This window comes from Pinus tabuliformis, chromosome 3_2 (genome assembly GCF_031772625.1).
Source record: "Pinus tabuliformis cultivar Carrire ecotype Pingquan chromosome 3_2, CPIR1, whole genome shotgun sequence".
In the NCBI taxonomy this organism is placed as follows: Eukaryota; Viridiplantae; Streptophyta; class Pinopsida; order Pinales; family Pinaceae; genus Pinus; species Pinus tabuliformis.
In genome coordinates this window covers 290,193,410-290,265,498 of record NC_142302.1, presented here as the reverse complement: position 1 = coordinate 290,265,498, position 72,089 = coordinate 290,193,410, and the positions used below count along the sequence as shown (strand labels likewise).

The 72,089-nt window shown below is 36.5% G+C and overlaps 1 protein-coding gene across 1 annotated transcript; it reads right to left on the bottom strand.

Moving 5' to 3' along the window:
• Positions 1-13,996: 13,996 nt before the first annotated feature.
• On the bottom strand, positions 13,997-61,804 carry LOC149180747 (protein ALUMINUM SENSITIVE 3-like). The gene is made up of 3 exons (XM_089418217.1): positions 61,482-61,804; positions 14,519-14,764; positions 13,997-14,422 (listed from the first exon to the last, which is right to left on the bottom strand). The coding sequence occupies exons 1-3, from the start codon at positions 61,710-61,712 to the stop codon at positions 14,108-14,110; spliced, it is 792 nt and encodes a 263-aa protein (XP_089274343.1). The 5' UTR covers positions 61,713-61,804; the 3' UTR covers positions 13,997-14,107.
• Between the last annotated feature and the right edge of the window lie 10,285 nt (positions 61,805-72,089).

Genomic DNA, 72,089 nt, shown 5'->3' with positions numbered 1-72,089 from the left:
GAGTTTCTATATTAAAACAAAATATATGTATTTTATTGTTTCCTAATTCATAATATACGTCAATATGTAGCTAGCTAAAATTTCAGCAATTTTTTATTTGCACATATGCATACAATGTAAATTTCTAAACTGTGATGATTTTTGTTTTTCATTTCAGTATATAAATATATATTTATTTCTTGCACATACCTCATAATATTTGCATGCAAAAAATTGTACATTCATGCATAAACGTACAGAACAAATAATAGTTTTCCTTCAGATTAATTGATATGCAATTTTCTTTCTATATGAATATTTTAGAATATGCACAAATGCATAGAAAATTAAAAAAACAAATTACAATACTCCATCCTATCGTTAAGAACATTTCTCATGGAATAAAAGTTTAAGGTAATGACTTGATTAAACAGATCTAAAACTTATATTGAAATTTTTTGGCTTCTCCCAACCTTCGATACTTCTTTCATTAGTATTCCCGTGAGCATATATTTCTGCAAGTTTAGTTTTTCTTTCATTTTCCTTTCACCAGATTTCTTCTGTGTGATTCTTCTACAGCTAAGTGAGCAAAAGTGGATTACCCTCTCTACCATTTAGTTGGTAGTTGGTAACTACCTCAACTCACTCCACGGGTGGCAGGTAGTTACTAGCTCATTTATGAGGTCCACTTACACACTTTCCAATCTAGCTTCTTGTCTTTTAGAGAAGTTAATGATCAATTACTTCCATGATCATTTATAATTTAATCATTTGGAATAAATTCCTAGGACTTAATGAGAGTAATAAATATCAACAATTATCTTGCATCCATAAATCTTCAACCAAGTGTAATTCCAACATCAGTGCTAGATAATTATTTTATTAATATCACTATAAATTCAAAATTTACATTCAATCTTTATCAGTTTATCACACTGATAAACTATTTTCAAATAAGTCTTTCAAAATTAAGACACAATCATACTTAAACATAATTACAAATTCACAATAAATGATTCAAGTCAGAGGATATCATAGCTGATGGGGGGTGTCATTGAAGGGGAATTAAAAGCGTTCCTCTCTAGCTTCCAAAAGACAAGAGCCTCGGCCCTAATGGTTGGGTTGCTCATTTTTTTTTCTTTTTTCGATCTTATTGGCAAATATCTACTTCAAGTTGTGAATGATTCTCATGGTCGAGGTCGGGTTCTCCATTCTTTCAACTCAAATTTCATTGCTTTCATTCCTAATGTTGATAATCCTACCTCTTTTGGGGAATTGTGTCCCATGTCTTTGTGTAATTATGTATATAATATCATATCTAAGGTGATTTCTTGTAGAATCAAACCTTTCCTTTCTAATGTTATCTCACAAGAACAATTTGGGTTCCTTGTTGGGCGCCAAATACATAAGGCCATTGGGTTGGCTCATGAGGGTTTACACAAGTTTAAATTATTGAAGTTGAAGGGAGCTATTTTTAAAATTGATCTCTCTAAGGCATATGATTGTGTTAATTGGTATTTCATTAAACTCATCCTCACTCATGTTGGCTTTAAAATAATTTTCATAAATTGGATCATGAGTTGTTTGAATTTTGTATCCTTTGTTATTTTGATAAATAGATCAGCCTTGAACTTTTTCCAAGCTCAGGGAGGTCTACGACAAGGTTGCCCCGTATCTCCACTTTCATTTCTGCTTATTGTTGAAGGGCTAAGTCTTATGATAAAGAATTCTTTTATACGAAGGGATTTTCAGGGTATGGTCATTACTGAGTTGTTGTCGATAATCACTTATTATTTGTCGACGATGTCCTTATCTCTGCAATGGATCTGGTCGAGATTTGGGTAAATTGTTCGAGATCCTGGATTTGATTGGATATGTGATGGGTATGGTTATTAATGAAAGGAAATCTTCCATTGTTTTTCATAATATGGATGAGCATGAGATCATAAATATGTGCTCTATTTTTCTTTTCAAAATTTGGAAGTTGGGTTCAAGTTTTAAATATTTGGGTTTCCACTTGAAGACAAATTGCTATAAAAAGTCGACTAGTAGTGGTTGTTGGGTAAATTGGATAAAAGAAACTCATGTTGGTGTTTCAGGGGGTTTTTTTGTGCTCGTAGACTAGTATTGGTCAGATATGTTCTTGAAGCCATGCCAGTCTATTGGATGTCATTGGCTTGAATCCCTAACGAGGTATTGGAGAAATATCGACAAATTTGCTTTAAATTTTGATGGGAAAGCTCAAGGATCATTTTTTCTTACCATGGGTTAGGTGGAGTAGATTGGTTGTCCCCATCCTTCTGGGTGATTGGGGACTCAAAAACATATTTATTTTCTTAAAAACTCTTATTGTTAAGTGTCTTTGGAGGTTACTCTTATTGTTAAGTGATTTTTTCATAAGTATATTGTCCCATATTCCTTGGACAATTGGGTATGGCTGAAAAACAAATCTACACAAAATATTTCATTGGTCTAGCAAGAAGTTCCTAACTCCTTTGAATTGGTGGCTTCGGGTATGGCTCGGAAGATAGGGAATGGATCCAACGTTCACCTCAGTTATGATTCGTGGCCTGGTAGTGGGGTCTTCCATATACTCACTCAACCTCTTATCGATCACCTATGTGATCTGGATATTACTCATTTGGCCCATATCAATTCCCTAAAAAAATTTACTATTTTGTAGTAAGGTTGTTTGTATGCTAATGATGCCAATTTTCCGATCATATTTCAAGCATAGTGGTCAATTTTCCGATGATGTCAATTTTCCCAAATTGGGTTATTTACACCTTAGTACAGATGATCAGATTGTTGTTGTGGCATGGTGGTGGCGGGTTCTTTGGAAATCCAAGTGTCTGTCAAAATCTAAGTTGTTGGTTTGGTGTATTATGGACAAAAAGTTACCCACCTGGGACATTATGTAGTGCAGATGTAAAATCAGGTCTGGTTGATGTGTTTTTTGCAAGAATAACGTGGAGTCTTCTTATCATATTTTTATATATTTCCCTTTCACTAAGCGGGTTTTGGATACTTCCCTTACATTATTGGGGCCAAGTTATCAATGGGTCAGTTTTAAATTTGAGGCCACCTAGAAATGTCAGGTTGAGGGCATGGCCACTTCTACATTTTGTGTTCTTCCACTTATTCTTTGTTGGGGCTTTTGGATTGCCTATAACAAAGCTCTTTTCTTGGATTTTGCGTCTTATATGGAAAAAGTAGTTGCTAATGGGTTGGCAATACTTTCACACTTCCTAGAATCAAGGATTTCTCTGAATGGCAGGACTATTTGTATTGAAAATACAGACGTTACAAATCCTTGAGGTTATTTTGATGCTGCTTCTCAGGGGAAAGAACCTATCTCCAAGGGTGGTGTTGTTCTTCATTTAGCTTAAAATAACTATTTTCATGTTAAAATCGGCTTGGGTAGGGGGGTAAATAACTGGACAAAGGTTAATGCATGTTGTTCTTGTTACACAGTAATTTATCACTGCCTTCACTCCAATGCTTCTACTATGTCATGTGTCCAAGTCAAACATGCTCATATTGAACAAATGCTCCCTTGTGCTGCCAAATGACCCACTTTTCCTAAGTTATCTGCCTCATCGCCACTGTGGACTTAATATACGTGTTGAAGGGCGCTCATAAACAGTCCAGCTGCGCTGCCAGCGCGGAAGTACATCTGATTCCCGCGATGGTCTGATTTCATGCTCCAACGCGAGGTTACTTGTTATCTTTAGCGATGATCTGACTAGCTACATTGCTCACTAGCGATGTCAGCGCTAGAGCTCAGTTGCTCACCCGCGATGATCCAGATTGGGCAAATTTGTTCCAACAGTCGACCTTCTGGATGACTCCAGACCTGGTTGTTGGCATAGTTTGTGTTGCCTTTCCTCCTCTGGTGTAGCAGTTACGTCATTTGTGCTACCTTCCTTGGGGATAAGCTCACTCTTCCACCTTTCATGGAGACTCCTTCTCCTATTTAAACTCTCACCATTGCTATGCACTGCTAGTTTTTTGGATAGTTGGCTAGTTGGTAAATTCTTGGATTGAGTAGTGTTGTTAGTGTAGCTAGTGTGAGTGTAACAAGTGTGGGATTGTTGATATCTTGTGGAAGGTTGTGAAGTGCCTTAATCTTGTGTAAAAATTATGAGTGAGAGAGACTTGTATGTTGGGAGATCCATCTTCAAAGAGTGAATGCTTGAGGAACATGCTGGCTGGATCCCTCTGAGAAGGCTTGTGACGTCAAAACTTTGGTTGTAAGCTTGCTCTTATTTCATTATTAATACAATCAATGATGTTTTCCTGTGTCTTGTATGTAATTTACTTGATAGCTCATGACTTCTTGACTTTGTGAGTAAATAGATCATTGTTGTTTTTCAGTTACGTGCTTTGTTGTATTTCCTTTGCATTGTTTCAGGTTGATCACTTGATGAGGAGAAGGAAACGGAAGCTGAAGCAGCGCAATGGAACTCCATCGACCACCGGTTGAGGTAGGCCTCCAACTATGACTATTTAAGGAAAGCTATTGTTGATCTGTCCTTGTTTGTGACTAGACCCACTCTAGGGCTAGAGGGGTTGCCTCTGTCCGCAAAGGGAACACTTTCCTGCATCACAAATTGGTGACTCCGCTGGGGAGTTTGGCCTATCTTCTTCTCTTGTTTGCTCTTGTTTTGATTTTGATTTGCTCTCTTTTGAAGTTTGGGGATTAGTTATTAGTCTTTTGAGTTTCCTGGGTTGATCTGGGAAATACCTTTCTTGGATTGAAGGATTGACTGTATTTGATTTGGGAGTTTTTGTTTGCCTGTCATTGTTTTGAACACCATCGCGGATTAAAATTTAACAGTCGCACTGTCATCATGCTCACCCTTTTGTAATATCCTGTGCATCGCGTAATTACGTCTCACAGTCGCGATGGTTCTGAAAATCCGACCATCGCGGAAAAGTCGTGTACTTCCGCACTGACATCGCTCTGTTGCTGCAGTTAGTTCTTTATCAGCGCTAGTTGCTTGTGTATTACCCGCGCTGATTGCTGTAGAATTGATTTTCTCAATTCTGCCTCCTGAGTCCATCAGTCATGCTGATCCCTTGCTTTTCTCTCTTGCTTAGTAGCTTGTTTTTCATTGTTTATGGTTATGGCGCTCTTTTCTCATATTTGTTGAATGAATCTTGCTTTTTTGCCTGTGTGACCTAGTTCATTATTTCAAGTTTCTTGAATCAGTTGGCTTGGTTGCTGGTTTGTTCAAGGTTCATTTGCAGCTTTCTGTTGGTTTGATTGAGCCTTCCCCATTGCTTGTTTTTGGTTGATTGTTTAGTGACTGTTATTGAACCAATCTTTGGTATTGATTCGATTTCTTTTCACTACCGAACATAGATCACAATTGTTTGGATCAACCGGTTTTTTTCCACACTTTCTTGTTGCTTATTTGTTTCTTCTAGATTTAAAGACATCAAAATCAAAAGGATTGCATCCATTTAGTATATGAAAGTGAAAGTGAATTTTCATTTCAAGTTTGCATATTGGAAAGCGAATGATAAAATCTCTCATTAGTAGTATCCGTGCACTTTAGGAATTGATGTTTGTATGCATTGAGTGACTGTCTTTGTTTATCTTGGTTTTCTTGGTTTGGGAATGATCTCTCTACCCTCCCGTAGGTAGGTGTTCATTGAAGAAAAAAGATATTTCATTCATTCTAGCTGCATCCTAGGATTTGTTGTATACATATGGTAAGGCCTGAAAACTGAAACATAATTCAAGATCAACTCTAAAATGAACTGAATAAACCTAAAAATGCATTGGAACATAACGCACACTATTTATAGGTTTAGGCTAGAGACATGCTCCGGCGTCGTTAAACCTAGTCGCTATTGCTTTCACTCAAGGTTGGGTGATTCCTCCTTCTGTGACTCAGTAGTGGTCTAGCACGGAATTGTGCTCCCAGTATCGTCGAGTATATGTTGGGAGACCCCACTAGGTTATCATTCTTTATCCTTAGGAAGTCGTGTCTGTCGCCTTGCAAACCGTAACACACCGAACACAGCATTCGGGAAGATTGACTGCCGTATGGAAATTCCTTGGTTTTCATATGATCGCCAAGGTGTATATGTAGTTTTACGGGATGTTTGGTAAACCTTTTGCCTAGTTTCTCCAGAGTAGTCACTTTCGTTTCTTTTCGTACTCCCTAAAAGAAAAGGTCCATCTGAGCACTTGTCCTTTCAGGCTCATTAAACCTCGAAAGAGATAGAGTCACATTTTCGTCCTTTTCTCGACTCTTGAAACATGAAAAGGTCAAGTTTTGTTCCTGTGACATAAAATTTACTGCCCACGAAATATTCCTGGTAACAGTTAGAGTTCTTCATTACAGTTCGATTGTTTTTCAGGCTCGTTCCCGATGGCAACATTCCCTGAGTCTACCGGCCAAGGTCTTTCCCCAGATGGGAATCCTAGTCCATTTCCACCTTTTGGAAATGTCGGTGCTCCGTATATGGCAACACTATCCTTGCTTGGATTAACCATCGGTTTACCCGTTTGGTTGTTTTCAACCTCGGTAGTCCTGAGTGTCATGACTCCTGTTCCACCGTCTCCTTAGTCTGAACCATGACATGTTGATTCCAAGGTTGAGCCTACCCCTTCTTCCCCTGTTTCTTCCTCTTCCTCTCCTCCTTCGCCTGGTGAAAATTTCACATCTAGTAACCAAAAGACTAAGAAGAAGAAGAAGATGATGAAGAAGAAGAAGAAGTCCGATAAACGCGAGGCCACCTATGCAGCTATTGCTCCGAGTACATCTCAGGTCGAACCACCTTCTGATCCTCCACGGAAGGTTAAGTTTCCTTGTAAATTGTGCAAGGGTGACCATCTTCTTCGTGATTGTCCTGGTATTCCTAAGATCTTAGACGTATGGTCTCGCAATCCGACTCATCCCTCATCATCCTCTGAAGCTCATGACGATGCTACCCTATCAACTGGCAATGGTAAGAAGAAAGGGAAGATTCGATTCCCCTGTAGGCTATGTGAAGGCCACCATCCCCTTCACCTTTGTCCGCTCATGGATAAAGCTTCCACTGTTTTGGAAAGTCTTACAGCTTCTTCCCCCCAACTTCCTGTTGGTTATCAGAGGCTCTCTTCAGACCCTCTCCCCGTTGGAAAAGAGATTGAATTAGATTCTTCTCTTGTCCATCCTCCTCTTTCCAAGCCTGGTTGTGGTAAGCCTGTTCCAGACCAACCATTGGTTGGAGAGAGTGTCGACTTGGGTTCACCACCTGTTGATCACTCTGTTTCGGAAGAGCATCATGCTCATGTTCTCCTTGTCTCATCAGATTCTCCAGAGTCCGAAAACGACCCTCCTATCCCCGCTGATCACGAGAGTCCTTCTTCGGTTCCTGTAGAGTAGGGGGCAATCATACGATTCCCCCACCAAGTAGTTTGGTCGTTTCCTTCGACTGGAGTCATTTGACTGCATTCCGCTTTCCATCTTATGTGCCTTTCCAGGTTACAATACATGCATATGATAAGGCAGTACCTGGCACTATCTTGGATGAGGGTGTGTCTATCAGTCTTATGCCTTCCACTACTTGGCAAGCTTTGGGCTCCCCATAGCTTGTGCCAGTCACGCAGAATCTGTTAGCGTTTGACGGAGGAACCAGTCAACCTTTAGGGATCCTCTCGAAGCTTCATGTTACTTTGAGGGGCAAAACCGTCTATATAAACATCATGGTTGTCGAAGGGGCTTTAGATTTCAGTCTTCTCCTTGGCCGTGACTATGTTTATGCCATGGGGGCCCTCATCTCTTCACTTTTCCGTGTGGTTTGTTTTCCACACGACAGAAGAATGGTGACCATAGATCAACTATCATTTTTTAGTCCCCCGGTGCCTCCTGCGTCGCTACCATCCCCTCTCGGTTCTTACTCGCAAGCAGTGCCTTCCTTGCCACAGGTCAATTATGTGGCTACCTGTTCTGTCTCCGCCTCTGCTGATGATCATGCAGATGGTCTCGTACATCATGTACTGGGGGCTTTGGAACCTGATCTGTCATTAGTACCTCATGACATGTATTCCTCCCAGAGTGCGTTTCTTCCATCCCGTGAAGACCTCTTGAGAGCCATGTTCTCGTATGGCCCATGAGCAGGTGTCACGAGGATAGTTTGTCTTGTGTCAAGCTTGTTAAAAAAAGAAACAAGGAGTCTTGAGAAAAGTTCTTGATATTATGTCAACCTCGTTAAAAAATGAAACAAGAGTTATGAGGATAGTTCTTTTTCACTGTGTCAACCTCATTAAAAAATGAAACAACTCCCCTTTCCAAATCGAGTCTTTGATTAAGATCTCATAAAATCCAAGTCGAGTCTTTCCAAGATCTCAAATGTGAACCTTCATTCCATCCACCTCGTTGAATGCAATGAAGCTTGGGGGGCATGTACCTCGATTTGCGTCATTATGCTAGGAGCATGCGAACTTATAACGAGCATAGTTTTTCGTTTCAAGCTTGTGTAAACATGAAACCAAATCCAAGCAGAGTTCTCCATGGTTAAAGCTTGTGTAAAAATGAACCCATACCTGATTGTCGTTTTTATCCGCTAAATTCTGCTAGATGAGCCTTGGTTGTTTCATTCCATAACCACCATCTCTTTGGCTGATCATATGCTTTCACTTGGTTGTTTTTCCTTTCCTGAGGAACCGCAACGATGAGTGGTTTTATTAGCCAGCCTCTTGACCATTACATATTTTGAGCAGTTCCACCATTGCCGGAACTAGTTGCTACCCTTTATACCACTCGTTCCTCCAAGACGAATCTCCTTTAAGCTCTTTTCTGACTCGTAAAAGATGAAAAGATTGCCGAGTATTTTTCCCTTTTTGACTTGTTAAAGAAAATAAAAATGGAGGTCTGCTTTCAGCTCTTTTCCGACCGTTTAAAGACGAAAAGATTGCCGAGTTTTCCTTTTTGACTCGTTAAACGGAATAAAGAGGCGGTCGCCTTTAAACTCTTTTCTGACCGTGTAAACACGAAAAAATTGCCGAGCTTTTTTCGTTTCAGGTTCGTTACTGGTTACGAAACGACGTGACGTCGATCACTTTTCTACTTTTTTGGGTCGAGGTCACTAATCACGAAAAGTACTCCTCGATCGTAATCATCGAGCGGTTCTTTTGAGTATCTTTTTATACTTTTTCGGGCTCGAGAGACACAAATCTACGAAAAAGGACCCCCCTGGAGTTTTCTTTTCCGTGTCTTTTTCAAACTCTCTAAACATGAAAAGGACTCTGAGTTTTACCTATGTCGGACTCGTTAAAACCTGACGACATTGAACTCATCACCATGACGAGACTCGAGCTTCTCCTCCCTAGGGCTCGTTAAACCATTACTAGGTTGGATTTGACCGACGGTCGAACTTATATTATGAGCATATGCTATCCCCTTCAAGCTTGTTTTCAAAAATAATAGGGGTACTTGCCAGCAATGGTGGGGAAAAGCTGGAAATCATCATTGGCAATTAGTCACTCTTGAACATCGACACTTTTGCTTCTTGTTGGGTTGGGACATCCATACATCGTCATTTGGCCTTCCGCGAGTTTGGGTTGCCGTTTAGCCTCATTCCATCCGATTCACGCCATCTCCATCGAGCCTCTGATCCCTTGGTACCTAAATGCTGCTACTCTCCGGAGTCATGTCACCGACATGTTCAAGAGTATAATCCTTTGCCAGTTTACATTCTTGCCTCCTCCTCTGATACTCTGTTTCGCCATCTACCGCTTGTTCCTTATCTCGTGTCGTTGATGGGGGAAACATTATGGCCCTCCTGCGACAGATCGTCTCTTGTTGACATCAACTCATTATCCAGGAGATTGATCTAGAGATCCCCTTTGGTACCTTAGAGCTTGCATGCCTCAATGGCAAGTTCTTTGCACCTGACAGTCAGCTTTCATCATTGGTCTTCGATTGGGTGATTCCATGAGTGTTCGACTTCAGCTCCTTCTTCACACTTCGTGGATTGTACTAGACGGTACCTTGAGAACCATTCGCATTATTGGTGGTTTTTCTCGTGCTTGTTAATAGTTTTCATCATTGACCGGTAATCAAGCGATTTTCTATCATACTCGACCTCAACACATCTATTCGCATGTTAGAATTTGCACTATGGTTGGTTGGGTTCAAGACCCCGAACTCAAATTACACATGTTCAAGCTACGTGGATTGGTTCATGATTACATGACTCATTGATGGATGGTTGTGACCATACCTTTATCATTATCATGGTCTTATTAGCTGGATGGCTGCGTCCATACCACAGACCTAGTTCATATGTCTTTTGGATGGCTGCGCCCATGCCTAGACTACATGTACTTCATTATCAAAGATATCAGTTGTACTTGCATGCAGGTTCTTCCAGATGGTGTTCCAGCTCAGTCAGTTTCGTAAAGCATTTCACCCCTCCCACTCTCTCGGGCTTCATACTTTAGGGGGCATCTGTTACACAGTAATTTGTCACTGCCTTCACTCCAGTCCTTCTACTGTGTCATGTGTCCAAGTCAAACATGCTCATATTGAACAAATGCTCTCTTGTGCTGCCAAATGACCCACTTTTCCTAAGTTATCTGCCTCATCGCGACTGTGGACTTAATATACGTGCTGAAGGGTGCTCATAAACAGTCCAGTTGCGCTGCCATCACGAAAGTACATCTGATTCCCGCGATGGTCTGATTTCATGCTCCAGCGCGAGGTTACTTATTATCTTTAGCAATGATCTGACTAGCTACATTGCTCACTAGCGATGTCAACGCTAAAGCTCAGTTGTTCACTTGCAATGATCCAGATTGGGCGAATTTGTTCCAACAGTCGGCCTTCTGGATGACTCCAGACCTGGTTGTTGGCATAGTTTGTGTCACATTTCCTCCTCTGGTGTGGCAGTTCCGTCATTTGTGCTACCTTCCTTGGCGATAAGCTCACTCTTCCACCATTCATGGAGACTCCTTCTCCTATTTAAACTCTCACCATTGCTATGTACTGCTAGTTTTTTGGATAGTTGGCTAGTGGGAATGAAGGCATCCCGGAGAGAAACATCATGAAAAGGTATAGCTCATTTCACCTTTCGTTTGTTTCAAAATCCCGGTCAAACGCTGCCTCCAAACTACTTTCTTCATCTGTTGACTTTGAAAGCCGAATGCTGCCTTGGATTGAACAGTGTTGTTAGTGTAGCTGATGTGAGTGTGACAAGTGTGGGATTGTTGATAGCTTGTGGAAGGTTGTGAAGTGCCTTAATCTTGTGTAAAACTTATGAGTGAGAGAGACTTGTCTGTTGGGAGATCCATCTTCAAAGAGTGAATGCTTGAAGAACATGTTGGCTGAATCCCTCTGAGAAGGCTTGTGACGTCAAAACTTTGGTTGTAAGCTTGCTCTTATTTCATTATTAATACAATCAATGATGTTTTCCTATGTCTTGTATGTAATTTACTTGATAGCTCATGACTTCTTGACTTTGTGAGTAAATAGATCATTGTTGTTTTCCGGTTACGTACTTTGTTGTATTTCCTTTGCATTGTTTCAGGTTGATCACTTGATGAGGAGAAGGAAACGGAAGCTGAAGCAGCGCAACGGAACTCCATCAACCACCGGTTGATGTAGGTCTCCAACTATGACTGTTTAAGGAAAGCTATCATTGATCTATCCTTGTTTGTGACTAGACCCACTCTAGGGCTAGAGGGGTTGCCTCTGTCCGCAGAAAGAACACTTTCCTACATCACAATTCTCTTATTAAATTTTTTGTTCAAAAAGGAGTATCTCATCTTCAGTGCTTTGGAGACTCTTTAATAATTATCAACTAGGTTAATATGACTCATTGTTGCGGGAATATTATGGTTGTTAACATTGTGGAGGAGATTTAGCGTATCAAACTCTTATTCACTTCTTTCACATGCTACCATGTATATAGTGAGAGGAACGAGGTCGATGGAGGTCTTTCTAATGCAAGGTTGCACATGTATCCAAGATTATGGATGGTAATAGAGTTCTGAGGTGATGATCATTACAAGTTTTTCCATCATCCCTATATGGATAGGCATCCTTTTTCATGGTTCCTCTATAGTTATTTTTGTATCTTTCATATCTATCAGACTTTGTATGAACTCTCATGATATGAATACTTGTAAAAACATGAACTTGCATTCATGTATGCTCTATGATGTATTGATTGAGAATGTATGCTCTAGGTATAGAGATTCCAATTATATGTTTTGACAGTTTTTCCATACAAGGATCAGTTTAGGTCCTTGAAGAACTCAAAAAAAAAATTGTGTATATACAAAATGTATTTTCCTTTACATCTATAAATGAAAATACAAGTTTCTTCTCATAAGGAAAAGAGAGGTTTTGATATATCGCAAAAGTAATTATAACCTTTTTGCTTTTACATTTAACTAAAAAAATGTTATAAAATTAAATTAAAATAAAATATTTATTGATCATGGAATGAGTTATGGCTTTTGGGCATGTGGTATTGATAAGCCATGATATTGTAATAAGGCTTATTTACAAGTTAATAATATTCATGGTAATGTAGGGCTGAATATTGATGGTCAAGAATCTTCTTATATTATAAGTATTAAGTTTTAACGTGCTTATTAATTACATTTAAATATGGTTACATAATCATTATTTTAATTTATATCATAAAATGAATCTTAATTTATAGCTACTATATATTTTAATATGATATGTATATTATGATTATTTTTATCTAAAATTTTGTTTGTAAATTTATTAATAAAAATAAAATTACAATATAAATTGAATTTTGTTATTTTTAACTTTCGATTATTAATTGAGCCAATATTTAAAAATTTACACTTATTTATGAACACTATAACATCTCCCCGTAATGGACCCCCTAATTGATGGAAGAACACCTAGCTCAATTATATTTACTTTATGTATAAAGTAAATTTTATTGTTATTTTAATCAAGAATGAAACACTCATAGTGTTCTTAAAAGGCCAAGACTATAGCAATTACTTCTTGATTGACTTTGTACATTGATCATAAATATTTACTTATGGGTTAATATTAAATATTAAGCAAATATTTTTGTAATTATTTATATATTTTTCTATCTTTTATGGGATAGTAAATTACTATTCAATACTTAATTAAAGTATGATAAAAAAAAAGAAATATATGATTTTTAAGTTTAATTGTCAGTAAATTGGGGTTATATGTGGAATGTATCTTATCTTTTCCACTTAGGTTCAAATTCCCCCTAGTGACATGATGATCTCTAATGTGTTGATAAATATTGTTGTAATGGCTTAATACTTATAAATATTGTTGCATTTGCTTCCAGCCTTATGAACTCTTATATGAGTTATTTTTGGGTTTGTATTGGCTTACCCTTGTGAACCCTCAAGTAAGTACACTTTGTGAAAGTGAGCCGACCTCACTCTACCAAACTTCAACTTTTAATATAGCTGCATTGTTTAATTGGGTTGTAAAGATGAAGAAATAGGTCAATTAAAATATATGTTTGTTTGTTTTTAACAAATAAAAATTTACAAAATAAAAAAAATATAGAGTTTTCAAGTTTGAAATTAATATTGTTTAATTACACGTTTAAAAGTCAAAATGCCCATCGGGTTTTGGATTAATTGCGATGGATTTTTTGAAAAGGTCATGAGTTATAATCAGGGTTAGCACAAAATATATATATATATATAATATTTAAAGTTATTGATTTATTTTAATAAATTAAAATAATATTTTAGATAAATTAAATTTATACAATTATATTAATTATAGTAATAATTATTATAATAAAATTAAGTTAAGGATTTTTTTTTTATTGATATAGATGCAAAGTTTGATACAGTAATAATTATAGTTAAATTAGGTTAAGGATTTTTTTTTATTGATATAGATGCAAAGTTTGATATTTGATATGCTATTTTCAAAATCAAAATAACTAATTATAATTAAGTGGACCGCAATTTGATTTGTGTTGGGTAATTATTAGAGGTATCTTAACAATGGGAACATCAAATAAATTGGATTCAATTTGAAAAAATTTATAAACATTAAATTTTGTGAGAATATGATAAATTATTTCATAGCCAACCAGGTAGAAGGAAAAAGTGTTTCTAAATTTCTAATGAATATTAATTGGCCATGAGAACCTCTGTTTTAAGTTGGTATGTGTTGGTGAAAAAGACCTGCCAACCAAGGTAAGTTGACATGATACTACTGAAGGTGGAAGCACCCATTACCATATTCATCACAACAAGTTGGAGTTGAATTGCTTCGAGAGGAGAAGAACCACCCATGATAAGGCCAGTCATTGCCCCTGGTAGTGAAATAAGCCCAACAGTCTTTGCATTATCGAGAGCAGGTGAAAGGGCCAATTTTATAGCCCTTCTAACATGTTGCAATATAGCTTGCCTTGGAGATGCCCCCAGTGCTAGAGCTGTCTCTACCTACATATACCCAATGGACATTCATTAATTTTTGTAAAGTAATTTGAGAGGCAGAATAAATAAATAAAGCAAGTTTCAATGAATGAATAGACCAACCAAGATCTGTTGATTTTTTAAATCCTCTCGGAGGCGCCTCATGGTGACTCCGGTGACAGTCATTGCATTTCCAACCATCATTCCTGCTATTGGAATGATATATCTGGGTGTTAATGGAAACACATTGAATACAAGAAGCAAGCATAGTGTAAAGGATGTTCCCGACATAATGGATGCCCCTGCAACATATGAACTATATGGTACATTCTTTGCTCGCTTGCCTGCGGTATAGGCAGCTACACTTACCTACATAAAAAAGAATGGCAAAAAAAGTTATTCGTAAATGAAAATTCATGCTTTTTTCAACTCTTCTGAATATTAATAATTAATTATTAAATAATAAAATATATCATAATGGATATAAAATCTATAAACATATTATAGCTATAATTTGAAGACGAGCTTGACCTAATCTTGTGATGATCATATAATAAACTAATTCAACTTTGACTGAATAAGGTGTTGAATATCATACAAGTAACACCATAGATTCCATAATAAATAACAAAATATCAACACTATACATTGAATAATATATTGTGTTTTTCGGGGTGAAATTTGAAAAATAAAAAATAAACTGGTTTATTTGCTATTATATTTTAGTTATGTAAATTAATTAATAAAAGAAATGATATTGTTATTCAGAATGGGATAATATAAATTTTAGTGAGTTTGATATTTTTATTGTTTAAAATGCATTTTTAAATGTATAAATAGATTAAATACCTTAAAAATCTCTCAAACATTTGATATTTTCAAATTAAATAACTTATATTTTCTAAAAATAATTTTTAGAAATCAACATTACACAAAATGAATGCATCTAGTGCAAGCAATCAAATAAAATTGCAAATCAAAATCTACCCTAAGGTCAATGCATAATATGATTAGGAAAAAATAACTACACTAAAATCAATGCATATATTTTACTGAAAAATGAAAATGTTCATGACTTTCCAAATCCAACTTCTTTTACCTTCTGTAAAAGTCGTACTTGTGCTTCTTTTATGGTTAATATATATATATATATATATATATATATATATATATATATCCCTCCATCTTTTTCTCCTAGTCTCTTCCCCTTATCTCCCTCTCTCTCCTTCTCTCTCTCTTCCTTCCTCTCTCTCCCACCTCCCTCTATCTCTCCCCCATCACTCTCTCTCTCTCTCTCTCTCTCTCCCTTCCTCTCTCTCCCACCTCCCTCTGTCTATCCCCCATCACTCACTCTCTCTCTCTCTCTCTCTCTCTCTTACCTCCAAATCTGTCACTATCTTCCTCCCTCTCTCCCTATCCCCCTCTCCCTCTCTCCCCCCTCCATCTATGTGTGTCCCTCTCTCTCTCCACTCCTCTCTCTTCCCTCCTTACCTCTTCTCTCCCTCACTCTCTTTCCATATCTCCCTTGTTACTCTCTCTCTCTCTCGCCACCTCTATCTCTTTATGTCTTTGTTCTTCCCTCCCTCTCTACCCCCCTCCAACTCCATCTCTTTCCCCCTCTCGCTCTCTCCTTGTCTCTCTACCCCCTGTTGTGGGGAAAAATGCCTATGCAGGACGATCCTATCCACCTAAGGTGTGACAGTGCCTTAGCAACAAACAAGGACAGCTATTCTAGTTTCTTCCTTTATGAAATGTGAAAGAAGAGAGATCAATAGACTTACCGATGTCTTCCGTTTGTCCCTCGATCCGGTCTCTCTTCTCTTTGGGTGTTCACAGCTACTTGTCTTCTTGCTAACCCAGCTTCAACAGATTCCTGCAAGATCACAAGAGAACAGCTACTTGCGACAAGAGAAGAACACTACTCAAAGACAGATATTCACATTCATAACTAGTTCAGGATTAGAAATGAACTAAATACAATAATGCAATCACACATCAAAGATACATCATTATATAGGAGAAACCAAGATAACTTTATTGATGAATAACAAAGGTTCAGGAAGAGATACAACCCATAGAGGTCCAATCCAGCATCTCCTTCCCAGCAAATGGAATTCCTATCTTCACCTCCCTTCAAAGCATTAAGCACCCAATGATCTCAGTCTCAAACCAGCAGCAATTCTTTGCAATAACAAAATTCCAGCCTCTAGATCTCATGGAGGAGAGATCCATATATAGATGTTTGGAGAGAGGATGAGTCAGCTTGAGATCTGACTAGTGTCCTCTCCCTCTGTCAGTTCTTGATTCCACTTGGAGGTTCTTGCTTCCACTTGGAGATTTGGAACCTCTTACTCATCATAGTCGAATTCCCTGAGGCAAGTGTCATTTTGGAAGCTTCCTGGGTTTTGACACCTTGAGAAATGAGCTTGCCACATGTCCACTCTCGCTCAGCGCAGGTAGCCAGTGTTGGCTTTGACATTCAGCGCAGGTAGCCAGTGTTGGCTTTGACATTCAGCGCAGACAGCCAGTGGAGCCATTGACATGATCCTGAATTGACTTGTTTTTGAGCAGTTTCTGGTGGAGAACTTCTGTGAATTGCTGTGGTTTGTTAGCCTTGTTCCTCTAGGGGTAGGAACAACATGTTTAGGGACTTTGGATCCCTTAGATTATGGACATTTCATGCTCAATGTTGTAAGGCACAAAAATGTCTATAACAGTTGCCCCCTAAAGTATGAGGCCGTTTATCGGGTGAAATGCTTTATCCAGGAGGGTCCGAAGTTCATCCAATGCTGGGAGGAGACCTGTAATAAGATACAATACAATACATTATTTTTCATACTGCTTTCATGATCTAGCTGAGGCGGGCATTCCCATGCTCAGCTTTATAAATTCATTTTTCTGTACATAGAACAGACAATCGTCTGATGGTAGACTGATAATTTTTTATGAAATTATCATCCTTTGGATAGGATGATTATCTGTTGCAATGATGTACATGTCAATGTCTTTATCTTTCCTGAATATATATCGCAGCCCAGATGGATGAAACTAGATCTGGGTCTTCAAACTCGTTCGATCTTCACTCTAAGTACAAGTCGATCCATGTGAGAAATGTTCTGAAGTCGAACATGGAAAGACATCGCTTGATTACCGGTTAATGAGGTAAACCGTTAACAAGCGCGAGAGGAATCACCGATAATGATAATGACCCTCAAGGTACTGCAGTACAATTCACGTGGTGTGAATAAAGGACTTGGCGTCGAACACCACGCAAAATCTTCTGGTCGAAGGTCATTGATGTATACCTATCGCCGGAAGTGAGAAACTTGCCATTGAGGCATGCAAGCTTCAAAGTACTGAAGGGGTTGTTCCTAGATCAACTTCTTGGATAATGAGCTGATGTCGACAAGAAGTGATCCGTCAAAGGAGGGCCTTAATGAATCCCACATCAATGACACGGAACGGAGCTAATGATTTTGATGGAGGTGAAAACGATCTGTGACATATGATTCAGGGTGGCGGTCATGAAAGGATGAAGGATAATGTATGGCAGTGGATGGGACACGGTTGACTTCTCTGAATGACTTCTCTTGAACATATGGCAACACTGATGCGATGGATCGGTAGCATTACCCCAAATATGGATGGTATGGCGAGACCATGGTGATGTGACCGGTGAATGAAACAACCCAACCCGATTGTGGTACGGAGGAAAAGTGTCATGTTCAAGAGCGACTTGCTACCATCAAAGTTTTCTTTTAGTTTCTCCCAATTTTTCCCCAGTCATTGCTGACCAGTACCTCTTTATTTTTGTCAAGCTTGAGGAGGATAACATATGCTTGTTCTATAACCTGCCCTTCGGGCAAGCCCATCGCTATGTTTTAACGAGCCTAGCGATAGGGAAACTCGTTCTCGTCTAAAGACAAGTTTGTCGCTATTTCTATTTAATGATTTTAACGAGTCTAACGACAAAGATAACTCGGTCCTTTTCATTTTTAGAGAGTCTGAAAAGGTACATAAAGTTAACTCCAAAAGTCCTTTTTCGTCATCTAATCCCTTAAGTCCGAAAAAGTATAAAACAATACAGAAGGGATGAGTTTTTGATAGTTTTAACAAGCCGAATAAAACAAGAGCTCGATCTTTTTGTGCAATAATCCCTCAGGTCCAAAAAGATTAAAATCTAGAGGAGGGATAGCACTTCCGGTCGCTTTAACGAGCTGGAAGGCCAAAACTCGGCAATCTTTTCATATTTTACGAGTCAGTTGAAAAGAGCTCAAAGAAGACTCGTCTTTTGAGGAACGAGTGATAAACAGGGTTAGCAGCTGATTCCAGGTACAGGTTGGAATTTTCCAATCACGGCAGTGTCACAAGGATGGCTAGGTGAAATCACTCTTCGCAGCTGGTCCTCAAAATGGGTAAACAATCAAATGGAGGTGAACGATCGGCCAAATGAAAAGTGGAGGTGACGGTGCAAACACGACCAAGGCTTTAATGGCTAATGATGTTACATTCACAGTGGTTATTTATCGGGTAGTTCATTTTTTAACGAGCTTAAACGCGGGAAAACATTTGCTCGATCTTATGTTTATTTTTTAACGAGCATGAACTATGCGCTAAAACTGCTCGGATCTTGCGTTTATTTTTTAACGAGCATGAACTGTGTGCTAAAACTGCTCGTATATCCCAGTCATATGATAAGAGTGTCTCATTGAAGATGCTATTTTTTAGGGAGCTTAGATCTTACGTAAGCTTTGCTCCGGATCCTTTCGTTATGCAAGTTCGGAAATGACTAATCCTACGAGTTTAAAGGGTTAGACCTACAGGTTTAAAGGGAGGACCTAAAAATTTAAAAAATAAATAGCCGCCCCTTGCTTGCACTCCAAAAGGTTTGCATGCCCCCAGGCATAAAGTACGATTTCAAGGTTACCTCTACTTCTTTTCCGTCAAAACATTTGTTTTAACGAGAGAGGCTTACCTCTTTCAGGTTACCCAAAGATTGTCTCGTTCGCGGCTACGAATAAAACACTTCTTCGGCGATGTCTACCGAAATAAACAAAGGTGAGTGACGACGCCCGCCAACTCACATAACTTTGACAAAAGAATCTTATTCTAGAACAACCCCTCTTCCAATCACGGACGGGGTACGGACTAGTCATATTCTCCCGCGGAAACCTACCCTATACCCAAAGTTTTCCTGCCGAAGCAGACCAGGACGCATGCCCCCTGGGTTCCAGTCATATCCTCCTGGATTACTCGCGCTCATCAGGAGGACGGACCGTGGGTTGAGACACCTCTTGCGTGAAGAGACCATTTAGGGATGGTACATGACTATTTGCGATGCGTGATCCGGGAAATGAAAGCTGGTCCACGAGCTTGACCACTCTTCCTTCGTGCGGAAAACACATTACTCTAAAGAGTGAGGAGACGACGGCTCCCATGCAATATATATAGTCTCGTCCAAGGAGTAGGTTATAATCCAAGGGTCCTTGAACGACCATCACATTCATTTGAACGGTCTTCCCTTTCAATGTTATGGGCACATTGGGGAGGATCCCTAAAGGTCGACTAGTTCCTTTATCAAAGCCTGATAGATTTCTCATTTCAGGAAAAAGCGCTGGCGAACCAAGCGCTTTCCAAGCAATAGAGGAAAGGATACTCACAGATGCCCCCTCATCAATGATAGTGCCAGCCATTACCATTCTGTATATTTGAACGATAATTCTGAATGGTATACTGGCTGGCAATCGGGGTCTGCCTAGTTGGTTCCAATCGAAGGACACAACCAGGTTGCTTGGTGGTGGGACCGAATACACGGCCGGGTATGACCCTGACGAAGTTCCTTCCTGCGATAAAGGAATGGGCACATTGCCCCCATGCTCGTCGGAGTCTGTGTTGATGAAAAGAATCTGGATGGTGTCATCCTTATTCTCTTCTGTGATGGTATCATTCGAGGATAGAGCCTCTGAAGGCAAAACCGGGTCAACTGCCGCCTCAACCTTTTGACTTTTGTCAGGTATGGATTCAGACGGTTCATCCTCAATGATAGGTGCTTCGGCTGACCACCTGAGCGGCCAGCCGGGTTCTCAACTAGTGAAGGACTTGGCAGGAGTTTTTGATATCCAGGAGGAAGTTGCGCTCGTAAAATCGGGCGATCTTCCAGAACTCTTTTAGCCTCGTCTAAGAAGGGACAACGGTGGATGGCATGGTCGCCTTTACACAGTTTGTAGGGAAATCTAGCTTTCCCTCTCTGTCCTGGGGCTTCACTTTCACTAGTTGACGGTGTGCTATCAACATGGCTATCAGAGGTTGACGCAACCGAATTGTGCAAGCGGGGAGACCAGTCCCTTAGTATCCGAGGGATGCAGGGACAATCTCTGTGGAAGTGGTCTCCCTTGCATATGACACATGGTGATTTAGGCCTAGTCAGTGCAGTGTGTGGATTTTCGTTAGATGCCTTTTGCTTGCCCCCAGTCGCTTTTGGCTCCTTCTTCTTCTTCTCTCTCTTCTTCTTCTCCTTCTTCTCTTTGGGAGCTTGGCTTTTGCCGGCTCTACCTTGCGAGGAGGAAGGAGGAGAGGAAGAGTTATAGGAAGTAGAAGGCTGGTGGGCAGCTCTAGACTGATCTAACTGTTGACTCGACTGTTCAGGAATAGTGGTGTTCTGAACGACATTGGTTGAAAAGAGCCAGACGAGCAGGCCAATTGTCAGTCCTAGAAGCGACAATGTGGCCATATGGGGCGCACCAACATCTCCCCAAGAGGAGAAGGGACTAGGATTTCCACCAAGGGGAATTCCTTGGTTGGTGGGCTCCATTTTTTCAACCTAAAGATCAACGCAGGAATAAAGGGTGATTGTTCCGTTTAAATAAAAATTTTAACGACGCTTAGACACAACTTGCTTTTTCAATTTTAAAGAGTCGAGAAAAAGCTAAAGATGACTCTAGTCTCCTTCGATGTTTTAACGAGCCCGAAGTGACAAATGCTCGGATGGACTTTTTCTGTTATAGAGTCTGAAAAAGGCCAAAAGGAACTGCTCTGGAGTTCTAGGCAGAGGGTGTGCCAAACTTTTCGCAAAACCGCAGAATACTTTTTAGGGTACGGGCGGTCGATCTTCCTGAATGCTGTGTTCAGTGCATTGCGATCAGTAGGGCGGCTGACACGGCTTCCTAAGGATAAAGGTTGTATGCCTATAGGGGTCTCCCAATATATACGCGACGGTACGTGGGAGCACAATCCGTACTGGCGCTATCGTCCCTCAGGAGGAATCACCCACCATCAACGAGATCGATAGTCACCAGGCTTTACGACGCCGGAACACGTCTCTAGCCTAGACCTCTATGTTGTGCGTTATGTTGCAAAGCGTTGTTAAGTTCATTCAATTTATTTTAGGTTGATCTTTTTAGAAGTTTGCCTTTCTGGATCACCACGAGATGTATGATACAATTCCTAAATGCAATCTAAAGATGATAAGCAAGCTTTATATCTTTTCAACTTTGAAAATCCTAGCTACTAAGGGAAAAGAAAGACACCATCTTTTCTCAAAGAGCAATCAACACACTCTAATGCACTTTTCCTAAATCAAACATGCAAACTATCAAGATGCAAATGCACAATGCAAGTGTTTGTTTTCCGCTTTCTTAGTATTGATGCCTACAAAGAAAGCTTTTTGCACAATTTCGAATTTGCTTTTAAATGATCACTACAAACAAGTTTACTTTTTCGTAATCAGAAAGGGTAGAAGAGATTACAACACTTAACGATTTTTCGAAAAGAACTACTTGTTTTGACACTTAAAAGAGACAAACTCAAACCAAAAGCAAAAATGAATGTATAACCAATCTGTAAACAGCCAATGAACTCTCTCCTAAGATCACAATCAATAGATCTGAATCAAGGGCTACATGATGACTATTTCATTCATGCAAAAGGAGACTGTAAATGACGCCACAAACAAATAAAAACACTCACAGTATTTTGTACAAAAGGAGGTGGAATCTAAGCAAAGAAAAGGAGTTATCAGACTGGTACCTATGTTGGTTACAGGCTGCAAAAAAAAACAGAGATCAAAACAAGGCAAAACAGAGCAGAGAACCCCAGCTGCACAAGGCTTAACTGGATCAGCGCAGCCTCAACACAGAGGTTTTGACATTCAGCGCAGGTAGCCTTCACGGGACCTGCGTTGAAATGCAGAACCTCTTCACAGCAGTTGCGCTGAAGAAACGAGAGTTGTTTCTCTGGGTTCTGGGTCACGGTTTGCTATTTAATCTACAGTTTCAGGCCAAATCAAAGCAACAAGCAAGGTACAATCAAAGGGATGCTTTTAGGGAGAACTAAGATCTATCACAAAGGATCATCAAATCATTTGTGAGTCCATCATTTAGATCATAGACAAATCCAGTGATTGGATCAGAGCAGCAGCTGCTGCTGTTGAGTCTATGAAACAAACAATGATAGAAACACAAATAAAATGACTAAACAAATGTCCCCAGCGGAGTCGCCAATTTGTTGTGGGGAAAAATGCCTATGCAGGAGGATCCTATCCACCTAAGGTGTGACAGTGCCTTAGCAACAAACAAGGACAGCTATTCTGGTTTCTTCCTTTATGAAATGTGAAAGAAGAGAGATCAATAGACTTACCGGTGTCTTCCGTTTGTCCCTCGATCCGGTCTCTCTTCTCTTTGGGTGTTCACAGCTACTTGTCTTCTTGCTAACCCAGCTTCAATAGATTCCTGCAAGATCACAAGAGAACAGCTACTTGCGACAAGAGAAGAACACTACTCAAAGACAGATATTCACATTCATAACTAGTTCAGGATTAGAAATGAACTAAATACAATAATGCAATCACACATCAAAGATACATCATTATATAGGAGAAACCAAGATAACTTTATTGATGAATAACAAAGGTTCAGGAAGAGATACAACCCATAGAGGTCCAATCCAGCATCTCCTTCCCAGCAAATGGAATTCCTATCTTCACCTCCCTTCAAAGCATTAAGCACCCAATGATCTCAGTCTCAAACCAGCAGCAATTCTTTGCAATAACAAAATTCCAGCCTCTAGATCTCATGGAGGAGAGATCCATATATAGATGTTTGGAGAGAGGATGAGTCAGCTTGAGATCTGACTAGTGTCCTCTCCCTCTGTCAGTTCTTGATTCCACTTGGAGGTTCTTGCTTCCACTTGGAGATTTGGAACCTCTTACTCATCATAGTCGAATTCCCTGAGGCAAGTGTCATTTTGGAAGCTTCCTGGGTTTTGACACCTTGAGAAATGAGCTTGCCACATGTCCACTCTCGCTCAGCGCAGGTAGCCAGTGTTGGCTTTGACATTCAGCGCAGGTAGCCAGTGTTGGCTTTGACATTCAGCGCAGACAGCCAGTGGAGCCATTGACATGATCCTGAATTGACTTGTTTTTGAGCAGTTTCTGGTGGAGAACTTCTGTGAATTGCTGTGGTTTATTAGCCTTGTTCCTCTAGGGGTAGGAACAACATGTTTAGGGACTTTGGATCCCTTAGATTATGGACATTTCATGCTCAATGTTGTAAGGCACAAAAATGTCTATAACACCCCCCCATCTTTTTTCCTCTCTCTCTCTCTCTCTCTACCCTCAAGCTCTGTCACTATCTTCCCTCCCTCTTTCCCCCCCTCCAACTCCATGTCTTTATCCCTCCCACTCTCCTATCCCCCCTCTCCTCTCTATTTTCCTTCCTCTCTATCCCACCTCCCTCTTGTTGGGTCCCTATAATACTAGTGATTATCCCATTACTATTGTAGTTATACCCCTTATTAATATTGTTGTGCCCCTATTGCTCCCATATTGTTATTACTGTGCCCCATAGAATCCCTCTATTGTTATTTTTGTGGCTTTATATTATTATTGTTAGGTCGGCTGGATTATATTGTGACTCCTTAGACTCCTATATATAGAAAGGAGGTTTTGTCATTTGAATCATCCAAGAATTGTTCATTTATGTAATGTAAAGGAGGTTGCCCCCTCAAAGAGGCTGAATTCTAAAGCGTTGATCTATCTTTTCTATCTTTTCTTGAGCTGGTTTCATAACATTTGGTATCAAAGCTTTGGATTCTAGGGTTTCGCTGCTCCAAACAGGTCATCGTGGCATTTTCGCTATAATTTTTTTCTGTGACGTTTCAGAAGTCGCAAAACAAACCCATTTGAGAAGAAATCACTCTGAACCTTGGCTCCGAATTTCAGAGCTTTTCACGCTATATTTGTGGAGATATGATCTAAGGAAGTTGGTCTTTTTACAGACTCCTGAATTACATTCCAAACAGGTGACCTGGGGAAAATCGTCATAACTTTCTCTCTGGGGATCAGATTGAAATTTCGTAAGAAGGTACAGAAAGAGGACGGACTGTAGTTTCTTGTATGCATTTTTCAAATGCAAAGGTCGAAACAGTGACTCGTGGCACGTCGTACAAGTTCGCTCTACTGAACTAGTCTATAACCAAGTCACTGTGGGAGATTTGGCATAACTCTTCCTTGGAGAATCCAATTTGGGTCAAACTTGTGGCATTGGAAAGAGGACACAGAGGGCTACTACAGGTCACAAATGCAGAACTAGATGATCGGAAAGTACAGAGATACATCAAAGGCAATATCAAGCTCCTACAAAGTGAAAAAATGTGTGTAGATTTTCTTAAATTTTTGCTTAAGCTTGGTTTGAAAATTTATTTTGAAGGAATTCAAAGGGCATAGTAGAGCATTATTATCGGTAACTGATGCCCCGAGAAAAGAAAATGCAAACACCTAGTAAGGAACCTGAAAGCTCTAGCATGGCTCATGAAGAAGAGGAAGAAATACAACATGATATATCAAAATTACAAGACCAAGTGCAACAATTGTCCCTTACACAAAAAGGAACAGAATCTAAGATGGATGGGTTAAAGAAAGATGTAGAAGCTAAGATGGATGGTTGAAAGAAAGGTGTAGAAGCTAAGATGGACTGTTTAAAGAAAGGCGTAGAAGCTAAGATGATTGACGTGGAAGCTAAGATGGATGATTTGAAGATAGATTTGAAGACAGACATGGACGAATTGAAGATAAATATGAATAAGTTGCTACAAGAAATGGGTTCTAAGGGTGAAAGGGTACTAAAGGAAACTCATGATGAGAATAAAAGAAATGTTAATCATGATTCCATAGACGCTAATGTTGGATCGAAGACTCACCATATTCCAAAAACTGATATGAAGAAGTTTGATGGCAAGGATCCTGCCCCATGGATATTACAGATGAAGCAATTCTTCGATCTCAATAATGTGCAAAACACACAAAAGGTACGTATGGCAACTTTATATTTGGAACCAAATCAGTTTGTATGGTATCAATGGTTTTTCTCTCATAAACAATTTATCACTTGGGCAATTTTTACAGAAGAATTGATAGCACATTATGAGGATACAAAAAGCAACACTTTTTTTAGCCAATTGATAAGTCTCAAACAAAAGGGTTCAATAATGGAGCACATTGAGGAGTTCCAAAAATTGAACATAAGGGTAAAAGATATTCCAGAGGAGCATAGGATTGATGTGTTCATAGGGTCTTTAAAGGATAATATCCAACATGATGTTCGCCTTTGGAAACCTGATTCATTAGAGAAGGCATTCAGGTTAGCAAGAAAAATGGAAAGCAAAATTATGGCAACCAGGAAGCATACCACTCACAACTATAAAGATGGAAGTGTTGTTGCCCCTAGTCTTCCACAACCTATAAGATTGACACCACAACAATTGGAAGAAAAAAGAGCAAAAGGGCTTTGTTACAATTGTGATAGCAAATACACTAAAGGTCATAAGTGTGCTGAGAAGAAATTATTCTACATAGATTGTGAAGAGGAAGAAGAAAAGGAGCAAGAAAGGTCAAAAGAAAAGGATATACTCCAGGAACAAAGCCTAGATGAAGAACAAATAAATCCGACCATATCTTGTAATGCATTGGCGGGAATTACCACTCCCCAAACCATCAAGATAGAAGGACAAATCAAGAAGAAAAAGGTAATAGTTTTGATTGATTCAGGAAGCACCCACAATTTTATTCATTGTAAGGTAGCAAAAGAATTGAATTGCTTCCTATATCCAGCACCAGAGTGTCAAGTGATGATTGCAAATGTAGGAACAATAAATTGCTCTGGAAAGTGCCATAATATCAAGCTATCCATGGGAGAATATGTATTGACTAGCCCAATGCTTTCCATTCCAATGGGAGGTGCTGATGTTGTACTAGGAGTCCAATGGCTACAATCCCTGGGTACAATAGCTTTTAATTTTCAAGAACTTTTCATGAAATTTTCTACGGAAGGAAAGGAAGTTGAATTAAGGGGTATTGCAGGGAAACCAGAAAAGATAATCAGCTCTAATGGTATGACAAAGCTTCTAAAAAAGGAGCAAAGAGGTGTAATTGCACAATTATGCTCGCTAGATGTTTCCACATCGGAATCATCTATTTCTCCAGATCTCCAAAAAGTCCTGGACAATCATTCCAAGGTATTTGAGACTCCCAAAGGTCTCCCACCTATGCGTGATCATGATCATCTTATTCATCTGATTCCAGGAATTGTTCCTCCAAACATCAGGCCGTACAGATATCCCTATGTCCAAAAGAGTGAAATTGAACGTATGGTTGCAGAAATGCTAGAGGCTGGTATAATTCAACCAAGTCAAAGTTCTTTCTCTGCTCCAGTAGTATTGGTGCACAAGAAGGATGGATCATGGCGCATGTGTCCGGATTATAGGGAGCTCAACAAGCTCACTATTAAAGATAAGTTCCCCATTCCTGTCATTAATGAATTACTGGATGAATTGCATGGATCAATTTACTTCACCAAGTTGGATCTTCGTTCAGGATATCATCAAATCAGAATGAAGATTGAAGACATTCCGAAAACAGCATTTAGAACTCATGAGGGTCATTATGAATTTTTGGTCATGTCTTTTGGCCTTACCAATGCACCTTCAACATTTCAAGGTTTGATGAATTCAATTTTCAAACCATTCCTCAGAAAATTTGTGTTAGTATTTTTTGATGATATACTAATCTACAGCAAGTCTTGGAAGGATCATGTTGAACATGTTGACAGGGTGCTACAACTATTGAAGGAGAAACAATTATATGCAAAAAGGTCCAAATGTTTCTTTGGAGTCCAGGAGGTGGAATATTTGGGTCATATTGTATCTCATGAAGGAGTTAAGGTAGACCCTAGCAAAATTAAAGCCATTAAGGAATGGAAAATCCCCACATCCATAAAGCATCTGCAAGGATTTCTCGGGTTGACAGGGTATTATCGCAAGTTTGTTAAGAATTATGGGAGAATAGCAGCACCTCTAACAACATTATTGAAGAAAGATGCATTTTCATGGACTCCGGAAGCAACAAAGGCCTTTGAACATCTTAAAGAGGCAATGTGCCAAGCACCGGTCTTAGCTACACCGGACTTCACGAAAACCTTTATTGTGGAATGTGATGCTTCAGGAAATGGAATTGGTGCTATTCTAATGCAAGATGAAAGACCCATTGCTTTTGAAAGTCGTCCAATCAAGGGCAAGTTTTTAAGCAAAACTATTTATGAGAAGGAAATGTTGGCAATACTCCATGCACTTAAGAAATGGCGACCCTACATAATGGGAAGACATTTCAAGGTAAAAACGGATCATGATAACCTTAAATACTTTTTAGAACAAATATTATCCTCTGAAGAGCAACAAAAGATGTTGGGTTATGACTTTGAAATCATCTACAAAAAAGGGAAGCAAAATGTGGTGGCAGATGCACTCTCAAGAAAGGATGAGGATGTGGAAGCATTGTTGTGCGCCATTTCTATTATCCAACCAGATTGGATAAACGAAGCAAGGGAGGAATGGAAGAATGACGAAGAAGTGTGGGCACTTATTCGAAAGTTACAACAAGATTCCAGTACGTCTGATACATTTAGCTGGCAAAATGATTCGTTATGGTACAAAGATCGCTTATACCTCTGTAAGAATTCTCAGCTAAAACAAAAAAATCTTATGGAATTGCACACTTCTCCCTTAGGAGGGCACTCAGGATTTTTAAAAACTTACCACAGGGTTAAGAAGGAATTTTTTTGGGATGGCCTTAAATCAGATATTCAAAAGTTTGTGGCGGAATGTTTGGTTTGCCAACAAAATAAAGTTGAAACAATTAAGACACCGGGTCTATTACAACCTTTATCCATTCCAAGCCAACGTTGGGAGGAGGTTTCAATGGATTTTATCACAGGTTTACCCAAGTCTAAGGGAAAGAGTGTCATCATGGTGGTAGTTGACAGACTTACCAAGTATGCACACTTTTGTGCATTATCACATCCATTTAAAGCCAGTACAATTTCTACTGCATTTATGGAAACAATTCAAAAGCTACATGGAAACCCAAAGATTATTGTAAGTGACAGAGATCCCATTTTCACTGGAAATTTTTGGACAGAATTATTTTCTTGTCTTGGTACTCAGTTAGCTCATAGCTCATCTTATCATCCTCAATCTGATGGGCAAACTGAGATAGTAAACAAATGTTTGGAGGGATATCTTCGTTGCTTTGTATCTGATAAACAGACACAATGGGTCAAATGGTTGCCTCTGGCTGAATGGTGGTATAACACTTCCTTCCATACAGCAACAAAAATGACCCCATTTATGGCACTTTATGGGTATCAACCACCATCCATCACATCATATTTAAGAGAAAATTCTAAGGTTCAGGCAGTGGAACATCACATCGAACATCAACAACAGGTCCTCCAACTCTTAAAGGATAACCTCGTGTTGGCACAGAATAGAATGAAACAACAGGCAGATCAACATCGCAGTGAAAGAAGTTTTGATGTAGGTGATTGGGTATTCCTACGGCTACAACCATGTAAGCAAATGTCCCTCAAGCAAGCTAAGAAAGATAATAAATTATCACCAAAGTATTATGGTCCGTACAAGGTGTTGCAAAAGATTGGTACTATGGCATACAAATTTGAGCTTCCTGCAGCTTCTCGATTGCACCCAGTTTTCCATGTTTCATGTTTAAAGAAGGTTATAGGCGACAAGCTCCCAGTTCAAACAATATTGCCAGAACTTGACGAGGAAGGAAAAATTATATTGGAACCGGAAGCAGTCACAGAAACAAGAACTCGACAGCTACGAAATCGTTCAATTTCAGAGTATCTTATCAAGTGGAAGAACTTATCTGCTGAAGATTCCACATGGGAGGATGAGAATTTTATGCAGAAGTATCCTGAACTACTCAAGCGTTGAGGACAACACTTTTTTGAAGGAGAGGGGCATGTTGGGTCCCTATAATACTAGTGATTACCCCATTACTATTGTAGTTATACTCCTTATTAATATTGTTGTGCCCCTATTGCCCCCATATTGTTATTACTGTGCCCCATAGAATCCCTCTATTGTTATTTTTGTGGCTTTATATTATTATTGTTAGGTCGGCTGGATTATATTGTGACTCCTTAGACTCCTATATATAGAAAGGAGGTTTTGTCATTTGAATCATCCAAGAATTGTTCATTTATGTAATGTAAAGGAGGTTGCCCCCTCAAAGAGGCTGAATTCTAAGGCGTTGATCTATCTTTTCTATCTTTTCTTGAGCTGGTTTTATAACACCTCCTCTCTCTGCCTCTCTTTGTTTCCGTCTCTCTTCTAGCTTCATCCATATGATCGAAAAATGCCACTCTAGATAATCAATAATATATGTAAGGTCTAATATAATAATGGTTATAATAGAAATGATTATTATTATTATATATTGGAATAATAATAATCAATATTGTTTATTATTATACCAATAATAATATATAAGGTAATAAATTGTTAAAAGAACAATTGTATGTGAACTACTTTACATTAGAGACAGACCAATTTCTTCTCATCAAATTTGAAGCTTTATATCTAATATTTTATATTTTACATTTATATATGTTTTATTTGAATATTAATTAGAACCTATAAAATTGACATTATATTAATAACTTTATATATATATATATATATAAACCCAGATGCGGGTGACATATAGTGAATTAATGAAAATTATGAATACCGATAGTGAGAGGACGGGCCACTTGGCTGATGGCACCTCTCCCCATACCACCCTGAGCCGCTCTCTTAACACACCGTAGGCGATAATTAATGTAGGCTCGAATCAAGATAGAGCCATTAACTGTTCGGACATGGCCTCCCCTTGGCTAAATGTCTCTCCTTCTCCCCTGCTCCACTGCATCTGCCTGCTCCAAGCTTCTGAACCCAGTTCCCGCACAGTAACTGGGTGTCACTGCTGGTTAGTTTGCAGCGTTGATTTTGGAAATAGGCATCACCATTCCCATTCTAGTTTCTGCCATTTAACCATCGCCCAGCCTGACCCTGCCCCCCCTACAATCCCTCTGTTAGCGCTTCCTCTATCATCGCTCCCTCTGTCACAACTCCCTCTGATCACTTAGCCGGAAATTCCAACATGGTGCGACATCACATGAGAAGTCGAAGAGGTGGAACTCGGGGAGGCAGTTCCCGCCCTCAGACTGAACCGAACCCTCAGCCTGCAGCCTCCTCTCCCTCCCCTGAACTGCATCATCCCTAGCGATATGGTTCGGGCAGATACCCCAGTACTCGAAGTGGACGGGGTCATGCTCGGTCTTCAGGTGCAAATCACGGTGATTTTGCAGTTCACTCTGCTAGTTTTCCTTTGCCCCTTCATCTTGCTCCCCACTCCACCCAGTTTAGATTTTGTAGCACCCTGAATAGGCCAGTAATTACCGCTACAATCTCCATCCTCTTCACCGAAGACAATGAGCAACCTGCTTCTCAGGTGGAAAATTCCGACTTGCGGCAAGAGGAAGCTCCCAGATGCGGCAATGACAGAGACACAGGAAAGAACTTGTTGGACGAAGGTAATTCTGCTCTGCATGGCAAGAATATTGGTGGCAGTCAGCATGCTGAGGGTGGTAGCTCTGCAGCCACGAGCTCCCCAGGTGGAATCAGTTATGGTAAGTTAGCTCCGCAGGTGGCGACTGGCAGACATGGTGGTGTCCATCCGGTGGATGAGCCACATGGTGAGGGAGGTGGGCCACACGGCAGAGCATCGATGGAGGCGGCGAATGACTGGGCATGCCCAATTGTTGAGGAACCCATCCCGAACGAATTCAACTAATACGACGTGGCTGCCAGGTGTCTTTTGTCTGGTCTTTCTGTTATGTTAGTTCTGCTGGCAACCGGTCTTTTGTCTGGATCTTTTGTCATGGTAAAACTTCACTAGTTTTTTTTTGTTGTTGCTTCCAGTCTTAAGGACTGATACCCCTTTGGGTTTTGTCTCTGTGGACTGGTTTCCCCAATGTTGGGGCAGTCCAGATATATTCTGAAACACTATGTTAAACTTTGCTGAGGCTTAGTCCTCTCTGTACATTTTTGTTATATATCAATAGATTAACTTAACTTAGAAAATATATATATATATATATATATATATATATATATACTATTTATAAACATTTACGTCATCTAATATTTTATATTTTACATTTATAAATGTTTTAATATTTTATATTTTACATTTATAAATGTTTTAATTTAAATATTAATTAGAACCTATGAAATTAACATTATATTAATAACTTTATATATAAAGAAAGTTTATAAATATTTAAATCACTAAAACATCGCCTCTTTATTAAACTATAGATCACCATTAACCCAATAATCCCTTATATATATTAAATTCTTATGTAATTTTTCATATATTCTCACGCACATATTACTTATATTTATAAATTTTAATTTTATTGTCGATTATTAAATGGCTGTGAAAGAGAAATGGAATATTAAAAATTGAAGCCCTCGTGATATCACTTAAATCTAATATTATTTCATTAGAAATTGGAATTAAATATATTAAAAGTATAAACAATTTATTATGTATAAGTAGAAAATTTAGTAGAAATTAAAAATTGGGCTTTTAAGTCTGATTCAAAACATTATGATTTTACGTTTTAATTTTCAAAGAAGTTATATTAATGTTATTGATTTATGACTTTTGGGACTTTTTCATCTTTTAGTCATTACAGGAAAGATATTGATGATAATTATTAAATGTGAGGTTTAAATTAACATTTTAATTCTAATGGTTCACTTAGGGCATTTTTTTTAGGATTATAGTTTATTTATAAAATTGATTTAGAAATTGGTTTTTTTAAGTATGGATCATTTAGAGGGGGTTTTTAAATTGGTTTATTTAATTTTTAAAGAATATTTATTAAGATATTTTATTATTTGGTATTTTTTATTTTGATTTGACCATTATATTGTTTGTTATTTATCTCGATGTTTTTATAGTGGAAAAGTGGAGGAATAAGCTCATGACTATTTTTACCAACAAGAAAATTGGGGTATGAAACATTTTGGGAGCATTTTGAGACATCACATGACATTTTTTGTGGGTACACTTTTCGGCTCTTGCACCACATCGTTTTGTGATATTCTACACACAGGGATCTTTCCAATGGTGTAATAATTGCCTCAATTGGAGCCATATGCAAAAGTTATGCCGCTCGGAAGTTGACCTTCATTTTTTCACCACCAGAATTTGAGAGGATGTCACGTCATCCCCCGTAACTTATGGAAAAGGGGTTGGTAGCACTATTATGATGAAGAAAACTAAAGAAGAATCCATATTGTAACTATGATTAAGAGTTGAGATAGTAAAACCTAAACACTTATAGGTTATCATGCTATGTTATAATTAAGCCACTAGGAGGAAAAAGTGGTTACATTCCTTTTGAGTGCATTTATTCCATAGATGAGCAAAAATTGGCATGAAGGATAGGATATAAAGCACACAAGGATGATTTGTGTACTATAGTAGCCCACAAGCCACATTTCATACTTCTTTATATTCGTGTCCATTTTCTATTCAGAGAAAGAGAGCAGAGTGAACTCACCTTCTAGCTGGGTTTTCTCCAAAAAAGGTTTCTGAGGTTATATCTGGTGCCAAATCATGGTTTGTAGTTTTTATTTCGTTGTTCTCTATTTTTTGCATAATTTTAATTTCCATGCATACACAATTTTTTTTGTAAGCTTGGCAGTACCTATCCATTCATTTATTTCAATAATCAAGCAAGTTACAAACATAAGAAATGTTCAGTGGCCTCAACCTGCCTAGTGGGAAATCAGGTTTGTTGGTCACCGAACTGCATTATATGCCATCCAAAACTTAAATAGTCTCAGTTTGTCCATCAAATCCTTGTAGGACTTATAGTCTGGAAACCATCTACTAAGCATAAAACTATAAACAGAGATGCTACCCGATATATACATCAAAGCATAAGCAAAAATAACAACAGACAGGACCTTCCATCATCTAATCATCTGAAGATTCCACCAGAGTGGGATCTTTTGCACTTGAGCTTGGTAGTTTAGATTGAGGCAGACAGGGAATGCGACGCTCAATGCAGCCAAGGTGAGCGTTCTCGTGCTGACGCTGTAGTTGAATAAACTGGAGTTATTTCTGAATGTCACTGAGACCAAGATCAGGATCTACATTCGCAACAATATTGACAGAGAAATCCATTGCTTGGAAACAATGCATTTCATGAGCCAAAAAAGGTGAACTGACTGTTTATACAGAGTGAGGCAACCGCAGGTGTAACCAGGATCAAGGATCAGACCACTCCAATCCTCCGTCGACTGCTTAATCTCAGCTTTCAGGTTTAATTTGTCCTCCCAGGTCGAGATCATATGCTTTACCTGGGCCGGGGTCCCCTCATAATAGGCCTGAACAATGTTTTCTAGAATATGAGCATCCATTTTTCTACCACGTTGGCGTGGAGACTTGCCAGACATTGAACCTTTTCCATTGCCCTTACCACCCTGATTTTTACGACCATAACCTCCGCGCCCAGAGGCACCACCACCAAGAGGGGTCTTCAACATGATGGACAATGTCAAACCACCCTTCGTCTTGCTCTCACCTACCCGCACTCGAGACCCAACCCATTGTGCAAAGGCTAGAGGGAGAAGTGACTTAGGCAGAAATGGATTAACAACAATACATACAAGCAACAGACAATCAAACTTAGACTTAATAGGAGGAACGAAGGACATATGCATCGTCGTACTACACTGCACCACACCATGAATCGACAACCCAAACCAATACTCAAAGAAAATCAAGAACCATCCCAGAGTGTGAGGCACCTTCTGATTGTTAACAGCAACCCCCCTGCACTCCTTAGCCTGAAGTCCGCAGACCCGACTTGGCCCAAATGCCTGTACCCTTACCTTCCTCTAGGTTTTCCAATTAAAATTAAACTTAGAATTATGGAGCTCACATTCAGCATGCATAGTAAATAAAACTCATAACCCATTAAACATGGCCATATGAGATAGCAAACTACCAAAAAAGACGAAGATCAACATAACATAGTCGAGAAATCCAATACATGCTATCACAAAAACTTTCTAATTCACCATTGTTCCTTTTCCCCTCCAAACGCAAGGTGGATAACTAATGTCAACCCCCAACCCAAGGAAAAGGATAAGCATAAGAACATACCAAACCAATTGCACCATCTGTGAGCCAAGACAAACCGCAACAAAGTTTCCTCCCTACATTCCAAGCACCACTAACCATAAAACTATTGTCTCGAACCTCTTAAGATACTTGTTTCTCCAGGTTGAGTGTCGGACACATGGTTGCATATGTTTCTTGACTCCCACCCCCTGGAGATTTAAAATGCTGCCAAACTTTGCATCGTGGATCCGCTGTGATCTGCTACTGTTCTTTTCATTAAGGAGATGGTGCGTGTGAGGGTGTGGGAGAGGTCGCCCACCGGCCCTTACATTAATTCGATTAATCATGGCTATGATCCCCATGCGAATCTCTAGTTGGCTCACATCCCGGTTGGGGGTTCGATGCATACATAATTAGCAATAATCTACAAATTCAAAAATATAAAGTGAAATAAAACCCTTATAATGTAGATTTTGGATTTTTAAATATAGTTTTATCAAATCTATTGTGATGAAATTAGAACTATCCAGTGGAATATCCATGATAGTTTACAGACCAATTTTGAGGAGCTTGAGTATATTGAGGATGTTTTGGATATTGTGAATATTGGTACAAGGATTTGACTAAGTACTAGAAGTTTACCTAGTTTCCTTCTCAACCATTTTTTAGCAAGATTTTCATTCACTTCTTGTTGTATACTAATAATTCTTTATACCAATATTTTTCAAGATACAAAATTGTGATATTCTAGTATTTAGATTACTAACAAGTTTTTTGTGTAATTTTTTAAGAGTATTTTTATGACATATTTGTCCATTAATATAGCTTTTAAACATTATAGATATGGTCTTTAGGCCTAGGTACCTTATTCTTCAACATTTTCACATAACATATTGGATTGTCATACATTTTTAGGATTGAGATGTGTTGGATTTGCAATTATTGGAGAATGCGCTAACAAAATTTTTCCATGCAAATAGAAATGATTGGTACCTTAGTATACCTACAATACTTTGGGCTTATAGGACAACTTTTAAATAGTTGACTAGTTGGTAGACACCATTTAGAATGGTGTAAGGGCAGGATGTTATGATTCCCATGGAGTTTTTAGTAGCTAGTTTACGCATAGCTACTTTTCACATATGACTGAATCAAGTTCCCTGGAGAATTGTCTTGAAGAATTGGTGCAGTTAGAGGAGGATCGAATGGTTGCAGGTTTTCATCAAAATGTGCAGAAGGCTTGAGATAAAGCTTGGCATGGTCGACGTATCAAGTAGAAACAATTTCAATAGAGGGGCCTGATTTTTCTTTATGAAAATAAGTTTCTGAAGCACCCAGGGAAGCTTCAAATGCATTTGCATGGCTCATATATGATCAAGAATGTAAAAAACGCAGGCACAGTGCAACTGGAGAAGCTTAATGGTGAACCTTTAGAAGGCTATGTAAAAAGGAGGCGACTGAAATTATAGAGGGACAACCAATCTTCTGTGCAACATTGAGTAGGAATATTTTAGACTTCTTTATATATAAATAAAATGGTTAGAGTGTTAACCTTTATTTGTGTTGTAGATTAGAACAAATTAGTAGTTTGATGCAGAAGTAGTAGCCATGTGTATACTTTCCACAGTCACAACAATAAGAAATGTACAATGTTGGGGGTGAACACCATATTAAAAGGAAAGTGTCAAGCATAGGAATAACTAAGTAAATGACCCAAAACATTGGTTACTGCAGTAGTTCATAGTGACCTTCCAGCAAAATTATAAGAAAGAGTCGGTGCAGATTGTGTCACAAAGTTTTCCACGCTTGTTCGAGAATGACACATCATCTCCTCAGCCTTTCAATGAATAGAATGATAGCTTGGAGGTATTTTGCAAGTGTCGAGGTGATAGTTATGATCTGCTTGGATGGGATGACTGCTGGATCTAGCCACATGCCAATCAAATTGCCACCTAGTTCCATTAATTCTTGCAATAAGTTGGATCTGGGGAGACGTGCTTCACATCATGTTATAGTGAGTTGGACTATCCATAGAGAAGGGATTGTGGGATGTTACATTGTGTCAACTTTTCTATATAATAGTCTTGTTATTCTATTATACTATTGAGTGATGGGGTGTGGTGATAACAAGAAGAGAGTTAGCGTTATGGGGCAATGTAGTGTCAGGCATCATTGGAGGTTTCACAGGGTTTCATAACATTGAAGGTTTAGATTTGGGATATTGTGTATGGATATGTAAGGAGTTGCAATCAAAGGAATGTTGTTTCATGAGGAGTGTATGAACCTTTTTGGGCGAAGTTGAGACAACTCTGAGAGATATTCTAAATGGGGACATATCATTGAGCCAGAAAATTTATCATGGCGCTACCCATAGCACGCACCTGAGAAAACAATTAGGAGAGAAAAATTGCAATTGTTGAATGGATGTGGATTACAATATGCAAAAGGAATCAGCCTTGCATGCACTAAGATTTGGCATGCATAGCTTTGTGTAGGAGCATGGGCTTCAACATCTAATAAAGACTATGTCGTGGGAAGAAGTAGCTACAACGGATGTCAGAGGATGTGACATGGATGTTGGAGATCAATTCACTAAAGGAAGGGACTTTTCAAGACCACTGGAATAGTAAAAGGACTAAGTGGCTCTAGATAATCCAAAAGTGTGTATTGGGGGCATGTTGGGACAAGTTTTGGGTTGAAAAAATTGCAACATTCTAGGGAAGTTTTGGAAGTGTGCATAGAACGATGGAGCAGAAACAACACGTTGGAGCATCGCACATTTATGTCAAAGTGTGAAAAGTCAACTCATAATGGAGAATCGTGCAATCAATAACAATGCTTAAGCGAATGAGAGGGAATGATTATGTTTGAATTTATCATTTTCCTTGTGTTATTCTAGTTTAGTTTCACAATTGTAGCATGTACGTCGATGGTAATTCCCATAGTAACTACATACCTGGATATTTCCCATGATATTGTATAAATCGGCTGAAGCCAAAGGTTTTGAGGTTGCTTATTGTTGTTTCATCATTGGCTCCTTAAGGAATTGTGGGTTCACTAGCGAATTGTATTGTTGGAAGTAGGCTTGTGAGCTAAGGTGAAATTTTGTTGTAATTTTTGCGCTAGGTGCTCCTTTTTAAAGTTTAATGCTAAATGGTTGGAGTTTAGTTTGTTTTAAACCTCTTTGTTTTATGAATTTAACAAGTTTAATATTAGTCATGCTCTATTATTATTGCTATAATGCATGAATGAATTGAGTACAATGTCCTGAATAGTTAAAAGGACCTTGTTTACATTTTGTTTTTTGTACTATAGTAGTTTATTACCTAGTTTGGGTATTTTTTGTTGAAGTAAATATGAGTTGAACTCTATAATGTAGCAGTGTATTCCCAATTCTAATCCCCTTCATCATTTATAATATTCTTGATTAAGTACCAACGATAGTTATATAGTGGTTATCATGATTGTACTATATATTTACACTATTGCGTGAATATAATCAATCAAATTATTGCTTTTACCATTTGTTTTTGGTGTCAATGAACACTCCTCTTTATATTCTTTCAATTATGTGTTCATATACCTAAATGACCTATATTCAGACTTAGAACTTGGGAAGATCATCTAAAGCATTCAAAAAGTGTTAAGCTCCTTGCAACAACATAATATATACAACAATGTGGAGAAGTACTCATTTAGCATGTAAAGGATTTAATATCTAAGATACATTAGAGATGAATGTGATGTGCATGTGCATGAACTAAGTGAAAATATGAATATGGGTAACTCATTTCATTTTTCTGACAATTTTTTTATATGGTCAGCTATCATATTTTACTTTTTTCTTTGATATAGTGAAATAAAGGATTATATGCACAATATATCATTTTTTTAAATGTTTCTACCAAATTATTTCTCCAAACACTTAGAGGTGACAAAAACCTCTTTCCAAAAAGTTTTATTAAGTTGTGTAATCTATTACTGGATGGGATCTCTATTTGATTTGTAAACTATCATGGATATCCAATTGGAACAATTCATCACAACAAATCTAAGGTTATTTTAATTTAGATATTAGATTTTTTAATTACTATATTTATGCTTAAATATATGAAATAGTTGAAATGACAAAAATAGAGAACAAAAAAATACACAAACACCAACCACAAATAAACACAAGACTTACCTTGGGAAGTCCATATGCGAGAAAACCTAATTAGAAGGTGATTCTACTCTACTCTATTTTCTCTATTCTGGTTTTATGCAAATACAAAGAAAGAGGTACTCTCCATGGAGTTACATAATACCTGTAACCTATAAGGCTACTATAGAACATTAGCCCTCTTTTATTCTTCTCTAACTTTCCACTCCTAGTTGCTTTGCTCAACTATGGAATAAATATAATGACATTGAATCGAAACCCCACTCCTAGTGGCCCAATATTTAATCTAGCCTAATAGTCATATAGTGATAGGGTTTTGACTTCCTCAACCCTCAATTAGAGTTGGGAATTTGTAATGCCCCCTATGGATTAATTACCTACAAGAGGATGAAGTAGTTGATTCAACCTCGTAGACTATAGTTTTGATAAAGGGGTAAAACCCAATTTTTCCAATGTTGGGGAAACATTGTGTAAAAGTTGGGTTGGATGCGGGAAAAAACCCAAAATTATGGGTTGCATTCACAACCCTCACATTTGGGAGCCCATGAAGGAATCTATAAATAGAAGAGAGTTGGAATCAAATTAGGATCATCGAATTGGATTGGGATATCTATGATTTCCTTAAGCATGAGGCTCTAAGGGTTTTAAGACCCCTTCTCTTTTGATTAGTTTCGGTAGAGGTGATCCCACCCTAGCTAATCCCTCCATCTAGTTTTAGTGGAGTTGACCACACCCTCACTAGACACCCTTCCTCTTGTTTTGACCTATGTCATTGGAGAAGTTTTGGTTTTATTCCAGGATTGAAGATTTCACTTATCTTGGCATAGTGTACTTGTTGGAGTGGATAGAGTCTAAATTGACAATCAAGGAGGACAATCTCTAGCAGTGAAATCATTCTTGTGTTTTCTTTTTAAAGCAAGGTATAATTCCTCAAATTATTTCTTGGGCGCAGAACCCCTGGATCTAAAATAACGAGAGTAATTTTGAAGCATTTTATCACGGATAGGTCACATCCGCAAGTGATGATCAGCTGGGTAGCTACTATTGTAGAAACACCCGTACCAAGAGTTCTTTAAACCATTAAGTTATACTTATGTGAATTAAAATATTTAAGAGTTAATACGTCTAATCAATTATTTTCTTATGTACTTTACTTAACATTATTATAACTTTACACTAAATAATATCTATAAAACAAAAAATTCGATACAAATATATTTTGGTGAAAATTAAATAATTCTATAGTATTGAATGGAATGGAAGTTATAAAAAAAATCTAAATATTATATAGAATTATTGAAATAAAATTATAAATAGATGTTTTCTAATTTATAGAGTGTATTTATTTTTGTTTTAAATTAATAAAAAAAATTATTAATTTTTTCAAATCTATTTATTTTAAACATTTATTATCTTACAATTTTAATGTGTGAAAATATATTACTGATAGAGTGTAACTTTAAATTAGTTGAATTTTTTATGTAGTTTTTATAATTTTAATTTGTGAAAATATATTACTTATAGAGTGTAACTCTAAATTAGTTGAATTTTTCATGTAGTTTTTATAAATACTTAACTATATTTCATTTTAGCTTTTACATTATAATGAAAAAAAATTGTATACATTAAGAGAATATTATAATTAAATAATATAAAAGTAATTGCTTAAGTAATTATATTTTTGAACTAAAATCAAAATGATAAGAAAATTAAAAATTAAACAATATAAAGAGTAATGAAAGAATTATTCTTTTTTAATTTTACTTTTAATATAAATATTTTAAAATTTGATGAGATCGTTGTTATGATTTACATTTTATGTAAGATTTTTCTAATTTAATTTTCTAACTTTCAAATATGTCTTTTTAACAAAATTTTAAAACCCATGGGTTTTTTAAACAAAAATTTCTTATGTAGAAAATCTGCAATGTAAATGATATAATATTTAATGAACTTGATACGGAGTGTAGCACACCTAATCCCCTAATGTCACTTTCGAGTTACATGATATAACTAGACTTGATCTTCAAGGATTATTATGGAGATGGGGTTACCCAATTACCTCTTTCTTCCTTCATCTTAGATCATAATTCCAATAATGTCACTGTCTTCTATTTGTCGAGAGATCTCCAATGATATAAATTTCATATCATTCTAAGCTCTAGGCACGAAGATATGCCCATTTGATGATTTACCCCTCTAAAGGACACATCACTATTTGTACAAGCCACATGGCATACAAATGGAAACCCTTTTCCACATTTCACTCTCGCTTTGGTCCACATCTACTACTTGTATGTCATATCAGAGCCTTGCCTTATTGATATTTTCCATAAGACGTGTCTTGTCCAAAATCCCCAAGGTTTTTGGTATTCTTGTAAGTTGGTATATCTAAAACTCCAATATGTTGATATGCGTATAAATCCTTTAATGTGCTAATATGGTTAAATCTATCGTTATGTTGATATAGCATTAAATCCTTCGATATGATGATATGGCATTAAATCCTATGAAATGTTGATATAGTATTATCGCAACACAAAATATAGAGATATCGACAAATTCTCTATAACTACAGGTCGTTGTAATCTATTGATATGCCAATAGGTCAGTGGCTAGGTCAGCATGCCATCTTACTCTTTGACACACAATCATCATCTAACATGTGTGGGTTTCTAACATTCCTTACACATGGAACTACTAGCATGCATACTGGGATATCGGGATATAGGAAATTTTGCTAGGCATAACCCTCATGAAAGCTTGATATACTGATATGACAACTCAACTTGCCACACCATCCTCCAATTTCCAATCACCAAATGACATGTGGAAAATGTTGGTGTGTCCCTGCCACATGGCACTATTGATGTGTGCCACAATGCACTCATATTTTCCTAATTGACATGCCAAAAACCCAAAATCTAGGTGATATTGTCCTCCACCTAACATTGCCATGCCATCCTTTATGATATCATCATGACATCATTCTTCAATATTTGTCGATACTTCGATATCCAATGTCATTATTTAACATGCCTAGAAATAAAGCCAATGTTATCAAGTGTCAGTTCATTGGTCAGTTTTATGCCATAGTGAGGGTTTTCATGTAATGTGTATTTTCTAACTCTCTAGTAGCCCAGTATCCTATAAGTCCCTTTCGCACTAGCTCTTGATCATGTGTCTTGTCGACCATGTGACCAGGGGCTAAGATTAAACTTCCCAAACTCCAAATTTCTAGTAAAGCCTAGAAATTCTACCCAAATTACTTTCAGTATCCAAAGCTCTTTAGAAGCTTCTAAACAAAACAACCCACTACCTTTAACTAGGACCATCAATCCTCCTTATCTCTAGAGCTTATGCCATAGAGAGAGCCACCTACTAGCTTATCTATAGAAATGCACAGAGCCTTAACCTCCTACCAATATACTAGCTTCACTTTCACCATCATGATATACAATAACTCTGCATGAATTACAACCAAGGGTAACTTCCCCATTCATGAACATACATCACACAATGATCTCAAGTAACATAAATGAAAGGCTTCCATTTAACACAACCTTCATAATCATAAAAGGAATGCACTTCAACATTCAAGCAAGCCATGTTAGTTATTTAGCTCACTTATTATACTTATTCAACAAGGAAACACACCACATTTCAACCTACCATTGCATAGATGCACAGTAAACTAGCACAACATTAAAAAATAAGCATTGATCAACACTAAAATTTCATTTACAAATAAGGGAATATACTTATTTGTTTCACTTAAACATGTTGGAAACTAAAGAAGGGATATCCACTCTCCACCTAGTCGTAATTGTAAATACAATACAAGTTTCTTGCAGTTAGCCATCCTTGGTCGGATCCAATGTCGAAAGGATGCTTCACTCACGGAATTTCAGCAAAGGTTTAATTCAGGGTGTAGATTATGAAGGTAATTCTTATTCACTAGTAGGAAACATGTATGCAACCACTCAAGAATTAAGTCTAGGTTCATCACATAGAAAAATATGGCCATTAAAGGCATGTGCAACACAAAAGGAAATCCCTTCACTATTTTCTACATTCCCTCAATGATTCTCCTTCTCTTTAGTTCTTCACATGCAAAAAGATAACCAAACAACTAAGTTCCTCTTAGTCTACCTAACTCAATATTAAGTACTCCTCAATGGTTTCCTTAGTTAAAATAATTCAAACGTGGCCTCTATGGTCCAGCTTCCAAACACAAGTTTACAGGTTGCCTAAATGTGATGGTTTAGGGAACTTCACAATCAATCTCTCTATAATAATAGTTTGTGTCACCATTTCTATTATCTCCAATGGCTATAATGGAATTCTCATCCTCACAAGTGCTACCCCGTGAATGAGAGGTACGAGGTCCCTTCTTGGGCCACAGATTCAATCAAGACTCTATTGTACGATACATAGCCCATGCTTGTGAAGTTCAACCTCTCATAATTTCTTGGTGTTCGTATATCAATTAAAAAATTAATTCTAGGAAATATATGAAACTTCCCAATCCCCCTTACAGGCTTGCTCAAGAAAGCTATCCTTTAAGACATTACAATCCATATAGGATTTCCTCATATTTAGCTTTAGTAATTTATAATAAAATTGATAGGATATTTACATCAAACATTTTTGCCATGATATCCATGTTGGCCTTCCAACATTGTCATCTTTCAATTACATTTATAAAACTCAGGGATTAGAAAATTGATACTAAATGGAGCATAATGTTTTGGAGGCTTATAATAATATTCCATCTAGAAAAGATCACATTTCAAATGTAGAAGATGAGGAGCAAGATGAGAATTGAGAAATGGATGAACCTCAAGATTGTAAAGTTAATCCAATATACTTGAGATGACTCTTATTTTGTTATAGGCATTCCATTGGTGGTGTACGAAACCATGAATGGAATTGCACAAATGATGTGATTCTTATTATTTTATTAACATCATTATTCCTCTATTTTGGTGTAGTTGGAAATTTCTAATTGTATCAAGATTATTATAGCCTTTGAGTTTGTATTTTGCATAAACTTAGATTATATTTTACATTTTTCATTATCAATAATAAATCATCTAAATATAAGTAAATAGAAGTGGTAGTGCAAAGATGAATATCTCCTGAGCTTGACAAATATGGTTGTCAAAATCAACACATGCAGGAAATTAGTGGTGAAATATCATCGAAAGTGAGACATGGATATGCAATAGTGTATAATATGAAACCCTCACAAACAAAATCCCTTATACTTATAGTGCTCTTTCGAGGAGGGGTTTTTTTTTCCAAATATGTAAAATGAATATATTCTAACTTAATGAATATATTTTCCTATTAGTATACACAGTTTTATACTTTATCAAAAAAAATTAATGTTTTAGTAAAGATTCACTAAAACTTTACAAAGTGTTATAATTTAATGAAAGATTCACCAAGATTTTACACTATTTTATAACTTAGTGAAAGATTAGTTCAAAAATTGTATATGTGTGTTATATTATTAATAAAGTAGCATTAAAAATTTTCTATGTATCATATGGATTCAGCCATTTATTATTTATATAAACTTGGGGTGGAACGAGGTGGGGTTCCTAAAAATTTTCTTATTTCCCGTCCTTGATTACGTTGTAATGGTTGGATCTCCGCATGAAGAAAACATCCCTCATATACATGTAGGGGCTTCTAAACAGTACTCCACATACATCAAGGGCTATTATGTTTGATTACACTTCATTAATAAATATAGCACTTACAACAAAGTTAATTTTATATTGTTTCATTGACTTTATCTCTACATCCTTGTTTACCCATCCCAATCGATATAGGCTTAGATGATCATGAACATCCAATCCAAGATGCCAACTAGATCCGCGACTATGAGATTAGCTAGTGAACTATATTCAAATTGAGCATCTTTCATGGTTTTCTTGACTTGGATCTTGATGTGGAAGATTTTGGTCATATCCTCTTCTTAGTGATGAAGGATACTAAAATTCACCTCCTTTTGCATTAATGTGCAAAAAGCCTTCTCATCCAAATCAGACTTGCTTTCAACTTGATTGCTCAAATATGTGGTTAGATTTATTTTTTCTTTACATCCTTCTTATGTTCTTAAAGTTCATCTATGAATGTCATTTCCATCATTTTCCTCGATGTGGCCATTAATATTGCAATCATTACAATTGTTTCTAGGATCTTTGCATTGATGTGTAATGGCTATTCTTTTCTTAAAGCGCCCCCCATCCCCCCCCCCCCCCCCTTTCCACTTCTTCTTCCCATTCTTGGAAGCTTCCTAATGCTCTTTCTATTTGGAACCACTTGGATTCCCTTCCTTGTGGCCTATGTTTTCAAGATAGTATGCCTGCAAACATGCTTCATCCATTTTCCTTGGCTTGAAAAGCATCACTTTCTTTTGTAGATGACTATGTAAGCACCCTAAATGCTTAAGGAGTACATCTGGATTCTTGGAGAGATTCCTGGAACGATGGCCATCTTTTTTAACTTAGTGGTGTACTCCTATACACTTTTCCCTTGCCTCTACCTAAAGTAGTGCTATTATATTCTTTGATCCTCTACGTACCTAATGGAGTAAAATTGGTACTTAATGAGGGTTTTGAAGTCCCCCCACCTAGTTACTAGGGGATCACCCTCAAGCTTAAGTGTTTTCGTATGTCTTTCTCACTAGGTTAATGATCCGGATTTAAACAGGAACGCAACAAATTACAGATATAACCATAAACAAAGAGACGAAGCAGAAATAATACTTCATTTCATTAATGTAAATTACTGAAATATGCTTACAAATAGAAATGGAAATAAGCCAGCTAGGGTGATGGGAGCTTATCTCTGAAAAGAGATGTGGCGACTACATGCCTCTAAACTATGTTAAAATGAGGCTCGAAGGCCTATTTATTGTTGAGAAACAATGGGAACCCTAAACATCCAAAAACCTAACCCTAGAAGATGAAACGCCAAACTGTGGGCCCCATTTTGGGTAAATTGGTACATCAACTTCCCAGGGTCGTAACTTTGGCACCTAATCTCCGTTTGACGCGTACAATAGCTCGTTGGAAAGATCTATCCGAGAACTATAACTTTGGGAAGATTAACATCAATCCATGAACCCATGTTGCTCCTAGATTTCCCAAAAAATGTCGTTTAGGGCCTCAAAACGGCTCCGGAAGTTCAGGGCCCGAAAAACTGCTAAAATTGTAAATTATGCTACAAATAAGGAAACTGAAAAGCTAAAAGAGACAGTTGTGGGGGTCCAAGTGGGATAGGTGGGTGGCCACCAACATCCACTTGGATCATTCCTCCCCCCTTAGGAAGCAATGGTCCCTATTGCGTTTAGTTCCTCCATCTACTGAACTTGGTCCTTGGTGAGTTGTTCTGCAATCTCTGATGTGTCCAGTAATGGTGGGAAGCATGGTAGAGGGCATTCCACATTGAACACTCAATGCAAGCGAAGGAATGGAGGAATGGTGTGCTCCAAAGCATTGTTTCCCACAGCCTTGGTAATGTTGTAAGGACCATGTCGGAGTGGTCTAAGCTTCTGATAGGCTCTTGTAAGGCGTTCTTTCTACAGATGCAACCAGACTTTGTTGTCCACCTAAAACTTGCGTGGTACCTGATAGTGCAACAGTGTCCCTGTGGGTAAGGAGAAGATGTTCCTATCTGTTTTCATGACCGTATCCATCTGTTGTTGTTGTTGAGCACTGCGTGGAGGAACCCTTTACAGGGGTCATGGATGTGGAAATGATATTCCCCTTGCTTTGGGAGTGAACCAAACAGAAAATTAATTTCCTAGTCTGGGAGATGAGCTTGTTACCTTTCCTAGCAACGATCAAAGAGGTGGCGGTAGGTGGGGCTACCTCTGGTATCCTATATAATGAATTACCAAAAGTGATAATAACAGCACGAGGCCTTGACTCATACACAGCATGTCGCCTCCATAAGTATGGTTAGCCTAATAGTACATCACAAACATCAAGAGGTGCAACATCACAAAATACCTCATCTGTAAAGGGCTTGATGTTGTATGGAAGGCGGAACTGTTGGCGGACTCGGAGATCTCATCCTTGGTGAAGCAACTCGATACTGTACGGCTGCGGGTGTGGTGTAGTCAGTAGGCCCAACCGCTTCACGACCTCTGTTGAAATGAGGTTCTTTTGGTTGCCACTGTCGACAATGAATTGTAGCGGCGAACCCTTAACCCACATTTGTGAGTGGAAAAGACGCTCCCCTCCTCTGGATATTCGGGTTCATTCTTATGGATTTTAGCGGTGGCAACAGTGGCGTTGGGCTTCACATCAATGATCTGCTTCCGTTTGCCATTCCCCTTGTCAGGTTCCGACTCAGGGTCGGAACATGCATCTGATTCTGAAGCCTTCAATTCGGCCACCAACGACTGGTTTGTCCGACACTCGCTTGTGTTATGAGTGGGACTCTTGTGGAACTCACACCACTTTCATGTGTCCTTCTTCGACTTCGTGGTGTTGTTCTTTTCTTGCAGCTTCGACAGGTTGTCTTGGGTTTCCCCGTCCTGTTTTTGTCCTTTGGTCTTCGAATTCGCAGATCCAAAGTCTTGCTTCTTTTGTTTAAACTTCTACTCGATTTTGACAGCGTATCGGTACACTGTGCCGAGCGAGGAGATGTTCAGGGACTCCATCTCTTCCTGCATGTATCTTTGTAGGTAATCGCGATATTTGAGTACGAAATGTAGCTCAGAATCCTTGATACCCAACTGTGTGCGAAGGGTATGAAAAATGTTTGTGAACTTTGGCACATCTTGGTCCCTTCCCTGCCGCAGCGTGGTCCACTTTATGTATTTGTCCTTGTAGCTTTTGAAGAGGTAGTACTGCTCCTTGATGGCATCTCGGAATGAATTCCACGTGGGTGCGGCTGAAAATAGTGAGCCCGTGCTTTCATCCTTCTGCTCATAGTAGGTTTCCCACCAATCCTTGACGTGGGGGGCTGATTTGAAAAGAGTGAAAATAATCTTTTCCCGACTGGAAAAATCATGAACAGAAAAATAACCCTCTAGCATATTTAACCATTTATCTACAGCATTTGCGTCTATCTGACCCTCGAATACGGGGATTTCAAAATTAACTTGTACCTTAAATAGTGTGGCGTTTCCAGAGTATCTGTTGGAGCCAATGCGTTGCCTCTGGGTAGCCGCTGAATGATCTGAGCAAAATTGTCCATCATCGTGCTCCTTTGTCGCTCAAGGGCTTCTTCGAGCAAGATTTTGATAGGATCTTCTGCCCCCTCGTCTTTCTTTTCATCCACTATGGGAGCCGTCAGGATTTGCGAGGTTGGTCTTGCAAAGGTTCAACCAGTGCAAGCCCTAACTCCTTATATCCCGACCTCGTTGGGGACATGCAAAGAAAGACAGAGAAAGAGCGGACCGCTCTAATACCACTGATCCAGATTTAAACAGGAACACAACAAATTACAAATATAACCATAAACAAAGAGATGCAGCAGAAATAATACTTTATTTCATTAATGTAAAGCACTGAAATACGCTTACAAATAGAAATAGAAATAAGCTAGCTAGGGCGATGGTAGCTTATCTCTGAGAAGAGATGTGGCGGCTGCATGCCTCTAAACTGTGTTAAAATGAGGCTCGAAGGCCTATTTATTGTTGAGAAACAATGGAAAACCCTAAACATCCAAAAACCTAACCCTAGAAGATGAAACGCCAAATTGTGGGCCCCGTTTTGGGTAAATTGGTACATCAACTTCCCGGGGTCTTAACTTTGGCACCCGATCTCTATTTGACACGTACAATAGCTCGTTGGAAAGATCTATCGGAGAACTATAACTTTGGGAAGAGCAACATCGGTCCATGGAGCCATGTTGCTCCTAGATTTCCCAAAAAAAACGTCGTTTAGGGCCTCAAAATGGCTTCGGAAGTTCAAGACCCAAAAAACTGCTAAAAATAGTAAATTGTGCTACAAATAAGGAAACTAAAAAGCTGAAAGAGACAGTTGTGGGGGTCCAAGTGGGATAGGTGGGTGGCCACCAACATCCACCTGGATCAGTTAATCGTGGACCTCTAACTTCAATATGAAAAATGACATATGTTATTCTTCATCTATATGGTGAATGATGAAATAAACTTCTAGTTGTTGCAACCAGTGATTCAATTTTAATGCATAAATCTCACCTTGGTATGGCTTTATGTCCATTTTCACTTCCATATTTAATAGGGACCATGAAGTTTTAATGGAACTAGAACTCAAATTCTCTTTCTTAAATTATTTCCTTGAATCATTTTATATCTCTTCGTTATCTCCCAATTTCCCCTCTAATCCAATGTCTTTAAAACTCGTGACCTCTCTGAACATTCCAATCTTAATCTCTACAACCACTATGAGGAGGTTCATAACATAGTTTATGTCAGCACCCTGTGCTTTTAACGTTGCAAAACTCTATTCTTCTAGATCTTGAGGGTTATTATGAATAGACTCATTAACCATGACTATGGTTTTGTGACTTTCTACTTAAGTTGGTTCCACGACCCTTTGCAACTTCCCACAAATACCCAAAATAAACTTGGCTATATTACTAATATGATTTGCAAATTGTCATGGATATTTCAATAGAACAATTTGAGACAATAGATCTAAGAAAATACTGAAATATTTACCATGATGGTTAATTTCCTTTAAATCTTATATTCTTTGATTACTAGTTGTATGATTAAATTCATGAAATAGATGAAATGAAAAAAATAGTAAACAAAAAATACACACACACTATCCACAAATAATCACAATATTTACCCTAGGAAACCTGTAGGAGAGAGAACCCAACGAGAATGTGAAGCAACTTTGCTTTCTTTTCTCTAGTAAAGAAATATGCAAATATAAAGAAAGATGTATTGTCCGTGGAGTTACACGAGATTTGTGGCATGTAAGGCTACTATAGAAGCTTATTCCTATTATTTTTACTCTAACTTCCCATTCCTAGTTTCTCTGGTCAACTATGAAACAAATACAATGACATAGAATGGAACCCACACTCCTTTTTGTGGCCTATCGTTTAACATATTCCAATATCCATCTAGGGGTAGGGTTTTGACTTTCTCAACCCTTATGTAGAATTATCACATTGGACCTTCTAGACTCTAATTAAAATTCCACGGATGGTTAGCCCATATACATGAGTAATAAGAGATGATGTGGCATACTCTTGTACCATGGTGATCAACATAGTAGATTAACTTGTGGGAGTCATAAATTTTCATATGAGCTCTGATTGACATGATATTTTCACCATTGGAAATATATATGAGTGTAGATCAGCATCAAGGGTCCAAGCTAAATCTAGGAAAGTTTCAACCCCGAAAAAATCCATTTTATGGCTCAAAATAGCTTTAGAAGTTTTCAAATCCTGCTTTTCCTAGGACCTATCGTTAATATGACTTTGTGACTGATTCCTCCATTTTTCTCCACTTTGAAAGCATTGTTATAGATAAAAAATAATATAATGATACAATCTAGATCATTACCTTCTTGAGAATGACCATTATATGTCTATGTTAGATTTATCTCACATTACTCACCCCCTTAGCCCTAGACCCTTACTTTTTTTGCATTGGAAATTTGAATAATAAGACCCTATAATTGCATTTTGTTGCCATAGAATCATAGTAATTTTTATTTATTATGAAAATTGTGTTCTCCTCATATTTCAATCCTAGAGGTACAACCATTTATATAATCTATCTAGAAATCCAAAATGTGTCTCCACAATGCACTCATACTATCGGAATCTTTGTCTTCATAAGTTGCTACAAGAATAACTCCCAACTTCCTCTATTAAAATAATGAAGGCTAAATTCCCCATTAGAAAGCTACACACTTCATTATTCATGGGATCTGAAACATTAACTTCATTGAAGTCCTACAAGTCCATCGACGCTCCATGGAATTTTCGTGCATGGAGCTTCTCAAACGGAATCTAACTTACATACTCATGGGATTGGATACATAACTCTCTTTCGTAGGCCACATGAATTTGCACAATTCATAATATTACAACACTAATATTTGTGAACCATACAAGATTTACCCTATAATAAACTACAAGGAATGTTGAAACTTGTGAGCCTTATGCTTGAATTCATCATTATACCCTTCCAACATGATCTAATATTGGAAAAAAATTCACTTGGGAATTTTGTTAATAGTAATAACATAATAGTGGCACTCCATTAACACTTCACATATTCTACCCACAACACCTTAGTGTTGTAAGCTAATATCTATTACATTCTATAGAACATGTGGACCCACCTCCTTGGGTTGTTGGGGTAGTCTTTTAAAATTTCATCTTCATTCCCAATTGAGATTTCTTATTTCTAACTCAAACTCAACTTCGAAAATTCCATGATTTATTTTATGTACACATTGATATACAAACTCAACATTGAAGTGGAATATAAAATATCCATGTATAACATTTTCCCAAGATTGTACAACAAATATTTAACTACATGCATGAGTAACAAAATGATCATCTCATCTAGTTACACAACTAAACATGTCAGAACATAAATATCATATTATTTGTTGATTATGTGAAGAACATAATGTAATACATATAAAAGTATCATATAGAGAGGTAATAAAGCTTTACTTCAAAAGTCCCATGATTTACTTTATATACACATTGATATACAAACTCAACATTGTAGTGGAATATTAAACATCCATGTATAACACTTTCCCAAGATTGTACAACAAATATTTAACTACATGCATGGGTTACAAAATTATCATCTCATCTAATTACAAAAATAATCATGTCAACACTTAAATCTCATATTATCAGTTGATTATGTGAAGAACATAACATAATACATATAAAAGCATCATATAGGGAGGTAATTACAATTCTTTTGTCCTTTGAGCATCATCACCAATGCTCAGAATTCCAATTCCATACATTTTGCATTGTTCTATCTCACTTTACACAATGGAGGTTGAATCATTCATTTTATAGCATGAATTGATGGTTACATCAGCATATACACACAATCATTTCCAAGACAATGCATAACATATTACTTATTTATTAATGGTTGCATTTAGGGAAATAACTTAATAAGATTATTTTTCCTCCTAACACTAGGCACAATTTCATGTAGGTTCCACCCCTAAACTAGTCAATAAGGCAACCAAGGTGTATTTTTCAATTAGAGCTCTCAACCTAGTACTAAATCATCTTGCAACTTATATGGTATTTTTCATTTAAAGTATAGAGACCTAGGAACTTAACTAGATCTTGACCACTGTAGAAGTATTTTCCTTATAGCACAACCTTAAGATATCAACCCCTGCTCTATAGAACAACCCCTCAAAATTCTAGTCTAGCCATCTATTCTTTTGTAAGAAGAGTTCTAGCTATAGAATTTTGTATGAGAGTGTTAAAAATGTTAAGGTAGCAAGGATGGTATTATTCCAACTCCAAGTTTCTCATAACAACATGATTTATCCCATGCACTTCCCTTCAACAACATACTATCTCTTGGAACAATAACAACTAACTTGCTAATTAAAAAACAACAATGTCAAACTATTCTTTGGGTCACTCTAGCCTCGTGCTCATAGGATTTCCTTCAATTGCAGGCATAAAAATAATGAAATACCACACAATATCTCTCAGAATTAGTAGAGGAGTAATTTTTGATGTTTCTTGGTTGAAGAAATAATGAAGAAATGAAATAATAAAATGAATCACCCAAAAGAACTTGCACAATCTATATTCTCCCCTGCATTGAGAGTTTGGTCCTTGAGGAATAAGTTTGGAAAGATAATCAAAGGGGCACTTAATAATATATCTAACAAGGCCCACCCTACCTCCCCTCTTGTTTCCTCATTTCCCCGCGGCTCTCTTACTAAGATGTAGTTGACCCCAAGTGCTTATTATTATTATTATTGTCTAATAATACCAATATAATTCAAATGGTAGTATGCTAACCATTACAACATAATCACAATATCTATTTCACAAGGTTCCACTATCTCACATGCTCTATGTACTATTATCCTATAATAGGCCTTAGCCTTTCCTTGTGATGCACTTGAAGCATGAATATATTCTTTTTTTCTTGGGGCCCATATTGAAGTATTAAATAAGTAAAATGGTTATTCCAACAATTTCCCTTATTAATCATTTGATAATATTTTATGGTAATTCTTCTTATTGTAACTAATGACAAAGGGTTTTTTTTTATTAATGACACTAAATGGGTGGCCAACACAATGACAATAAATGGATGCTCATAATATATGTTCACACAACATTTAATTTTTATCCTATCTATTAAGAAATTCCTTTGCATTATCTTTTGATCTCTCACAAATTATTGCATGGAAAGGCACTTCCTATAGCTTAATATGAGGGAGATGAGTAATTCCTTGCATGCTCAACATGGTGTAGAAAAGTGACACACACACACACACATACATTCTTTGGTAAATATTTTTTGTCTTAAAGGGACTACTCAGACACAACAAGAAAGCTAGAAGTCATTACAAAAAAGCACATAATGTCATTTGTGGGAATTGAACATGGGTAGGGAGGACAACAATCATTGCTCCCAACCACCTGAGTTAAACCCAATTGACTTTTGTACATATATATATATATATATAGTCATCTTAATTTTGTATCTATCATGTCTCAAGAGGGATCAATCTTGTCAAGATGAGAACTTTTTTTAGATTAAAAAGGCTTGAGGGAAGGCTTGCAACTTTGAGGGATTATATCCCTCTAGAACATAATGGATTTGTAGTTATTGCATCAATATGAATTTTCTACAACATAGTATGAGGGACATTTTACTATAATTCCTTAAATGTTTAACATGAATTTGACATGTGGCATTAAAACAAATATTTCAAGGTTGACCATAAATAAAATATTTCACTATGTAGCTTCAATTTTTTATGTGTGTGTATAAAGAATTAAAAGTAAAAAAAAAAACTATGGTTAAATCATTTCAATGATATACTACTCAATATAAGGGAGATGCGTATTTCCATGACATATATATATATATATATATATATATATATATATAAAGAGAGATATCCATCTTATCTCTACATTTGTCACGAGAAGATAGGGATCAAGTCCTTTGAGGTGTACACCTTTTTTAGGTTGAAAAAACTTGAGGAATGATTTGCACGTCAAGGGATTCAATCCCTATTATTGCATGATATTTTTAGTGTTAAGATGGATTTTGACTATTTCAATGGTGTGCTCCTTGATATGAGAGAGATGTGTAATTCATTCCATGCTCAACATGGAGTTGACATGTAGAACACACACATACATATACACAGGCATAGACTAAAAACCATCCTAATTCCATCTTAAGTCCAAATCTATCATAAAAAAAAGGTATCAAGTATCTCGAAAAACTTGTTACTCATCTATACATAACAAATCTAGAGATAAATTAATCTACACTTATATAGTAAATTTATCCCTCTAATGTCTTAATTCACACTTAAAATAATACTAAAACTTTTTATATTATGTTTTTAGCCAATAGTATACCTTTTAACATAATATTGTATAATTTACAAAATAACCTTATAAAATTGGACCCTTAATAATATAATTTTAATTACACAAGCCCATTCATATTTTAAAAAAAAAATGTGTTGACCACATAACTTTCCAAAAGAAATTCTACAACTACAATACACTTTTAATTTTCATACATGAATTTTCACCATTAACATTTATTATTCCCATACTTATTCTAAAATCACTCTTAACATTTTCATAAATTTTACCTATATAACATGTCTGACTATACGTGCATACATTTCTTTTAAGAAAGCATGCAATATAATTTCACTATCAACATCTTTTCCTTTTCTTTTTCATTCTTCTTCAAGTAAGAAGACGATTCGTCATATTTTCAAGCAAATGTTTTTAAATTTTCCTTTTGCACCCCGAAAAACACAAACAAACAAACCACCTAAATACATTATATCTTTCTATCTTGGTCTTCAAAGTTCATTCCACAATTGAGGTTGCCTTCAATGGACTATGAATCACGGCGAATCCTATTTCCAATCCCATAAGAAAGTTATTGCGCTCTGACACGCACCGGAGATATCCAAACATAACACTCCCGAGTGATGGCTAGATGTTATATGAGGCATGTCAGGCGCAATAACTTTCTTATGGGATTGGAAATAGGAATCGCCTATGAATCACGGCAAGCGTAAAAGCTTTTCTGGCCCAAACGGTACTTCATGCATGTAATAATGAAGATTAATATTTTCATTTGGTTATACTTTAATTTTATAAAACATCATTTGAGTTGTGATGTATTGTAGCTTTATACTCCACACGCAAAAGTTATTTAGCATGTTGCAACTGAACTATGTCAAGAGACAACTTGAATGCTAACCACAAATGCATACTGCATATCAAAATTTTCTTTTTTCTGCGAATGGTTTCAAATTTTGCAATTTTGCACATATTGAGAACTTTAGTAGTTATTGAGATCTTTAGTATTTGAATTATTTTTATTTTTATTATTATTATTATTATAAAAATGAAAAAAAGAATATTAACAAATAAAGTTTTTTAATATAAAAATAAAAATAGAATATTAACAGTTAAAGTACAAAATAAATAGTGAAGAGAAATGTAGAAAAATGTTCATATAAAATATATAAAAATATATCAAGATAGTAAAAATAAAAAGATTTGAAATAAAATACAATATAAAAAAAAAAATTACCCATAATTCTTAAACATTAGGAAAGGGTTTGATAATTGATACTTAAAATCATTTACATTGAATATAGTGAAACAAGCACTACATTTTTTTTGTTTAATTTAGTATTTTTTTTAAGCTATTATAAGGCTTGAGGCTGATTGAAAGACAAAAACACCAAAGGGCATAGTACCATCATGATGGGCACTAAGATTATGGAAGAAATTTTCATTGAAATTATATAATTTAGAATTTTCATTCAAAAAATAATGTTTTAGGTGTCATTCATCCTACACAAAGGGACTTTGATAATTATCACTCAAAATTTTATGCTATAATCCTACAAAATATGTTTTCAAAGCATTCACCGCAAAATATGTTTTCAAAGCATTCGCCAATTAGGTATATTTTAAGATATTTTGAAATTTGTATCACTTTAAAGATGGGAAAAATCCCAAAGCATTCACCAATGAGGTATACTTCAAGATATTTTGAAATTTTGGATTTCTTTAAAGATGGGAAAAATCCCCAAGGGCATAGTGTCATCATAAAGGAAACTATTATCTTAAAGTTATTGTGGTCATCATAGAATTGTGGTTATCATTGAACTATAATCATGGTATATGTTTTCACGATAGTCAAGTCGAAATTTCACTAGACTGAGGGTGTTTTGAGAATCTTTACCAATTATCTATAACCAGATCTAAATAAAAAATTAAAAATATATATATATATATACCCAAATCCAAAGAAACAAGAAGAGGAAGGTGTTTTGAGAATCTTTACCAATTATCTATACCCAAATCCAAAGAAACAAGAAGAGGGTTATGATCATCATGGTACTATGATCAAGGCTAAGAAATATATTGAAAGAGGGCCATTTGTTATTGAAAGTGGAGTTTTGTATGCCCTTCATTCTATATTTTTAGAACTTCTGTCCTTCTGAGTGTTATGAAGAGAGTTTGATTCCTAGTACTCAAATTTCTCCATTTTTGGCTTATGTTGATGCAAAGACATGAAAAACACTTGGAAGCATAGTTCCATGATGACAAGAATGGTGATTAGAGTGTTAGAAGCATAAATAAAATAAAATAAAATAAAAACAAGAAATCACCAAAAATATGGTACATTTTTCATTCCATTTTTGATGGTTTTTTGTGGATATAGGGAAGGAATTTGATATTTGTCACTCAAAATAATCCACTTAAAATCCTACAAAACAAGACAAGATATTCTCATAATATTAATTGATCGAATGTCTTTTAGGATTTTAAGGTATTGAGTTGATTCAGAGATGAACAAATTCCCAGTGAGCATAGTTCTACTATGAAAGGAATTATGATTATGGTGAACTATGATTGTGGTAGAATTGTGACTATGACAATGGTAAAAACTCATATTGGAATTGGACCAAAATTTTTGAGAAAACAGGGATTTTGAATGTCCTTTTCTCTATATGCCACCGAGAAAAAATGTTTGATAATTATGATTCAAAACACCTCATTACAATGAAATTTATCCTGTTTGCAAAGAAGAAAAAAAGAGGGCATTTTCTCAACCTGTATGCCCCATATAAGGATAGGGCTACTTTTGGGGACCATATGGAAGCTTGTGATATTCTTAAGATTGGATCCCTCATTATGGCGGGTGATTTCAATGCCACTTTATCCAAGGAGGACTGTTAGGGGGCTCATTGTAGAAGGGATCCTATAGACGATCAATTACATCTCCTTTTTTATACAAATCACGTGGTGGATATCCAACCCAACCCTCTCTCACCTACGTGGCATAATGGAAGATCGGGCAAGGACCATATCAAAAAGAGACTAAGCTGCTTCTTAGTACACGAGAACTTAGTCGAAAGATTGGGTAATTTGAGGTCCTGAGTTGATAGGACTTTTATTTCGGATCATATTCCCATTGTTCTATAATGGCAGATGGAGCATATTCGACTGGGTATTCCATTCAAATTTAAGAGAATCTAGTTGGAGGATGAGGAATTCAATGAACTAGTAAAAAATTCTTGAAACTCAATGACGAGGGAGACTGGTATATCCCCGATGGCACATATCTTAGAGAAATTACAATATCTCAAGAATCGTGTCAAGATTTGGGAAAGAAAAAAGAAAAAGTCACTTTCTCTGGAACTTAAGGCTATTATTGAAGATGTCGAAAGACTTAGCAGAAATATGGATCGGGGAGTTCCGATAACCTTCATGTTGGAGACGCTGAAAGAATTGGACCACAGAAAGAGGCACATTCTCCAGATACAAGAAACCACTTGGCCCCTGAAAAGTATAGCTATATGGCTCCACGAGGGGGATAAAAACACCCACTTCTTTCATAAATATGCTAATCGCAAAAAAAAATATTGACACTATTTGGAATATATAGGGGAGGAATGGGTAGAATGTATACACTACAAAGGAGATACAAAATGAAGCAGTACACCTTTTTGAGTCTTTCTACCAGGCTCGTTTGGGTGTTAATATTGAAGATCAAATTTGGGGTACGATGGACTACCCTCTTATGTTTAATGAGGAACAAAACGAAGCATTGTATAGCCCAATTACAATTGAAGAAGTTCATTGGGTGTTGAAATCCTTGCAAAAGAAAAATGTCCAGGCCCGAATGGCTGGACAGTGGACTTTTTCCTCCATTTCTTTGATTTGATGGGAACGAACCTTATGAATATGGTCAAAGAATCGATGATCTCTAGTATTGTATTTGGATCCGTAAAATCAACTTTTATTTCACTGATTCCGAAGGTTACTGTCACTTCTTCCTTCTTGGATTTCAAGCGTGTTTCACTTTGTAACATTTTTTATAAACTCATCTCTAAGGTTATAGCAGAGCATATGAAGATTACCCTCTCAGTGTATATTTCTTGGGAACAATTTGTCTTCCTGCATAACAAATTGATTCATGATGAAGTGGCTACTACATAGGAAACTATACATCCCACCCACAAAAAAAAAACTCGAGCCTTTGGTCATGAAGGTGGAATTGAAGAAAACATATGATTGTGTAGACTAGTCGTTCTTGCCCCTCATTTTGACGAAGATTGGTCTGGAGGTTCAAAATGTAGAATGGATTATAGCTTGTGTCACATTTGTACATTTTCTTGTTTTGGTAAATGGTTATCCTTCTAGTTTTTTCAAAGCAAAGAGAGGGTTACAACAGGAATTTTCCTTGCTCTTTATTTTGGTTATGGATGGTCTCAGTGAAAAGATTAATGCAGCTCGATCCTCAGGCCTCTTCTGTGGTATCCATTTGGGAAACCATATTGATATAGCCCACAATATTTCTGTGGACAAAATCCATACTTTTGGGATGGTCTCCAGACAACAATGGTTGACTCTGCACTATATTATCATGAGATTTGGTGAGGCCTCAAGATTGATGGTTAAAGAAGACAAATATTTAATCATGTACTCATATGGTGATCATGAGGAGATTAATAGTATTGCATATCTCTTTCATTTTCGCTCCCAACCCTTGTGTGAAGGCTTTACTTACCTAGGCTTCCTTCTCAAGCCAAATAATTATAGGCATGCAGACTGGCAATGGGTTCGGGATAAAATTTTCCATAAGCTATATTGTTGGTCCCATCGATGGCTTACTCGTCGAGGAATGGAATGGCTACATATAAGAACTAAAATGGACGGGTCTTTGTAATGCTGAGGAGGGAGATTACATCACCTGGGTAGGGAAGTTATGGTGTAACTCGATGGAGGTAGTGGACACCTATAAGTTCATTATGTGAACACATTTCTCCTTCTGTCATCCTTGTTGGTTCTACCAGATTTGGAAACTAAATGTCCCAATTAAGATAATTCTTTACTCATGGTTGGTTTGGCACAACAAAACTCTCACCTGGGAAAATGTTTAAAAGAGAGGTATACATGGGCCTGGTAGATGCTCACTATGTCGGGATTTGATCAAGACAAATGTATATCTTTTATTGGAGTGCCCCATGACATTACATGTATGGAGAAGCATTCTACTGCAACTTAACATCCCTTTTAGAAGTTTTCACTCCATTGAACAATGTCTATGTTGGTGGATCAAGTGTGGGGGTAAATATCAGGCCACTCCTTGTTCACTTTCTAGGAAATTTGGCGTGCCATAATTGGTTATATATTTGAGGGCTCCCCAATTGACATTCAGAGAATTTCTTTCAACATTGGGATGTGGATGGATACTCTGAGTGTCCGCATACAGAAGGATAAAGATATATCGCTAGAGTTCATCCCTCAAGACATACATTATCCTTCTGGTTATTTTTATGGAGCAGCTCAGAGAGATATCTGTGGTTGTGGCATATGGCTCACGATAAATCACAAGTTACATTACAAGGTATCATGGAATGGAGGTGTAGGTACAAACATGTGGGCAGAGATTCTAGCGCTTTGGGCGCTTCTATGGTTTTCCAGGAGATTGTCTATTGATACTATTCATGTATATGGAGACGCTAAGTCCCTCATTGAAGGGGTTTCGGCTAATACAATTTTTTCCCCTCCAAATCTTAGCGGTTGGATATTCCACATCAATATCCTCAAGCAGTCCTTTAATCAGATTACCTTTCAACACATCTTCAGGGAGTCAAATGATGTAGCTGATTCATTGTCTAAGAAAGGACTTGCAGATGACACTAGCTATATGCACTTTGAACATCTGGAGGAAAACACAATCATAGATGAAAGCTCCATCCTACTACCTTAGCTTTAAAATCTATGGTTTTGTTTTTTTGAGATATTGTCGGAATCATTTGCTACTATTTTGTTGGTAAGATTAACATACACATGGGCAACATATGTAAGTCTCTCCCTAGATCATTTTTTTTTTTTTAATCACAAATCTCATTTAGAAAGGCTTAGACTTTCTCTGTAGTTTTGATTGTAGAATCTATATTGAAGAGACAAGATTAACATAGGCATGGGCAAGATATGTAAGTCACTCTCTAGATCTCTTTTTTTTTTTTTTTATCACAAGTCTCATTTAGAAAGACTTAGACCGTCTCTAGTTTTGATTGTCAAATCTATATTAAAGAGATTTAATATGTAAATTTTTACATTTTATCCCGAAAATATACTGGTACATTATATAAACCAATTTTTTTTTTCATCAAACATTTCTTCACACAGACGGTTATCTATTTTTAATGCATACCATTCTGCTTAACTCTCAAAACATTTCACAGACGGCTATCCATTATTAGGGCATATCATTCTACTTAATAAGGAACATCTTTTCAGAAAATTACTTTATGGGACTGTTCTTAGGGCCTGAACGCCTAAGCGTGTCTACTGTGAATTGATTTGATTGGCACTGGTGTCTAGCAATTTCTGTACTGAGCTTTGATTTGGATTTATACCACCAGTTTGTACCCTGATGTCATTTTAATTTCTAAAACAAAAAGATCCAGAAATATCTGCCAGTTGATGCAAATATGAGCCTAATCCATGGAACCGATAACGCCGACAAAGACATTGAAAAAAGTAAATAGAGCTCGCACACAAAATTTGTTTTCAAAGGAAAAACAGAGCAACCATGGATGCCAAACAGAAACAGAATTGAAGTGATAGAGGGAAAAAGAGCGTACCATGAATAAATAAGCCAACAAAATCCAGCCCACATTTTGCTGAAGGAAGATAAATTGCAACACGAAGCCAATAACAGAGAGCTGGAGAAAGGCCCTTGCTATGGAATATGGCATTTCCCTTTCCAGTTCAAGCTTCTGAAGATATGAGAGGAAGACGGCAACTGCTGGCACTGCTAAAGCAGCCATTGGCTTCACCATTCCTTTCAGGAAATCAACCAAATCTGAGTCCATTGCGGTTACCTGCGTTGGGTCCCGTCAAAAAACAGAGGAGGAGGATAAGATGGCGCAATAATGGCCAAACGAGTGAAAGGTTGGAATCATGAGATTTGTATTGAATGGTAGATAGTAAATATGATGAGTGAATGGTTGACGAGGTTTTGAATGGTAGCTGGTAAATATGAGGAGTGAATGATTTACTTTACAATATTTACTTCTTTGTTAATTGATTTTTAGTCCTTTTTATCACATCACATGAATGATTAATTTATTGTATTTTCATGAATAATAGGTAAATAATTAATTTATTGTACTTAGTTCGACTAATAAGTGAATAATTAATTTATTGTAGTTTTCATTAGTTTTATTTTTCTATATCATAATAAAACAAGTGTAATATTTTAGTACCGGTTTTTAATGAAAAAAGTAATTAGTAATTAGGTAATATATTTGACTTTTTCTAAATTTGGTAGAGGTTTGTTGGAATAGAAAGTTGGTAATGTATAAAACTTAAATTGAGACATATCTTAATAATTATTAAGGTATTGAATAATTAATATTCAAAAATATTATTTTTAATCATTTTATAAACTATTTGTAACTATTTTTATAATTGAAATTATTATAATAGTTTTGGATTTCAAAGTAAATAAGATATTTAGATTTGAATAGGTGTTTGCTTATTGATGGTGATGATGGTTAACCAAACATTGGTCTATCCGACCTAAAGAAACAAATTATTTATTTTGATTTAAGATTTTATTCCTATGCTCAAAAAGCTTGGAGAGAAGCCTCCCGAGCTCACTATAGTTTTGACATTGTAAAAGGCTAGGAAGATCAGTATTGTAACAAAGATTGTGAAATTGAGATCTAATGTGGTTGTACGCGGAGCACTCTAAGAGGAAGTGGTTTTCATCCTCAATGTTCCTATTCTCACATATATGGCAAATCCTTTCCATCCATGGCGTTTTAGGAACTGCCCAACGACCTATTTCACTATGGAGCTCATGAGAATTCGTTCTAATCTTTGCTATATTAATTTTCTTCTTTGAGCTAGTTAAAATAGAGAGATACTTTTGATTTTCTAGGGTGGGGTTGATGACCTTCTTATAATAACTTAATTTTCTTTTAGCCGCTAAATCTTTCTCATACCACATTTTTTCTTTGAACTTAGAAGTAACAATATCTTTAATGTTATTTATGTTTTGCAATGCATCATTTTCGTTGATCTCCCAATAGTTTAACCAGGCCCTTGTGTCTTTATGCCACCCCCGATTGAACTATATACTCTTTTAAAATGGATTTTCAAAGACTTGTAGATTTAACCAATGTAAGAATTTTTTTATAGTATTTTTTTCATAACAACTAATTGATTTATTGTTACCAATATTTAATTTTATAATAGTATTTCGTCTCAAATGATTCTCTTGTGACTTTTATGTTATTACTTTTATTTTATAAGTTTCCTCACTAAACCTTAATTTTTTTATTTTATTTTATATATTATTTATTATTTATGATGAGTGGAATATCTTCTTAAAATATCTTATATTTCAAAAAAATTTATATAATATATTTTAATTTTTTTTAAGTAAATATTTAATTTTTTAAGAAATAAAATAATTAAACATTTAAATTATTTAGAAATAGAATAATTAAAAATAAAAGTAAATATTTAATTTTTTTGAAATAATTAAACATTTAATTATTTAAAAATAGAATAATTAAAAATAAAGGTAAATTATGTTTGATGTTTAAAGTAAATTAAAGTAGTTTTATAGATTTTGTATAAAATTTCATTTCTTTTTTAAATAAATATGGTTAAAATAGTAAAATTTGTTCATTGAAATTGTATATTAAGAATTTTAATATTATAAAAAATAATAATAATAATAATTATTATTATTATTATGATTGACTATATGATATTAATTATATTTATTTTGTTTTTTTCGTGATTAAATTTAATTTATTAAATGTTTTAATATTTAATAAAAAATCAAATTAAATAATTAACTATTTAATTGTATTTTAAAATTGTTTTATTTTAGGTTAATAATAATATTATTATTATTAATTTAAATTAAATAATTAATTATTGAAATGTATTTTAAATGTCGTAATGATAAATCCAATTTATTTTGTTGCTTTGTGGACTTTAGAAAGGCTTTCAATACGGTTCCTAGATACAACCTTTGGAATAGATTAGAAGAGCTAAAGGTTCCTCTCGAGTTGAGAGCTGCCGCTATAAGGTTATACGAGAATGTAATTGCCAAGCTAAAGAGAAATGAGGGGTGGTCGAAAGATATTAAGTGTAACATTGGAGTTAAACAAGGTTGCCCCCTCTCCCCTACCCTATTTGGCATTTACATCGATAAGCTTGAAGGCTATTTAGAGGAAGCAGGATGTGATGGCACGATTTTAGCTGGGATAGTCGTCATCCTTCTTCTCTATGCTGACGATATTGTTCTTTTCGCAAGGTGCCCATCTGATCTTGATAAACAACTCAGGCTTCTTAAGGATTTCTCCTCTACCATGGGTATGACTGTTAACACTGACAAAACAAAAGTTGTGATTATCAAATCCAAGAAGGACACTTACGCTAATTTTATGTATGAAAATAATAAATTGGAGGAAGTGTATTCTTACAAGTACCTAGGAATTGATATTCATCACAAGCTCAACTGGAACCATAGCATTGAGAAAAGGATTAATGGGGGGTGGAAAGCTTATTTTGGTCTTGAAAATAATTGTAAAACAGAAAACCTCGTAATGTGGGATAAAAAGAAGTTCCTCTTTGAAACTTTAGTCACTCATGTTATCTTATATGGCTGTGAGGTTTGGGGTTGCAGCATCTCCAGAGAATCATGGAGAAAGATTGAGCAAATTCATAAGCGTTTTATAACTTATAACCTGAAAATTAAAAGTAATACACCCTATCCTATTCTCCTTATACAAGCAGGTCTTTCCCCTATTGAGAGCCTAGCTATGATTAGGTTTCTGTTGAGCTTTAAATTCTAGCCAAAACCACCTAAGGCTCAATCGGGGGTGGCATAAAGACACAAGGGCCTGGTTAAACTATTGGGAGATCAACGAGAATGATGCATTGCAAAACATAAATAACATTAAAGATATTGTTACTTCTAAGTTCAAAGAAAAAATGTGGTGTGAGAAAGATTTAGCGGCTAAAAGAAAATTAAGTTATTATAGGAAGGTCATCAACCCCACCCTAGAAGATCAAAAGTATCTCTCTATTTTAACTAGCTCAAAGAAGAAAATTAATATAGCAAAGATTAGAACGAATTCTCGTGAGCTCCATAGTGAAACAGGTCGTTGGCCAGTTCTTAAAACGCCATGGATGGAAAGGATCTGCCATATATGTGAGAATAGGAACATCAAGGATGAAAACCACTTCCTCTTAGAGTGCCCCACGTACAACCACATTAGATCTTAGTTTCACAATCTTTGTTACAATACTGACCTTCCTAGCCTTTTACAATGTCAAAATTATAGTGAGCTTGGGAGGCTTCTCTCCAAGCTTTTTGAGCATAGGAATAAAATCTTAAATCAAAATAAATAATTTGTTTCTTTAGGTCCGATAGACCAATGTTTGGTCTCAGTGGACGTTAACCATCATCATCATCATCATCATTAAAAAAATCATTTTAATACAAGTATTTTATTTTTTGAGAAGAATTTTCAGCGTAAATCACATTCGAATGCATTTGTCGACGCGTTTTGAACCAACGAGTGTGGTTCATCGTCAAGACAAGTTGAAGAATCAGATCCAGGCTACATGTTAAGAGAACACCCAACAAATATATTTGACCAGAACACCCAACGGCTATATTGAACTAGTAAGCTAGACTGGTCAACAGCTATATTTGACTGGGAAATGGCAGACAAGTTGAAGAATCAGATCCAGGCTACATGTTAAATAGTCAGAGGAGAACACCCAACAACTATATTTGACCAGAACACCCAACGGCTATATTTGACCATGCAACGCCTATATTGAACTAGTAAGCTAGACTGGTCAACAACTATATTTGACTGGGAAACAGCTAGTCAGACTCGACCAAAGGACAGGACAGGAGAACGTAACTATATTTAAATAAAAATTGATCAATAGGAATTAATTATTTACTGAAATGAGCTATATTTAAGTAATATAAGTAAATATTTAGTTAATTAATTGAAAGTCGGTTTAATATCAAATATAAATTAGGTAATATATGAACCAAAAGTATTAATATTAAATATATAAATAAGTTATATAATTAAAGTTACATAATTAAATAATTAGTACATTAATAGTAAGTTAGTTTTACTATTATTAAATTAAAGGGGGTTAATATTAAATTTACATATAATTAAATAGTTAATGGAAAGTTAGTTTAAACCTTCTATAAATAAATAAGGTAACATATTCAATTAATATGAATCAAAAGGGCTTACATTAAATATACATAAGAGTTATATAATTAAATATTTCATATTATATTAAAGTTATATAATTAAATATTTAGTTAATTAATTGTAAGTTATTATTTTTTTATATTTAATCAAAGGGGTTAATAAAAATTAAAAATCTAATTGTAAGTTAGAATTGTTATATTTATTACCATGACCACTAATTCTTGTTAAATCTATTAATCGATCTTATTGATAAAGCTATTAAAATAAAATAAACTTAAGCCTTATCTAAAATATAAAAAGAATAATTCCTTAAAGGATAACTTATTAGGGTAGTTGAATAAGGGATCAAGGATAAAAATTAACTAAACCAATGGGGAGAAAGATGTTTGTTTTAAAGCAAGTTAGTTCATCATAAAAAATCCTTCATAACTTAATTAGGAAAAGAAAGTTTTTATAAAAGGATTTTTATTTCTTAAGCAAACAATAAAGTTTTCAAAATTAATCGAGAGGAAGGGAAAGAGAACAGGCGAACAAAAATAAAAATCAAAGGGACGATAAAAAGGAAATACCGACAATCCAGAAAACGAGGGGGAAGAATAACAAAAGGAGCGGGGGCAGGGGGAAACGGCTAGGAAGAGAGGACAGGGATCCAACAACTGCTAATTTTCCAGCTGTCATCTCTATTGAGATTGTTTGGCCTTTTTTCAATTTCAATGGCTTCCCTAAATTTCCGATGATGAAATGTTGAACCTCAAAATTACCCTCTCCTTAACAGCTTTTCTCACTTCTTTCCCTTGCTTTTCCATAAGATTACAGATCCCAATCAATGATAAATGATAGGTTTTGTCTTAAGGAGGGCATTAAATGATTGACATGTTATATTTTTATGTTTTTGCTATTTGAATAAATTTTTGCAAATTAGCTACAGAACGCAGCCTATTCTGCAGCTAACTGTGTATTCCGTAGCTACTTCCATGGTCTAGCAGGTTCCATGTGTCAAATGAAGAATCCGGTCGCATGAGCATCTCTAGAATCGTCTCCACATGGATTCTATCCTATTCACTCAACCCAGATCGACAAGAAAGCAAGCTCAAGATCGTAGTCAAAGGTGGAGTCAAACATATGATACCCGGAAGCAATAGGACTCTTCGTTTGCTCTTTCGTGGTTAATCAATAAATCTAATAGTTATGTTGCAAGCATTAACTTGGATGAGCCACCTGTGTTAGCAGCTTTGTTGCAAACATCTCGCTTGAATTTAAGTCACCTGTCACTGATCAGACATTTACACAGTTTTGTTGTCATACGTATGGCCCACCTGTAGCTAGTTTTCCTCAAAGACAGTTATGATTATTTCCTTTTAAATACTGGTTGTACAGAACCGAGGGGGTTCGAAGAATTTTATGTATTAAGTTTAAACTTTCAGCTCTGTATTTTGGACTTCGTTCTTTTCTATAATATAAATTGTTTGTTGACCAATGATCGTTTAAGAGAGAATTTGTAATTAGTTAGAAGCTCAACCCAGTCAGTTGTAGAGGGCCCCTGTACTAAAGGAGGTTTTCTTTCCATTCCTTTTCTGTTTAGTTTCAATTTCATTATTTTATTTTAGCAAAATTTCTAACTTAGGTTGATTTATTTTAGTTTCGATCAATAGCATAATGTTATAACTCAATTGTGCAGTCTTGTTCTTACAACACATTTCATGAAAGGCAATGATTTTGTTTCTAAACAGAGTAAGGTTGAAGTAATGAGAATGCACTATTGTCTAGCTTACTCATTGTTTTGTTATTTATTTTCTAGACAAATTTGTCAATCCACTGCGTTAATGAATGTTTTTTATCACCATTTCAAGTTGATACTCATCCTAAACTAAATGGTTAAACATTCACTTCACACAATGGTTGAAATCAATCAATCACCTTCTGCATGTTTCATTTAGTTCTCTAGATCATAAAGTACAAAAAGTTGCTTGTATCCCATCTCAAGAAGGTGATCTTTCAAAATTGAAGGTTAGAGTAACTAGAAGTACTTCAATTGATTTCATTCTCTGTATTTATTTCAACATGCATTACAAATTCACCCGTAATTATAATAAATAGATTCATGACTTAGGATTAATGACGAGATAGGATAGATGCTCTGTTTTTCCTTTCTTTAAATTAGATTTTGACTAGCTTCACTTCTTGGTTCACCTTTAGGAAGTTTAGATTCACTTAAGTTTCTCACAGTTCAGATTGTACATCATTAGGAATCGAAGAATAGAAACCCCAAAAACAATATAAAAATACAAAACAACAAAGTAAGAAGGGTTAACTAAGCACATATAATGATCCATGGGGCTTTGGATTGACGGTGAATGGGTGCATTGTTAAGGCACTCCTTGTGGTAGGTCACTCATTCAAATCCCCCCTGGGTGCTTTCCTACCAAAAAAAAAACTAAGCACATATAATGCACTACACTTCATCAGCTTACAAACCTCAGTTGATAATTTATGCAAGCAATTTAGGACACTAAATTGACTAATAATTTTGGCGTCGTTGCCAGGGAAGTGTAAATTAGGTAACCTTATCTCTTACGTTAAAAAAAATGATATGCGTAGAGAAAGAGACTCTAGAGGTAGATTTATAGCTAGAGGCAGGAGTTCCATTCCTACAACGCCACCTACTCCACCAAGACTAAGAAGAGATACACCTCAATCTTAAGCTCATACTCCTAGCCATAGAACCCCTGAAGTTCTAAGGTCAGAAATTCAATCAAGGGGATCTCCTACTTTATCTACTGACGCAGTCCCAGAGGAGGAAAATCTTGGACCTCTAACAAAAGGAGTAGCCTTTTTCACCTCCACATGGGAGCATATTTTAGTTGAAGAATGTAGAATTTTGTTACTGTAGATCACCTGATAATGCAATATACTAAAGCAAAATACTTGATCTACTTCTACAAACAAACTTGCGGAAGCTTAATCGAATTTGAGCAAGATCAAATAGAACACATATAACAGAGAATGAGAAAGCAATCACACATGAACACAGAAGAATACTCTGGGGAAAGCCTCAACTAAAAACCCCGATCTCTGTATTATCATACAAGTGGAAAAATGTCTGGATTACACAAAGCATTAGCTCATAAGCTATCCTGCTCTCAGTATGATCCAACAATACAGCTCACAGACTGAATAGACACAATATATGCCTTCCCTTAGCCCTCCAAGCCTCCTATTTCCTTGCGCAGTTTCTCTTGGGGTCCAATGCCGCCACCTGTGTGTATTGGCCTCATCACACACTCATCAAACTCAAAAGTAATTGCACAATCTCCAAGGAATGAATTCCTTCTGCATGCAAGAGATATCTTTAATGGAATATTCCTACAACTAATAGTACACTGTCCCATCATCTAATCTCAACTGGGTCTCTGACTGAACTGACATGCATGAGTTATTTATGAGAGAATATTCAGTTATCTGAAGTGCAGCAGTTACATGCATGCATGCATTAACTAACTGAACTCACAATTAGTTCAACAAACTATTTGAACTAATCTAACTGGACTTAACTCAGTTAACTGAGCTAACTAGTTACAACTCAAAGTACAACTCATCCGGATCTCTTTTAATCAAGGGATAACTTCCTCAATTAATGGAGAAACTGTTGCATGTCTTCACATAGACTTCATGTTTGATTTTCTACAACTAATTAACTCAAGATGAATTAATTAATTATTTTACAAATAGCTGCTAAGATCAAATTCGAATTTTAATTCACAATTTTAGTTTAGGGACTAACTAAAATTGGAATGTATCCTGAAATGCTATTTATAGCAGTGCTATTTTTAGCATTTCTTGTTGCTATTTTCAACAGAGAATTAAGAATACCTAGTGAGGAAGAAGAAGTAGAACCTCTCTCCCACATACCATTAATAGAGGAACCAGAGGAAGAGAATTTAACCTTGCAGGTTGAATCTTATACTGACTCTGAAGAAGCTATAATGGCAGAAGAAGGAGAGGATAGAGAATTCACACTATTTGGAGGAGGTAGAGGTAGAGGAAATAATGGAGAAGGCAGAGGAAATAATGGAGGAGGTAGAGGAAATAGGGAAATTGATAATTCTTTTGGATTCCCTATAGTTGATGAAGAAACAAATGCCACAATGAAAAATATCTCACCTTCTGTCCTCCCAAATTTCCATGGGTTAAAAAGTGAAGATCCTGAAACATTTTTATTTGAATTTGAAGTCTTGTGCAGAACCTATGATTATTTAGAAGACTCTCAAAAACTTAAGTTGTTTCCTTCAACGTTGAAAGGAGCTGCTTTGAAGTGGTTCATGGGGTTGGTCACTCAGTCCATTAGAACATGGAATGACATGAAGAAAGTGTTTTTGGATAGGTATTTGGATTATTGCATGCCTACCAATCACAAGGATGAAGTGTTCAAAATGATGCGAAGAGAGGATGAAAATTAGAGGATTTACTTGAGAGATTCAACTATAACTTGAAAAGAGAAAAGATGGATAACTTAGATGAAGATACCTTAAAAGCTCTTCTATTAAAATCCATTAGAAATGAGTGGATAGATATCCTTAACATGATGGGGAAGGGAGATATCTCTCAACTCCCATTAAGTGACATAGGAGAATTATGTGTTCATCTCTCAAGAGGGAAATCCAAAACTAGGAAAGGTCCAAGAGATCCTTCTCTTGTTAGAGTGAATAAATCTGCAACTGGATCAGTCAATAGGGTAGAAATTGGGAATATGCTTGATGAATTCAAAACAGATATTCTAGGGAGCCTTAGTGAGCAAATAGACACCCTTAAGTTACAAAACAAGCATAAAACTGAGGCTAATGCTTTAGCTATTTTCTGTCCCAAATGCAGAAAAAAAAAACACTTTAAGAGAATGCCCTTTGGATGCAAAAATCATAGAGACTTGTGTGATTTGTTCAGAAAACCATGATACCAAGGGTTGTCCTTCAATTCCAGGTCTTAAGGCTGTTTTTCAAGAAGAAACGATTCCAAATTCAGCAGAATCTCTTAACTTTGTCTTTAGAAGACCTTGGCAGGGGCCATAAAATCAGGGATTTAACAATCAAATTTATCTTCAACCCCCACAAAATTGGAATTATTGGCAGTAGCCTTGGCCTCAATCTCAATCTCAATCTCAACCTTGGGCTCAAGGAATACAAAATCCTTATGGAAGATTTTCTCAATATTATCAATATCCTCCATCATATCAAAATTATCCTCCCCCACAAATTCTACAACAAAATCAGCAGCCACAACTTCAAAATCAAAACCCTCAACTTTCACTACCATTCCCACAATAAAACCAGCAACCTCAACTTCAAAACCAGAATCCTCAACTCTTACTACCATTTCAGTAGAGACCAAATCAGCTACCTGCCCAACCATTACCAAACCCCAACAATAAAAATCCTCAGAATACTTACATGGTGGAAGGACAACAATTTCCAACTTATATGATCACTCCTCTAGATCTCAATGATGTTCAACTAAGATCTGGTAGGATATTAGAAAAGGAAAAGCCTTCTATAGTTATTCAGGAACAAGACAATTCTAAGGAAGATTCTCTACAACCCAATAAAAGTTTTGAAGGAACATCTCTCCAAAACCAAAATACTGAAAATAAAAAACAAAAAGAACCAATGAACTCAACTCCTATCATTGAGCAACCAGTATCTACTTCTGCACCTCCTTTTCCTGAAAGATTACAAGTTGATAGAGGGGTAGAAAAGTAGATTATGTTGCCTAATTATGATTTTCTAGATGAATTGAAAAATGTCTGTATCAAAATCCCTTTGTTACAAGCCATTAAGGAGATTCCAATCCTAGCTAAAATAATAAAGGAGTTGAGCATAAAGAAACCAGGAAGAAAAGCAAAAGAAACAAAAAGAATTCACCTGGTAGGAAAAATAGCAGACATAATGATGAAAAAAATTGCCATACAAAAATATGTAGATC

Coding starts and splice junctions, on each gene's coding strand:
- LOC149180747 (XM_089418217.1), bottom strand. CDS start 61,712: ATGGACTCAGATTTGGTTGATTTCCTGAAAGGAATGGTGAAGCCAATG. Junction 14,765..61,481: donor TGTTGGCTTATTTATTCATG/GTACGCTCTTTT, acceptor TTTTTTATGTAG/GTAAGTGTAGCTGCCTATAC. Junction 14,423..14,518: donor TAAAAAATCAACAGATCTTG/GTTGGTCTATTC, acceptor GGGTATATGTAG/GTAGAGACAGCTCTAGCACT.